This window comes from Diplotaxodon limnothrissa, linkage group LG14 (genome assembly GCF_057381915.1).
Source record: "Diplotaxodon limnothrissa isolate DT_005_m linkage group LG14, D_limnothrissa_male_GT1.1, whole genome shotgun sequence".
Classification (NCBI taxonomy): Eukaryota; Metazoa; Chordata; class Actinopteri; order Cichliformes; family Cichlidae; genus Diplotaxodon; species Diplotaxodon limnothrissa.
In genome coordinates, this window is record NC_140609.1 from 42,244,176 (window position 1) to 42,315,766 (window position 71,591).

General features: G+C 45.8%; 2 protein-coding genes and 2 non-coding genes across 8 annotated transcripts in view; all 4 read right to left on the minus strand.

Annotated features, from left to right (window-relative positions):
• LOC146619607 (S-arrestin-like) overlaps positions 1 to 7,672 on the minus strand; it is a 15,558-nt gene extending 7,886 nt beyond the window's left edge. The window contains exons 1-10 of the mRNA XM_085371443.1: positions 7,625 to 7,672; positions 6,971 to 7,031; positions 5,411 to 5,455; positions 4,846 to 5,045; positions 3,861 to 3,920; positions 3,588 to 3,655; positions 3,376 to 3,511; positions 3,174 to 3,258; positions 2,414 to 2,486; positions 860 to 997 (exon numbers count right to left, since the gene is read on the minus strand). Coding sequence (XP_085227569.1) covers positions 860 to 997; positions 2,414 to 2,486; positions 3,174 to 3,258; positions 3,376 to 3,511; positions 3,588 to 3,655; positions 3,861 to 3,920; positions 4,846 to 5,045; positions 5,411 to 5,455; positions 6,971 to 7,031; positions 7,625 to 7,672 — 914 coding nt within the window. The remainder of the gene's footprint in view (positions 1 to 859; positions 998 to 2,413; positions 2,487 to 3,173; positions 3,259 to 3,375; positions 3,512 to 3,587; positions 3,656 to 3,860; positions 3,921 to 4,845; positions 5,046 to 5,410; positions 5,456 to 6,970; positions 7,032 to 7,624) is intronic.
• Positions 7,673 to 24,229: 16,557 nt separating this feature from the next.
• On the minus strand, positions 24,230 to 50,667 carry atg16l1 (ATG16 autophagy related 16-like 1 (S. cerevisiae)). 5 transcript variants are annotated; one of them, XM_085371435.1, is made up of 20 exons: positions 50,501 to 50,667; positions 48,669 to 48,780; positions 45,975 to 46,068; positions 45,797 to 45,899; positions 31,464 to 31,537; positions 31,300 to 31,369; positions 30,635 to 30,816; positions 30,492 to 30,557; positions 30,271 to 30,357; positions 30,133 to 30,192; positions 28,390 to 28,492; positions 28,197 to 28,302; positions 28,008 to 28,078; positions 27,862 to 27,933; positions 26,916 to 27,036; positions 26,741 to 26,846; positions 26,494 to 26,643; positions 25,646 to 25,693; positions 25,464 to 25,565; positions 24,230 to 25,379 (listed from the first exon to the last, which is right to left on the minus strand). In XM_085371435.1, the coding sequence occupies exons 2-20, from the start codon at positions 48,772 to 48,774 to the stop codon at positions 25,286 to 25,288; spliced, it is 1,815 nt and encodes a 604-aa protein (XP_085227561.1). In that variant the 5' UTR covers positions 48,775 to 48,780; positions 50,501 to 50,667; the 3' UTR covers positions 24,230 to 25,285. The 5 variants fall into 5 exon arrangements, with proteins under 5 accessions (XP_085227561.1, XP_085227560.1, XP_085227558.1 ...); XM_085371434.1 differs by having other exon boundaries at positions 28,390 to 28,495; XM_085371432.1 differs by having other exon boundaries at positions 28,197 to 28,495; positions 48,669 to 48,777.
• Positions 27,215 to 27,490, minus strand: LOC146619609 (small Cajal body-specific RNA 6). Its single transcript, XR_014906831.1, has one exon.
• Positions 30,886 to 31,157, minus strand: LOC146619610 (small Cajal body-specific RNA 6). Its single transcript, XR_014906830.1, has one exon.
• Positions 50,668 to 71,591: the final 20,924 nt, after the last annotated feature.

Consider the following 71,591-nt stretch of genomic DNA (forward strand, 5'->3'; position numbering starts at 1 on the left):
AAAAGAGCTATTAGAATAATAATAAATAAAGTTGGATACAGGGAGTCCACCAACCAGTTTTCTGTAGGATCCTCTATGTTAAAATTCATGGACATTATATATTCTAAAACTTTAGAGATGATATATCGTGTGATGAAAAAGAATGTTCCAATTTGTATTTTAAGGATGTTTCAACTAAGAGATGGAAAATATGATTTGAGGGGGTCTTATGTGTTTGAAATGCCTAAAGTGAGAACCAATGTTAAGTATGTGTGTCAGTTTTGGGAGTGAAATTATGGAACGGACTTAATGATGAACTGAAGATGTGTTTTTCTTTGTCATTCTTCAGGAAGCTTTTAAAAATTAGTATTATACAAGGTTATAGAAATTTGGTTTGTTAACATTTTTTTGTGTTGATTTAATTTCTTGATTTATCATTGATTTCTTTTCAAACTGTTATACAACTTATTTATCAATGCTATTTATTTTCTTGGTTAAGGATTTGATTACTTCTATGGGGGTAAGGGATCGGATAAGTATAAGCCATAAGGCTTCAGCCTATTCCCTTTTCGGTTTCTGTTTGAGTACTTTTATGTAAAATTATAATCTGTTGTTGTTGTTGACTGAAATAAAAATTTCAATTCAAATTCAACTGAGGCTCCATCACCTCGACGGCCTGACCGGACTTCAGGCTCATCTGATGGAGTCTCCGGAGATCTCGTGAGAATGCAGCCGGTCTGAACACTGTGTGTATTTTGCCCAGAATGCTCTGATGACAGATCTGTCTCACCTGCCAGGTTAAATCATGTGAACCTGTCCTTTAAAGAGCAGCCGTGTTTCCTGTCTAACACCATCATTAAAACCTCAGTGTGTCTCTGACATGCTCGATGAAGCCAGGTTGGTGTCCTCGTGTTTAAGTCGCCCATCCAAAGCGAGTCCTCTGCGGTCTTTGTTGTATGCCAGCAGAGGGTGCAGGGTGTACTCCTGCTTCAGACTGGTGCCACAAGGCACAGAGTCACTGTAACCGAAAACATAACATGATTAGAAACCTCTTGGTCAAACCCAGGGTGGTTAAAACTAACCCAGCTGACAGTGTGAGGTCACTAGGAGTATCTTTAGACCAGGGGTCACAACCTTTAAGACCCAAAGAGCCACTTGGAGCCGGTTTCCACGCAAAAGAAAACACTGAGAGCCGCAAATACTTTGTGACGTCTAAAATGAAGATAACACTGTAAATATTGTTTTTTTACCTTTATGCTTTGTGTGAACAGCTAAAGTGTGTTGCTTATGAAATCCATGAAGTGCTACAGAGAAAACTACATTTTATTTATGTAATGAACACATTTCGATCTCTTAAAGAAATATAACAAAAGGAAAGCTGAACTACAATGATCCAGCAAACAAAAACTGCTGTGAGCCGCCAGCCTTATATCTCCTTTGGGCTTTTGGAGCCTTGACCTGACTTTTAAAAATAACTGAAAAAAAGCTCTATGCTGCTGAAAAATGAAAAATAGATATTTACAAAATTCTGCCTAAATATGTATTTTACCTGGTTAATGTGTGCGGTGGGGCGTGGTCTGCAGCGCCGCTGCAGGGGAGGCGGACGCACCTGAGCGGCACCAGCAATCACGCCTCGCCACCTTAAAGTCTGTGCTCTCTCTGCGGTTGTGTGTCGGGCTGTGAGCTGCAAAGCTACAGCCGGCTGTGTGCGTACAGCAACTGTGTGTGAAAGTGGTCAATAAAGAGAAGCTGCAAAGCGTGTTCATGCAAACATCGTCAGGTCTGCCGTGATATGTTTACAACGGGACTTCTGCTCCTGAACCTCTGCGCACAGTGAAGTCACTTCATCTTTACAGGACTGTAAGCTGTCGTCTGTGAGGCGTGAGCGTGTTTGTTTTTAACATAGTTCGCGGTGGAGCTGCTGACATAATGTGGATCCCAAGATCCATAATTGGCCTACCTGGGGTTGAAAGTCTCGGTAAATGCAGGCGTTTCAGCGGGCACACCGGCTTCCGCCAGTGTGACGCTTATTTTGAGCGATGAAGAAATAATAGAAAATAAAAGTGTATTTTTATATTTCAATATCACAATAATCTTCCAATTTAGAACTACAAGTTTAAAAAGAACTAATACAAAAAAATACACTTCAGCTAAATGTAATTTATTTTCCCAAACCACGCAGAGCCGCAGTATAAGGACTAAAGAGCCGCAGGTTGCCGACCCCTGCTTTAGACCAAGATGTATCAGGTATGACAGGGGCACATCTGTTTTTAAACAGATCAATGCAAAAATTAAATGTACAGGAAACATCTTCCTTTTGAAAAAAGAAAAAATGTTCTGTCTGATCAAACTGAGACCATGAACGCAACTCCTGCTTTAAGTTCCCTCAGAAAATATTCAAAAGAAATATACTTCTGTTATATCCTTAACTCACCTGGTCTCCTCTTTGGCCACAGACTTGACGTACTTATCGTTGGAGTAAAGGATGACGTGGGTCACCTGCTCGACTAAGCACAGAAACTCAAAGTAAGCCACCGTGCTGCTGCAGACAGGGAACACACCTGTCTGCTGTCAGAGGCCTGCAGGTGAGGCAGCGTGTCACCGCCACAGACACCTTTCCTCATGTTTACAAGGAGCAGCTTTTCTGGTTAAACATCTCCTTAGGTCACAATTCAGTTTGGCCAATCGTGTCTGAGCAGGCTTTGGTTGCATGACTTTTTAAATTTATGCTAATGGAAGGAAGTGTTATCAGCTGATGTCTCCAGTCAACCCGATACCACTGCAAAGTGCGTATTAGACACGCCGTCCACTGTGTCCATTTCACCCTTTGCCCCTCCAAAGAGTGAAATGTGCAAGCGTGCAGTAAGCTGCAGTACCAGCAGGGGGAGACATTTTATTTAAAGTCATTATGTCTTGAAATAAATAAGCCAACAAAATAATGTAAATACATATTAGCTGCCTAGCTTAGATGTTTCTGGAGAGTAAGGACTCTGGAATGGACTTCATACAGTTTTTGTTCACTACAGACTTCTCGGCTTTAAATCAGTCGTCTCCCCTGATGGTAATGCAACTTCTGCATGCTTGTACATTTCACGCTTTCCTTTATAAAAGGAAAAACTGGAGAAATGATGCTTGGTGGCAGAGACACGCTGCTCTACGTCACCTTAAGTACTCTGAAGCCAAACTGATGTCACCTGACAAGCTGATGTCTTTGATGTTCCTGCTGGACGAGTTGGTGATTTCAACATTGGCTTTGAGCGGCTCGCCGTGGTAAAAAGTCTGCAGACAGGTAAGCAGACAGGTAAAGTGCTTTCATGAGTATATCTGTGAGAGTCCTCCAGCTTTCAGAACCTGGTGGTTCTGGTGTCTGATTCAGAACCTGACTGAAGCTCTGACCTCTTTGGGCAGGCTCAGTTTCACATGCAGAGGTTTCTCGGACATCAGGAACTCAAAGGTTGTCTCTGCGCTGGGAAGCAGTTTGCTGTCCTCTGGACTGAACTGGATCTTACGGATGGTGAGACGGACAGAACTCCTGCAGAGAGGACGGAGGAACACGTGAAAGGCTGTCCATCGAGTCTTCAGACTGAGATCCACTCTGAGCGACTCACTGTTTGTCGATCTTCTCGTCCTGGTTCTCACCACAGAAAGCTTTCACCTCAAATTCCACCGCACATTTCTGTCCAGCACACAGAAACACACAGTTTGCACATTTACAGCTAGTATCATTCATCGGGCAAATTGGCTGCTTTCAGAGGACTGCGTGACAACGCAGAGAGAGGGAAGCTGATGTGAAACATCAGTGTGTGTACTCTGAGACTTTGTGGTGCTGAAGCAATGTACAGATGAAGAACATGAAAGGCTGAGTGTAGTGATGGCGTTACCTTCCCCACGTCGGACAGTCCGGGCTGCAGAGTGATGGAGCAGGGCAGGTTGTCTGGAAACTGAAGCACATTAGACCGTCACGCTCGTCCTGTACGGTACCCGAATTGGTACGTCTCATTCTAACCTCTTCAACAATAAACACAGGAATAGTAACTAATCAAGACAATCTATACGATTAGAAGAGTGAAACCCACCCCTTCCTCTGTAACTGCGCCACAGACACACGCTGGTGACTACAGAACAATGACCTCGCCCGTGTTCAGATTTCAGTCAGGTTCTCGAAGGTTCTCATACAGCTACAGAGAACCCTCCTCTTTATTTCTGAAAATTTCTTCCCTAAAATGTTAGATTGTCTTTCTGAACGGTTAATGATCATTAATTTCTAACCTCTCAGAGAACTCTACTCTTTTCTGCTCAAATGTGGACATCCATCCATCCATCCTATTCTGCTGGAGCCTATCCCAGCTGTCTTAGGGCAAGAGGCAGGTTACAACCTGAACAGGTCGACAGTCTAGAGTTTCCAGTGAACCTGACCTGCATGTCTTTGGACTGTGGGAGGAAGCCGTAGAGAACCCACGCACACGGGGAGAACATGCAAACTCCACACAGAAAGACCCCTGTGGTTGAGTCAAGCTCAGGACCTTCTTGCTGTGAGGCAACAGTGCTAACCACTGTGCCACATTTCTAGTTTTAAAGAGAGTTTTAACAGATTTCTGAGACATTTGTGGGGGTTTTGTTATTCTGACTGGTGCTTTAATTTTTTATTCATTCTGTAATCAGGTTTTCCTTTTTTACCTTGAGGATTTTGGATGACGATTTAGGCCAGATCTGCACTGGGTACAAAACCTAACACAACAAAAAGGACTCTATTCCAGACATGACAAATGTGGCCTTTCTGTTTTCTATCCTTGAACCTGATGGAGAGATTAAACCTCTTCCTCTAGCAGGGCCTGATCTTTCCAGATGTTCCAGGCTGTTCCTCACCTCGAAGAAAAAGGGGAAGGCGTTGTTTCCAAGCTTTCGCAGCAACTTCTGCTGGATCTTGGTGTGGGTGAGCTTTTCTTTGTCCTGCAGCTCGGGGTAAACCTGCCGGGTCACCAGGAAGAGGTCCCTCCTGAAGGCCACGCCCATCACATCCATGTCCTGACGGCCGTAGCGAAATGTGCACGACAGCATCACATACACTAACAGACACCGAAAAACAGGAATGAAGCCACACATCCAAGAACATGCTGCACCAGGAGAATCTGGCTCCATCAAACCTAAATCAGTGTGAATAGAAGCTGGAGAAACGTCTGTCAGAAGCTGCTTATTGTTCTCTGAGATCTTTTGTGTCGCACCCACCCCACACTGCAGAGAAATGTTCATCTGCACAGAAAAAAGCTTTCATTCAGTGAAATATGTTTTACACAGGAGCCACAGTCATAAGCCCTGTGGACCTCCTCCGGTAAAGCTGAGCTTCTCCACACTGACGGGCTGAAGGAGGGAGTCCCACGGCACCTCCTCCGGGTTCTGTCTTATGTTACTGCACACATTTAAACACACTGACCTTTCTTTCCTTTGAGCTGCACTGGGTCAATCACAATCACGCCATCTGTAGGAAACAGGAAGTGATCAAATCACAACACATTCCTGACTGTTTTAAAGGTTTGTCACTGTCCTCCTACTGGGCATGAGCAGAAATGGTCAACTACTTCCTGCTCTGCTACCATCCCCATATCCATGGCTAGTTTACAATTAGCAGTAAAACCAGTGAGCACTGTTCTTCAGTCTGTTCACTGCGGTGTATGGATCCCACAGCACAGGCCACCCCTTCTTCTTTAGCTCTCAGTGAAGGCGGTCGCACTTTTCTCCTCTCCTCCTCACCCTTATCTTCCCTGCTTAGCCTCTATGTCCTTGTCTTGTGTGCATTACTTTCCCTGGAATAGCCTCCCAATGTCGTTCTCTAAAACCTAAAGAGAATTATGGATTTGATCAACTGGTCTCTGAATGCTATTGACACCCTTTTCTCAACGAGAAGTCTGGGCTTGGGAGAGCCTGAGTGCCCTGGAGGGACTTTCCCTGCCGGATACACGATGGACGGGTGGCAGAACTGGAGGGTCGTGTGCCTGGCGGGACTGTCGATCGAGGACGCTGAAGATATCTATCTATTCGGAACCGTGATAACAGGGTTCATGCTGATCGGAGTTGGCTTAGCCCTGGTTTATCGGAGAAATAAGAGAGCGGAACCGGCTGTTCAAACCCCCCCAAGGCTGCCCGCTGGGATCGAAACGGAACGAGGCGCGACCTCTCACAACGAACGTAATATGGTCAACACCTTGGAGACGCTTGCAGCTGCTGTGAAGGCTCAAAACAACACCATTGAGCGTATGAGGGGAAACATCAGAGAGAGGCCTGCTCAAAATGACACCCTTGAGCGACAGTTGGAACACATCGCGGAACGGATCACTGCAGTTGTGAAGTCTCAGAATCAAAAGAATGACAACACCATGGAACAGAAGTTTGATACCATCATGGGGAGGCTCGCGGCTGCCTGCTGTAACCCTAATTTCCCTCAGGATGATTAAAGTATTCTGATTCTGAACATTCACCATGAGCGCTGTGTGGTGGAGAAGCTCTGTTTAAAGAGTCGGTCCTGGGTCTTTGACCCAGTTTGGAGTGAAGTATGGTTTGTGACTCAGATTTCATATTCTAGCTCTGTCTTTATTTCTATATTTCATAGTGCTCTGAATTTTTCATTATTCACATTTCTAGTTCTATGTTTCTTGTTCATGTTTGGTGTCTTCGTTTCCGGTCTGTCCCTGTCTTGTACCTGTATCTCTCTCCTTCTCTGGTCTGTCTTTGTGGCTCTTTACTGTCGTAGTCCTGTCTCTGTGTTCTGCTCATTTGTCTCCACAGTCTGTCATGTCTCCATGTTTTTCTTCCCCAGTCTTTGTGGGGTCCTGACAGAGTTTATGCTTTTTTCTCTCACAGGGCTCAGCACATGCAGAGATGTCATGAAGACATAGGCCTGCATCTGTCAGTCCCCCATCTTTAAACATTTTCAAGAAACATTTTTCAATCAGTAGCAAAAGCAGAGCGAGAGCAGGTAGTTAGCATCAGGACTCACCGACTGGATCCACAAAGTCGCAGTGATCCACAAAGTCCCTCTTTGCCATGTAGACGGTCACCTGAAAACACACGAGGGTCACGTAAGACTCAGAGTCTGCAGGAGCTCCACATTCCCTCTAAGCAGGGTGGACCATCACATGCTTGCAGAGGCAGAAATGACAGCACAGCTCTGAGTAGAGGTTTTTTTTTTGTGCTTTTAGTTTCCCACAGACCGGGAGCAGAAGGCGCATCGGTTCAGTTCATCGATGGAGTTAATGTTTTTGAACCTTTTCCCATTCTGAGGTCAGAAATAAAAAAAAACCTGAATGTTTACCCGCAGGCAAAGCAGACATTAATATTACAGTTACTCTGTCACATGTCAGTTCAATTTGGATTTCAGCACAAAGATGCCATCGCAACCCAGAGGGTCCGGATTAACAACCTGGATCCTGTTGCACACAGAGCGGTGGAGCAAGATCAAGGACCAGAACTTTATGGATGCCTTAAATGGTGCCCTGAGTACAAATCAGCATCCTTTCAGTGCTGATGTTTCTATTAGGGGGAAACTTTAGTCTCTCCAAAAGGAACTTTGATATGACCTCTGCTCTGGGTTTCTAAACCACATCTTCTCCATGACTTATGATGTCGATGCTGAACTATCTTCAGAACTTACCGACTTGTCACGGGACACCTTTTTAAAGACGACGTGCTTGGGACTCATGCTGAGTGTTGGATCTTGACCTGCAGCACAGAGACATTCACATATCAAACGTTTATCATCTCAAAGTTAAATTGCACACAGCCCTCACACCTAAACATCCACTCGTGCATCTATGGATGATTAAAGCATCCCAGTAATATGACCAACTGAGAACACAGGCAGCAGATCTAACGCAGTTTTCTTTAACATTGTACAGACATGAAAGAAACTCCGACTAATAAGAATAATAAAAAAGATCTGGTGGATGGAGCACTCCAGCTGTGGTTTCGGTGGGTGATGGTCTGGGCTGTACTCGGGTCAGTTATGGAGCCGTGCTGCTGCAGGCTGTGCTCAGTGAGATTTCTTCATTGTCTGGAATCACAGACGCTGTCCAGACAGAGCACATTCTCCTACAGCTGCAGATGTGCCTCAGCATTAATGACGCCATCACAGATGTGCCAGCTACCCCTGCACCTGCTCGGAGGAGGTGGGGGAGTTTCTGGATCTTCGTGTGGATGCAGTGATGTGCTCCACTCCTGTTCCATGTTGCATCCACCAACACAAACCAACGCCCACCAACACCAACCAACATCTACCAGCACCTACCAAGATCCACCAAAATCAACCAACATCTACCGACATCTGTCTATGAAGGTTCTCAGTCATCCAGGTCATCAGGGTGGTTGTAGCTAAGGTGGTAGAGCAGGTCATCTACTGTTCGAAAGGTTGGTGGTTCGATTCCTGGCTTCCCCTAGTCTGCATGCCAAATATCCTTGGGCAAGATACTAACCCCAAATTGCTCTCTGATGCATCCGTGTGAATGTGTGTGTGAATGTTACTTAGAAAGCACTTAGAAAAATGTGCTTGTGTGAATGGGTGAATGCACAAGTTGTGTTAAGCGCTTTGAGTGCTCAGAAGAGTATAAAAGCGCTATATAAGAACCAGTCCATTTACCATCGTAGTCTAAGGAGCTTGGAAAGAAAAGCGTTTGTTGGTGGATGTTGGTTGATCTTGCTAGATTAAGGAGGTTGGAAAGAAAAGCTGGACTTCTTTAAGTTGCTTTAAGACGTTTCACCTGTCATCCGAAAAGCTTCTTCAGTTCTAAGAGTCAAATGGTGTAGAGTCCCAGATTTTAAACCCTGTGGGAGTGTCCCCCCAAGAGGGACAAAGTACCCCCTGATGATCCTCTAATCACATGAGCCAAGGTGTGAAAACGGGTGTTCCTCACCCTCTGGAACACAAACTTGGAGTAATCAGGACCCTACACCACCGGGCAGAACATGTTCCCTCTAAGCCTGAGGGAAAAAAGAAGGAACACACACATGTAAAGGAAGCACTTTGTCAGGATCCTGGGTCGCTCAGACCCAGGATCCCTGGGCAGTCGTGGACTGGTGATATTATATGTATTTTTGGTGTTGCTGCTGCTCTTCTCCATGCTTGTAGATGTGTGTGTGTGTGTGTGTGTGTGTATGTATGGGTGCAGGTGTGTATGTACACTGGTTTACAGGCGCCTTCAGGCCTGGTGGGTGTGGCCCGGGAAGGGAACTGGCCACACCCGAAGCTACACACCTGCCGCTGATCAGGGCTCGTCGGGGGAGCTACTTAGGAGAGTCTTGGAGCTCCCACCGACGCGGGATCATTCCATGAGACGCCACGTTAGGCTTCTGCTTAGTTAAGTCTGTGAGTGTATGCCTACTGGAATTGAGTGCCTTTTTTTTTTTTTTTTTTTTTGTGTGTCCCGTTTGGATCTTTAGCATCAGAATTGTTGTCTTAAGGCCAAGAAAGATGCCAAGCGGATTATCATGGCCTTGCCGTATTGGTCCATTTGATTGGCCTTTATTATAATTATGAATTTATTTTATTTTCAGTTGCTACAAACGGGACAGACATGACTGGGGGATAGGACAGGGAGAAAGAATGAAAGAAAGAGAGGGAGAGAAAGAAAGAAAACCAAAGGGGAGAAGAGACGGTGAGAAGGGGGGGAAGAAAGAAAAAAAAAACAAACAAAAAAAACAAAACTCCTGGGTCACCTGTATGGAGAAAAAAAACAGAAGAGAAAGCAAACAACAAAGAGCAACATAATAAAAAAAACAGCACCGTCACAATAAACTAGCTAGCAGTAGATATCAGTAGATACTAAATAATAAACGATATTGTGCAGCACGCAGGATAGACAGCGCACAATGTGCTTTGAGGCAGCAGCCAAGAAAGCTGTAGTCCGCGTCTGTGAATACCCATGTGTGCATACCTGTGTGGATCAGCATGCTTGCATTCCAAAGGTTTCTCCATGTAACGATCTGCTAGGGAGTGTGGGGAGCCACAGCCCCGTCCTCCAGGGTATGAAGCAGGTATGGAGGAGATCAAAACTCCAGCCATCCAGAGGCCCCCAGAACACAAGAGACCAAGGAAGACCAACAGAGGGGCAGCCGCGCCACTGTCCCAGAAAGAGCTGAGGAGAGTCCCAGATGAGGGCTCACTCAGCAGCCGCGGAGCAGAAGCCAGGGGGGGTTGCAGTGACGCGCCCGTGAGCTCCGCCGGCAGCCAGCTGTGCCTGAGTGACCGAGCCCCAGGCCGAGAGGCCGGGGGCACCCCACCTCCGAAGTGGCCCGAGCGAGCCCCAATAAGCGGCCGCCAAGGAGTGAGCCGGTGTGTACCCGGACGCCCACCCCCAGACACAAAGAACCACCAACGCACCGACACCTGAGGGAGTCCGCCACTGGCAGGGGAAGTGGTGGTGGGTGGAGATAGGCCTCCAAACCTTGGAGGGCCTGAGGTGTCCCCAGAGAGGTGGCGTCTGACACCCAACCTGACATATAGACACAGACATACAGGCACACACAGACACAAACATCCATTCCCACCCTCATGCTCTCATATGCACTTACTCCACACTCAACCAACGTGGAGACAGACATAAAGAGACGCTGTACACACGATCACACTCCCCAAGCGTACTCTACAAACCGGGTCTAGGTACCCTTGCCCCTGGAGGGGGGAACTGCACCCAGACCCAGGTGGTGTTACCCTTTTCCCTGCGGTGGGGAGAGGCAGACCACCCCGACTCCGCAGCAGCAGGGAGGCCCCACACTCCAGACCGCAGTTGGACGGCCAACTCCTCCTACCCCCCCCCCCCGCTCCAGCAGGCCGCAGAGAACGGGGGTGAGAGAAGACTCCAAACCTCCCTCCACCCGCTCATTGTAGTGTTGATGCATGTGTGTTCTAAGGTGCAATTAAAACCCAGGAGGGCATGGAGCTACCTGCCAGAGAGCAGCAGGTAAGCGCATAGTCCCTCCTGCTAGCCCTCAATGTCTACGTGTATTCAAAATTGAGAGGTGGGCAACGACGCCAGGGGTGAGGTGTACACCCTGATGGTAATTTGGACTCCGTGTATCGTGCCCACCAGAATTGAGTGTCTTGACGGCTGCCTCTGTCATTTTCCCCTCAGGAGGAGCGTGGAAAATCAGAGGGCAGCAGGCACGGGGTGTGTGTGGACACACGAGAGTGGAGAACACGGAGCACGGACTTTTTGGGAAGACACGACACGGGAGTCAAGGGAAAGCACGAGGATTTACTGTTATTGTTTCCATCACTGTAAATAAACGCACTGTTTATACACAGAGCACCGCGCCTGGGTCCTCATTCCCCATATCCCCACGGTCTGCCATGCCAAACCGTGACACACTTAAAACATGCAGCTATCCTAATTGGGCATTTATAAAGTCAGCAAAGAGGCACAGAAAAGAAGACCAGACACCAGCGAGGGAGGATAAGAAAGACAGACGCAACAACATTGTCATCCCCTATGTAGCCGGTGTATCAGAGAAACTCAGGAGTTTTCTCCAAGCATGACATCCCAGTGTATTTCAGACCCAGCAACACGCTCAGACAGAAACTGGTTCACCCGAAAGACAAAACGCCAAAACACAAACTTAACAATGTGGTGTATGCTGTACAGTGCAGCGAGGAATGCCCAGACCTCTACATCGGAGAGACCAAACAGCCACTTCACAAGCGCATGGCACAACACAGAAGAGCCACCTCCACAGGCCAAGACTCAGCAGTCCATCTGCATCTAAAGGTCAAAGGTCACTCTTTGAGGATGCCAATGTTCACATTTTGGACAGAGAGGACAGATGGTTTGAAAGAGGAGTGAAAGAAGCATCTATGTCCACTGTGAGCGACCATCTTTGAACAGAGGCGGTGGTTTACAACACCAACTCTCTGCCATCTATAATCCAGTTTTGAGATCCTTCCCAGACGCCTTAACGCCCACTCACATCCTGGGCCATCTGACCTCAGGAAATCACATGATAGGGTGGGGCTACGTTTCACAATGAGCTCACCCAAAACCCTGGCTGATTGTGACCCACACCCATTTTCACACCTTGGCTCACGTGATTAGGTAGAGGATCATCAGGTGGTCCTGTGTCCCTCTGTGGGGGGAAACTCCCACTGGGTTTAAATCTGGGACTCTCCACCATTTAACCCTAGAACTGAAGAAGCTTCTCGCATGAGAGGTGAAACGTCTTCAAGCAACTTAAAGAAGTCCAGACGCTTTTCTTTCGAACCTCCTTAATCTACCAACATCAACCAACAACCACCAAGATCAACCAACATCCACCATGATCAACCAACATCCACCATGATCAACCAACCTCTACCAACATCTACCAACACCTAAAAAACATCAACTGTCATCCACCAACATCTACCAACACCTACAAACACCTACAGTGGGGCAAAAAAGTATTTAGTCAGCCACCGATTGTGCAAGTTCCCCCACCTAAAATGATGACAGAGGTCAGTAATTTGCACCAGAGGTACACTTCAACTGTGAGAGACAGAATGTGAAAAAAAATCCATGAATCCACATGGTAGGATTTGTAAAGAATTTATTCGTAAATCAGGGTGGAAAATAAGTATTTGGTCAATAACAAAAATACAACTCAATACTTTGTAACATAACCTTTGTTGGCAATAACAGAGGTCAAACGTTTACTATAGGTCTTTACCAGGTTTGCACACACAGTAGCTGGTATTTTGGCCCATTCCTCCATGCAGATCTTCTCGAGAGCAGTGATGTTTTGGGGCTGTCGCCGAGCAACACGGACTTTCAACTCCCGCCACAGATTTTCTATGGGGTTGAGGTCTGGAGACTGGCTAGGCCACTCCAGGACTTTCAAATGCTTCTTACGGAGCCACTCCTTTGTTGCCCGGGCGGTGTGTTTTGGATCATTGTCATGTTGGAAGACCCAGCCTCGTTTCATCTTCAAAGTTCTCACTGATGGAAGGAGGTTTTGGCTCAAAATCTCACGATACATGGCCCCATTCATTCTGTCCTTAACACGGATCAGTCGTCCTGTCCCCTTGGCAGAAAAACAGCCCCATAGCATGATGTTTCCACCCCCATGCTTCACAGTAGGTATGGTGTTCTTGGGATGCAACTCAGTATTCTTCGTCCTCCAAACACGACGAGTTGAGTTTATACCAAAAAGTTCTACTTTGGGAGAATGTCATGTGATCAGATGAAACCAATCCTCTGCTGTATCATCCATGTGCTCTCTGGCAAACTTCAGACGGGCCTGGACATGCACTGGCTTCAGCAGCGGAACACGTCTGGCACTGCGGGATTTGATTCCCTGCCGTTGTAGTGTGTTACTGATGGTGACCTTTGTTACTTTGGTCCCAGCTCTCTGCAGGTCATTCACCAGGTCCCCCCGTGTGGTTCTGGGATCTTTGCTCACCGTTCTCATGATCATTTTGACCCCACGGGATGAGATCTTGCGTGGAGCCCCAGATCGTGGGAGATTATCAGTGGTCTTGTATGTCTTCCATTTTCTGATGATTGCTCCCACAGTTGATTTTTTCACACCAAGCTGCTTGCCTATTGTAGATTCACTCTTCCCAGTCTGGTGCAGGTCTACAATACTTTTCCTGGTGTCCTTCGAAAGCTCTTTGGTCTTGGCCATGGCGGAGTTTGGAGTCTGACTGTTTGAGGCTGTGGACAGGTGTCTTTTATACAGATGATGAGTTCAAACAGGTGCCATTCATACAGGTAACGAGTGGGGGACAGAAAAGTGTCTTACAGAAGACGTTACAGGTCTGTGAGAGCCAGAGATTTTCCTTGTTTGAGGTGACCAAATACTTATTTTCCACCCTAATTTACGAATAAATTCTTTACAAATCCTACCATGTGAATTCATGGATTTTTTTTTTCACATTCTGTCTCTCACAGTTGAAGTGTACCTCTGGTGCAAATTACTGACCTCTGTCATCATTTTAGGTGGGGGAACTTGCACAATCGGTGGCTGACTAAATACTTTTTTGCCCCACTGTACCATCATCCACCAACATCCACCAACATCCACCAACATCAACCAACATCTACCAACACCTACAAACATCAACCATCATCCACCAACATCTACCAACACCTACCGACATCTACCAACACCTACCAACACCCACCAACATTCACCAACATGTACCAACATCCACCAACACAAAACCACATCCACCAATACCCACCAAGATCCACTAATGCCCACCAACACCCACCCACATCCACCAACATCCCACATCTCTGCAGCATCCTCCTCTGACTCCACCTCTCCATCCAATCATGAACTGTAGGTGAGGGACTCACTGACCTTTACAGTGACAAATGTTTTTCTCAGATTGTTGAACTGTGTGCTCACATCCTGACACGCAGAGTTGAACCCTTTACATCTCCTCTGAAGCTCTGAGAAGATCTTCTCGCCGTTCCACCTCAGTTGATGGCAGATGTTAATCCAGTTTTACTGGGTTTTTTTGTTTGTTTGTTTTTCAATCAAACTTAATGCTGCATCATATAAAATCAGGGGATACTACAAAAACAAATGTATGAGTTTTAACTTCTGGTAACTCGTCACCAAGTTTAAAAAGTAATTGATCAGATTTGTTGTTTCACATCAGCTGTGAAGCTGTTTGTGCTTTTAGGTGAAGCTTCACAGAATTAAGGAACATCAGCTGACCTTCAGACTTCCTCAATAAACTAATGAAACCCATCATCAAACACTCATTCACACTGATAACAGATTCATCTCTCACTGAACAGACTGACCTGAAGCTGCAGTGATGAAGACGAGCTGGAGAGAAGCAGGTTTGAAGCTGATCAGAACGATCAGTTGTATTTATAATCAGCACACAAAGCCTGGTCAGCATGCACATCATTACAGGAATAATCCTGCAGGCAGACACACACACACACACACACACACACACACACACACACACACACCTTTTCTAGTGGGTTGATGAATTTTCTAAATTACCGACTGATGGCAACGAAAGCAGATTTGAATAAAAGTGGAATTAAACATCTTTAATCCAAACCCCTGACCTCACCATGCACCTGACCGTTGGAGCTTTGCAGTAAATTTGGACCTTTTAAATGATTATACTATCATCTCATATCTTTCATAACTTTTTCAGCTCAGCAGATCTCCACATCAAACTTTTTGGCTGAAAAAGATGTTTAAAGTCTTTTTAAAAATGCAGCCCGGTTGCTTCTACAGCGTCTGCAGGAGTCACAGTCAGAGCACTGAGCCTGCTCTCTGTGAGCAGCTGCGTGATGATCGATCAGAGTGTGAAGAACCTGCAGCAGTTTCATGTCTATTTATACAACACACACACACACACACACGTATATATATACACATGCAGATGAATGAAGACTAAAAGCACATGAGGTCAGATGGTTTTGGTTTGTGTATTGATCGATATTAATATGACATTAACATGATCAGCAGGATGCGAGTCAGCTGAGCCGATAAGTTTCTGTCACTCAGACTCAGCAGTCTGAGTGCTGACAGCAGCAACACACACACACACACACACACACACACACACACACACACACACACACCTGAAGCTTCGGTTGGACCTGTGTTGGTCTATTCAGCTGCTCGTTGATGCTTCTAAAAGTCTTAAAGGTGAGTCACCTGCAGGACCTGAAAGTGAGGACATCGTGGATATCAGCAGTAAGCGGACACGTTAACCTTTGACCTCAGTCACTGACACAGAGACATGTGACCATAATCTGCTGTGCACAGTGTTGGGGAGTAACGGAATATATGTACTGCCGTTACGTATTTAAAATACAAAATATGAGTAACTGTATCCGTTAGTTACTGTTTAAAAAGGTGGTATTCAGAATACAGTTACTTTGTTGAAATAAATGGATTACACTGCGGTACTTTCCTGTTTCATGTTGTCGCGGGTCAGGACTGTTTGGGTTTTGTTTGACAGCTACGTTCTTTTGTTCCAGGCGGCAGCGTTACGGTTGCCATGGTTACAGGGCGACGCTCTCTCTCTCTCTGCGACTGTGTGTTTCCTGGGTGAGAGAGCGCCTTTTTGTTGTTGTTGTTGTGCTAAGCTAACAGGCAGAATGCTACAAGCATAGCTCTAAAGAATGTAGCATCATGGGCAGTGTAGTCCGTGTTGCAGGGAGAATGGACTGCCATACACGTTATGTGTCTGTGAGCGCGAGGAGGGAGAAAAAGGCGAGTGGAAAGGTACGAGTTGCCGTCGAGGAAAAACGGGAGCTGGAAGCATGTAAATATAATAATAACCACTGCAGCCAAGAAGAGTGCCTGACGAGCCCAGTTGTAAGTAAGCTATTAAGACTCGACTGTACGCCGTGTTCCTGTTTTCGTCTGAAAACAATAAGTTCCGTTGGAGCAGTCTTTCAACGCCTCTCTCTGTCTCTCGCAAGAAAAGTTGACCCACACAACAAAGTAAAGCTATTTTTCAGCTACGAGCCGACAGGGTATTAGTATTAGTCAGAGGTGCCTTTACTACAGTTCGGAGTCGCGGACCTTCAGTAATAGTAACAAATCACACAGCAATAGTACATTCACGTTGTTGTAAAAAGCACGATAATATATTAAGTAATCCAAAGTATTCAGAATACGTTACTCTCATTGAGTAACGTAACGGAATAAGTTACAGAATACATTTTGGGGCATGTATTCTGTAACGGAATACATTTTAAAAGTAACCTTCCCAACACTGGCTGTGCATCAGCCACACACTGTCCTTTAGTTTCTATGCCATATGTTAAAACAAGATCTAGAGTGTGATTAAAGTGGTGGGTGGGTTCTTTTACATTTTGAGAGAAGCCAATTGAGTCTAATAACAGATTAAATGCCATGTTGAGGCTGTCATTTTTAGCATCTACATGGATGTTAAAATTACCCACAATAATTATTTTATCTGAGCTCAGAACTAAATCAGATAAAAAGTCTGAGAAATCAGACAGAAACTCTGTGTAAGGCCCAGGTGGACGATAGATGATAACAAGTAAGACTGGTTTCTGAGTTTCACAGCTGGGATTGGGACGGTAAGCAAACTGGAGGGGATTGACAGCGCCTGGGACCATGTGGTTGATGTGTGTGAGAACCAGTTGTTCTAGGCACTTCATGGCAACTGGTGTGAGTGCTACTGGCCTGAAGTCATTTAGGGTACTGGTATAATGGTGGAGCACTGCCTGGGATAGTGACAGGTTGAAGATGTCGGCATACACAGCAGCTAGTTGTTCCCCACAGGCCTTCAGAATTCTGGGAGGAACTCTATCGGGTCCCACATCCTTGTGGGGGTTCACCTTCTTCAGAGTTTTCAGGACCTGTGTGTGTTTGACCTGGAAGCCAGTGCCCGTGGGGCAGCTGGGGGCCTTTGAGGTTGTGTCTGTGTTCAGCCTGTCAAACCTGGTGTAGAAGGTTTTAAGACTGTCTGGATGGGTGGCATGTCGGGTGTCTGTGGTAGTTGTGGTTCTTGATTAGTTTGTGACAGATTTAATTCCCTGCCATGTGCTGCGTGTGTTGTGGTATAAGAATCCCTTAATTGTTCCACAAGGGGAAATTTTGTTCTAACAGCAGCCAGAAAGACACATATACAAACAAACAGGACACAGGACACAGAACAGAAACATACACAATTTTTACATATTTACATCAAGGACAATGGTTACCAAAAGCAGAGTACTGTACCGTTATTAAATTAAATAAAATTAAATACAGATAAGAGGCAAACCCTGGTTATAGTGTAAATCGGTTGATTAAATTATTGCTGTTACAGCACAGATGTAAACATCTACGTTTGTTGGGAGCAGTTCTGATCGTACAGTCTGACAGTTGCAGGGAGGAAGGACCTGCAGAAAAGCTCCTTCATGCATCGAGGATGCAGCAGTCTGTCACTGAAGCAGCTCTGCAGTTCAGCAACATTTACATGCATGGGGTGGGAGACTCAGTCCTTCTGTCTCCCACCACCTGCACTGGGTCCAGGGTGCATCCCAGAACAGAGCTGGCCTTCCTGATGAGTTTATCCAGCCTCTTCCTCTCAGCTGCCGATAAACTGCTGCTCCAACATACCACACTGTAAAAAATGGCAGATGCCACCACAGAGTCATAGAAGGTCTTTAAAAGCGCTCCCTGGACTCCAAATGACCTCAGCCTTCATACCAACAGTGTTCAGTCGAGGATGAACACAGTATAAACAGTATTACTATCAGAGTCCATCCATCTATTTTCTTCTGCTTATCCGGGGCTCGGTCGCAGGGGGAGGAGCCTAAGCAGAGAAGCATAGACCTCCCTCTCTCTGGGGAAGACCGAGCCGTTCCCAGGCCAGCCGAGAGATGTACGCTCACCAGCGTGTCCTGGGTCTGCCCGGGGCTTTCTCCCAGTGGGACATACTAGGAACACCTCACCCAGGATACGTCCTAGGCGAACCGTCTCAACTGCCTCCCCTAACCCTACTATCAATGTAGGGAATGGAAATCAGGCGGGGAAACTCATGAAACATCTATTTACATCTGGTTGAATTCAGTTGTGTAAATCCACAACGAGCACCAGGTCAGCTGATCACAGTCTGAAGATCAAGGATATTAGGACCACCAGGAAGATGATCCCCAAACAGGTGTGGATGACTTTTCCGAGCAGGCTGGCAGATGCACTGAAGACCGAGTCACAGCGTCGGAGGTCAGGTCTGAGGTTTTGGGGTGATGAAAAATGTGGTGATGAAGCTGATTGTTGGGGCCAGGAGACAAGCCCAGGTGACCCCGGAGATGATTTTTGCAGCTTGTACTATCTGCATCATGTGAGTTCCTGATGGATGGATGATCTTCAGATACCTGGAGAGACCAGAGGAAGGAGGCAGTAGATAACTTTACTAATCAATCACAGCAGTTCCTGTTCTCATCTGCAGAAGGCGTCAAGAAGAGAACAAGATTCATGTTTATTAAGCTTTTAATATTCTTATGAACTACAGTCTGAAATCAACAAAGGTTCTCTACCTGTTAGCAGCAATGTACCCCATGAACAAGATGCTGGAGTACATGTTAAAGTATAGTGTTGTGGCGAATCCACTTAGCCAAGAAGATGGATCGGAGATCAATTGTAGAAACGATAGTCTTTATATAAGGCTTCAAAAAGGGGAATGTACAACAAATAAACTGCTCGATATCAGAGCAACATATAATGGCTTCCCGGAGCTTTCTTTGCTAGCTAAAACCCAGAGTAACTTTCGTCTACCACAAAGGATTCTGGGAAATGCAGTTTTCTAACGAAAATACATGTTAAATGCTCCCTTTTAGCAGAAAATTAAATCTATAATTAGCAGCTCTCACTAAACATGTGGCTAACACTTAAATCACTTACAAAATAACCAAAATGCTGTTATCAAACAATAAACTGCAATAAAGTTACAACATATCCGGTTGTTCAGTGATGACGTGACGAATCCTACTTCCGGGCCTAAAGTAGTCTGCGTTTAATATGGCTTTTGTGTTGTTAACATGTTTAATGTTTTGTATTTTCTTCTATTTGATCTCAAAAAGCTCCTAAAACAGTCAGTGATCACTGTTGACTTCCCTCAGCATTTATTACCACTAATCATTTATTTAAGCTCAGTTTTTAAAACCTTAGGATGTAGCTACAGCCCAGCCCATGCAGCAGTATATGAATGACTAACCTCGTATTGTGGATGGATTATCTCAGTTGTTCTCCTGGCTGAAGTTTGGTCCTTTTACAGCATCCTGCCATGCGATTACATTTGTTCCTGACCACCGAGAACACTCACGTTAACTTTTATCGAGTGGAAAAAAAGTTAGCTTGTTTATATTATGCTAACATAGCTGTGTCGCTAGCGGTCACGTAGCACATCATTATATACCAGCTAGCCCAACTTCAGTAATCCTACAAACGTCACTGCTGTTTAGTTTTCTGTCTTCATTTATGTTGGAAGTGATAACAGAGCTGTACGTTTTAATTTGTTTCCAAAACCCCGCAGTCAGGACATGCTGTCATGGGATGACAACCGTGAAATAACTAAACTGAAAACACCAATAAACTAAACAGGCAGACTGGCAAACTGAACAAACAGGCTGTATCCCAAATCAGGGTCTGCAACCTCAAAGGCCGCATTTTAAGGCCGATTACGTCACAGCGACGTGACACAGGCTGTCCTAATTCAAAGGCTGCTCAAAAGCATCCTTCATTTCCCTGAATTTGAAGGATGGGTCTGTGTATGGCCCAACATATCCCAGACTTCATAGCGCGGTGGTGGATGTGGATAATTTGTTCGGGAAAAAAGCGGGGCGCCCGAAGAGTAAACTTTCAAAAGTAAGTACTGAATATTGTGTCATTTATTTATTTGCAAATGTTTAATAATGAAGAACATTAAAACATTACTGTTGGCCACATGTCGGCAAAGTTATGTGACATTAGTGATGTTTGTACTAACTTGGTTTTAAATCCTTTACTTTAAAATATACGCCATTCAATATGTCTGTGAAGGTTCTCAGTCATCCAGGTCATCGTAGTCAAAGGAGCTTGCAAAGAAAAGTGTCTGGACTTCTTTAAGTTGCTTGAAGACGTTTCACCTCTCATCCGAGAAGCTTCTTCAGTTCTAGGGTTAAATGTCTGGGCATTCCTCGCTACACTGTACAGCATACACCACGTTGTTAAGTTTGTGTTTTGGAGTTTTGTCTTTCAGGTGAACCAGTTTTTGTCTGAGTGTGTTGCTGGGAAAGGAAGAGAAAGACAACGGAGGAAATTTCACACCTTGCTTTCAAAAACACTCACTCCTCATTCTGAACCTACACAACTCAGAGAAGAAAACACACCTGAGGACAGTCAGGACAAATGGGTAAAGAACTTTTCAGACTGGAATCTCACTGAACCTGAAAAGAGTATTAGCCAAAGGACTCATTTCCCCGCAACAGTTGCCCATAGTGGACCTCATCACAGCCACAGAAACCGCCATACGGATTAATAAATTATCACAGACAGAAGCAGAGCAAATCAGGATGAAAGTCTCAGCCACGCTCTCCAGTGCCAAAGTCCCTCCATCCAACCTCACAATACAAGAAAAGAAGGCCGTTGCTTCCCTGAGCAAAGACCACAACTTCACTATATTGCCAGCTGATAAGGGAAGATGCACCGTGGTCCTAAATACTACAGATTACCACACAAAGAATGCTACTCTCCTCAGTGACAACAATACCTACGAAGCCTTAAAAGAAAGCTACAAAAAGAAAGTTATAGCTTGTCTTCAAGACTTTGAAAAGGACAAAATCACCGCCTTTATCCAGGGGATACCATACCCTGCATTTACGGACTTCCTAAAATTGACAAGGAAGGGGTCCAACTCAGGCCCATAGTCAGTAGCATAAACTCAGCCACTTACAACATCTCGAAACACCTTGCTACGGGAACACCCCACACCACATCAAGAACTCCACCGACTTCACCGACAAGGTCCAGAAACTTCCCCTGGATCCAGATGAAACCATGGTGTCCTTTTCTCTAGTCTCTCTCTTCACTTGCATACCCACCACGGAGGCCGTGGAGACTGTCAGAAAACGACTACAAGAAGACAGCTCCTTGGAGGACAGGACCAACTTCACACCCGATCAGATCTGCACACTGTTAGACCTCTGCCTCACCACAACATACTTCAAATATAACGAAGGCTTTTACAGACAAAAACATGGCTGTGCCATGGGCTCCCCCGTGTCACCTATTGTAGCCAACCTTTACATGGAGGAAGTGGAAAGGAAGGCTCTTGGCTCTTTCAAAGGAAGAGTACCCAGCCACTGGTACAGATATGTGGACGACACCTGGGTCAAAATCAAGACACAAGAAGTGGAATCCTTCACCGCGCACATTAACGCTGTGGATAAAAACATCAAGTTCACCAGGGAAGACACAAAGGACGACTGTTTGCCTTTCCTGGACTGCGCCGTGCACATTGAAGAGAACGGCAACCTCAACATCAAAGTTTACCGGAAGCCCACACACACGGACCAGTACCTCCTCTTTGACTCCCATCACCCTCTGGAGCACAAACTTGGAGTAATTAGGACCCTACACCACCGGGCAGAACATGTTCCCTCTAAGCCTGAAGGAAAAAAGAAGGAACACACACACGTAAAGGAAGCACTCAAAACGTGCGGCTATCCTAAATGGGCGTTCTTAAAGTCAGCAAAGAGGCACAGAAAAGAAGACCAGACACCAGCGAGGGAGGATAAGAAGGACAGACGCAACAACATTGTCATCCCCTATGTAGCCGGTGTATCAGAGAAACTCAGGAGAGTTTTCTCCAAGCACGACATCCTGGTGCATTTCAGACCCAGCAACACGCTCAGACAAAAACTGGTTCACCCGAAAGACAAAACTCCAAAACACAAACTTAACAATGTGGTGTATGCTGTACAGTGCAGCGAGGAATGCCCAGACCTCTACATCGGAGAGACCAAACAGCCACTTCACAAGCGCATGGCACAACATAGAAGAGCCACCTCCACAGGACAAGACTCAGCAGTCCATCTGCATCTAAAGGTCAAAGGTCACTCTTTGAGGATGCCAATGTTCACATGTTGGACAGAGAGGACAGATGGTTTGAAAGAGGAGTGAAAGAAGCATCTATGTCCACTGTGAGCGACCATCTTTGAACAGAGGCGGTGGTTTACAACACCAACTGTCTGCCATCTATAATCCAGTTTTGAGATCCTTCCCAGACGCCTTAACGCCCACTCACATCCTGGACCATCTGACCTCAGGAAATCGCATGATAAGGTGGGGCCAGGTTTCACAATGAGCACACCTGAAACCCTGGCTGATTGTGACCCACACCCAGTTTCACACCTTGGCTCAGGCAATTAGAGGATCATCAGGGGGTCCTTTTGTCCCTCTGTGGGGGGAAACTCCCACTGGGTTTAAATCTGGGACCCTCCACCATTTGACCTTAGAACTGAAGAAGCTTCTCGGATGAGAGGTGAAACGTCTTCAAGCAACTTAAAGAAGTCCAGACGCTTTTCTTTGCAAGCTCCTTTGACAGTGGTGAAACTAGTTTCATATGGTGTAACAGCACCGAAGACACATTTCCTGTCTTCACTGTTTCCATGTGAGACAAAGACATGAGACAGAAAAATGTCACTTTATCCTCTGATAACTTACGATCTTTATAAAACTCACCTCCTGTGTTGGCCCTTTCTTCTCTTTCTCAGCTGGACTCAAACCCTGACGGCAGAGAAAAAAAAGACATCGACCCACACACAGCCGTGTTTGTCTGATCGCTTATTGCATGGACGCAGTCATATATGGCTGCATGTGCTTAATTTTTAATTAATCCAGCCTCAGATAATACATGAATGTGTCACAGAGGATCAAGTCCTATAGACTGCTAAACATTTAAACAACTTCCTGTTCACACTTCCTCCTGGTCAGCCACTTTCTTTGTAATGGTTCAAATTAAACCTGACGTACTGCATTATGTTGTTAGGATGCTGCTGACATCACAGCATGCAGTTTGCACAAATGTAACGTCCACATACATGATCAAATGTCAGCCAGTCAGGAGTGCAAACGCTGCAGATATTTTAGAGGCTATTGATGAAGCAGCGAACACCACGGGTATCAGAGAAGAGAGAAAACAGGAACAGCTGGGAGACTGAAACAGGATACCCCACATCATAACAACCCACTGTGTGGCACACATATTAGAGCTGGCCGAATCTTTTTGCCCTGACACGATGATTCATTTCTGGATGTTTTCTGGAAAAGGTTCAAGACACCTGGATCATAAAATCCCGACAAGAACAAAGAGCAGTGAAATGGAGGCCGCGAAAACGCTGATGAAGGAGATGCTGCGGCCTCAACGTCGAGTGGCATTTTCTCCTCCGTGACGTCAGCGGAAATGTCAGATTCTCATGTTCTACACAGTTCATAGAAATTTCTGTTCAATTACAACCAAATATTTGAGTTGATGATGATTATAATTTTATACAGTTGTTGTCATTTCATGCAGATTGCAGGGTTAATTGATTAGTGTAAATTGCCCATAGGTGAGAATGGTTGTCTGTCTCTACATGTTAGCCCTGACAGACTGGTGACCTGACCAGGGTGGACCCCGCCTCTCGCCCTATAACAGCTGGATAGGCTCCAGCGCCCCCCGCGACCCTGAAAAGGACAAGTGGAAGCAAACGGATGGATGTTGTAATTTCTGTTTTAACAATTTTTTGATTGATGTTTTGTTTGCTTTACAATATTATACAATAAAAATAATCTCTACCAAAAACTGAAGCATGCCCACCCGAAGGGCAACCAGGGAATTTTGCGAGCCCTGCTTCCAGCAGGAATGTTTGGCTCCTTAATGTGAAGAACACAGGAAACATCGAGACGTAAAACGAGACAACCTGGGCTCAAGAACAAGAACAGCTCGCCACCGCTATGAGGCGCTCAGAGAGCGAGCGGCGTGGAAGAACTCTCGTGTGTCAGAGGATTTATTCATCAGGATTTTTACAGGACATTTACAATCATCAGGTTACACAATCTGTCCGTGCTCGCAGCGAGGTTAGTGCAGTATGTAACACACCTGTGAATCAAACACACAAACCCACACAGGTGTGCTCTGACACAGTTTAATGTGAAGGTCCACTTCCTGTTTGTGGAAAAACATCACTGATGGCGGTTCACTTTACGGTCCAAACGGCCTCATTTCCACTCCGCCCCCTCTGATGACGGAACTGAGGCTCGTGCTGACCACCTGTTGAGGCTCGGGCAGGCGCCGCATTCATAACACGTGATGTGCGACACGCTGTCCTGCTGATGATGTCACAGTGACACCCACAGCAAGGACGCGGTTCTGTCTGCAGTGGAAAACGAACAACAGGAAGTCAGCAGTACCTGGAGCGAGCGAAGCGGCGAGGTAGAAATGAGGCATTGCCGAGTGCAGACAGGAACAAACCACACGACAGTTTCTTTAATCTCTGATTAGTCGGTGCACGCACTTCCTGTTTCCTGAGGCGTCCTGTGGAGTGAGGATGAGGAGAGGAAGTGTCAACAGTGAAATGTCTCTGCGTTTCCAACGTGTCACCTGACATCCGACGGCTGTCCTCGCATCAGCAGCTGCGGCGCCGCATGTGGCTCCGCCTCCTCCCGGTCATTAAAATGATGCTGAACATTAAAAGCTGCAGAAACAGAACACGGCAGCTCGTCTCCACAGTCTCAGTGAATCCTCTTCATCTTCACCACGATGAAGATGGCAGAGGGGCCGCCACTGGCTGCCTACAGCCTGACTCCGCCTCCTCGGGCCCGGTCACATGTCTGACCACAAGATGGCGCGACTGCCTTTCTCCACGCTTGCCACGTATGCTCCTGAAGGCGACCAGGACACCGAGTTGATGGCTGAGCTGCAACAGCAGTAGCAAGGAGAGGTCAAAGGTCAACAGTGCGGCATAAGCCGCTGGCGTGTGGATAAACCTGAACGATCTTACCTGTGGTTCCGGTCTAGAGTTCGGTCCACTTTCCCCGTCAGCACATTCCAGATGTACAGAGCGCCGTCAGCTGATCCGCCGGCCACGTAGCTCCCGTCAGGACTGAAAGAACGAGACACACTGAGCGTGCTCAGATCTCTCTCTCACTCACCACACACACACAAGTAATGAGAGGAACCCACCTGAATGTCACTCTGGTCCAATCAGCGCCACACTTGAAACCCTGCGCACTGAACACAAACACACAGTGAGTCGGCCGAGGTCACCTGACCATCACATCGCAAACAGAATGAGTCAGTCACATGACCACAGCGGAGCACAGGAAGTGGATCTGCCTGTGACGTCAACAGTGACTCAGTGTCACTACGGCAACAAAAGTATCCTGGGTACTTTACTTGTCTGACGTACGACCGTCAGTCAGTTTGACTATTTTTATATGTTACACACACAAAAGAGCCGCTTTGTTGTTTCAGCCGTTTTGTCTCGTGAACTCTTAGCTTGATGTTCTTTTTGTTCGTTAAAGGTCGGCGCCGACCACCTCGTGTGCAGTTGATCGTTAAAAACACTGAGTTCATGTTTTACACTTGATTTATAAACCGTATTTTTAGTTATACTATGATGCAACCAACATTCCTCTTTAAACTGCATGTATTATAGTAGCAACAGCAACCACTCCATGTGCACTATCACTGACCCCCCTGCACCTGCTCCTCAGATGGCATGTATGCGTGTGTGTAACTTGTACATATCTTTCTTGTGTAAATGTAACTTTCTCTGTGTCATTGAGTAGATAATATTTCACACACATGGGGAGATGCCAAACTGCCTTTCACTGTTCTTGTAACAAAGAGCTATTCTTCTTCTTCTTCTTCTTGTTTTTGGAGGTTATTTAAATATAAGGTGATATTTCCTCACAGCCCTACTGACTGCCTGCCAACTCAGGTGAGATGGACTCGCCATGTTTCTGCTTCCCACCTGCACGGCTGCCTTCAAACTTCGACCGCTTTGTGTTACACTGGGCCCGCCTCACCTGAGCGTCTGCTTCACGGCGTTGGTGCGCAGGTCGACGATCTTCACCAGGTCGTCTCTGGAGCAGGTGAGCAGCTCGGTGCGATCGTGGTTCAGATCCAGAGACGTCACTCTGCCGAACAGCTCCAGCTCCCGCACGATGCTCTCCGCCCTGATCTCACACACACACGCAGACCGAGCGTGTCATCACCGTGACACAGAGCAATGGCAGAGATGCTGAGTGATGACAGCGTTCGTGCGCCGCTCACCTGATGTCCCAGAAGCGAACCTTCTTGTCAAAATGTCCGCTCATGACGCACTGCTCGGTGCACACGATGTCGTTGCAGCTGGAGCCCGCGAACACCGTCTTCATACCTGCACAGGTGAGCGACAGTTAGCTTGGGTGAGGACTCACTGAGACCGAGCAAGCGTGCACTCACGTACAGACTTTGCTGCGAAGGTCCCACAGTTTGAGCGTGCGGTCGTAGCTCCCAGAGACGATGCGAGCGTTGTCCAACAGGAAGCGAGCGGAGAGGACTTTCCCGCTGTGACCCGTCAGCGTGTGCTGCCGGACGGACAGAAAGACACAGGTAAGCGCAGGTAAACACACACACAGGTCATCGGCAGGTGACGTCTGCCACTTCCTGTCAGTACGAGAAACCCCGGCGACATGCAGCTGACCATGTCACCGTGGGGACGTCACCTGATTCAGACAGGTGACATTAGATGGACAACAGTTTTCTGGCCTCAGAACAGGTGTGAGATCACTGCTCAGACCCCACCCCTCGGCCTGATGCTCCATGCTGATTGGTTTTGTTGGATGACATCATCACAGAGAAGCTGTAGGAGCTCTGTACAGACCTCGCAGTGATGTCACATCCTGTGTGTCAGCAGCTGCCGAGACCATCGCCGCACCACTAGAGCACGATGGCAGCAGAGAGCCGGGCTGCTGGGAGCCAAAATGGTGGCCGCGAGGGGGAAGAGCTGAGCTTCAGACCTTTTACATGACATCACTGACCAGGAAACTGAGCCGCCACTTCCTGCTGGGCTCAGTTGTCGGACAAGAACGCGTGGTTTAGCTCAGCGCACGCAGACAGGGGCAGCTGACCACCAGGGGGCAGCGCTTACTTAGAAATATTTTCCTGATTTTGTGAAAAAAATCTGTTGAATAAACTGCAGAAAAATGTGTTTCAAACACAAACAGGTGCAGAAACACGGCGCCGGCTGCTCTGAGGCAACGTGGAACCTTTCTGCTCCGTGCGGGCTGTTCGTCCTACTGCAGCCGCCGTAGCCAAGGTTACTCGAACAGCTCAGCTGACTAATCTGCTGACACGGTTGGATTTACGGCGAGCGTGTGTGACGCAGCTGTGTGACAGCTGGACGCGCTCACCCTCAGTCTGTAGTCATCCACGGTCCAAATCCGGCTGGCGAAGTCGTTGGAGGCGGCGAGCAGGTAGGAGCCCTGAAACACAGGAAAGCAGGTCAGTCTGAACAGGAAGTAACGCTGCAGTATCCTTCCGCCGCGCGTACACTCACAGCACTGTCGAACTCGATGCTGGTGATTCCCGCGTTGCTGCCGGTCAGAGCTCCTTTGGGCTCACAGTGACCTGAACGCAATCACAGGAAGTGATTTAGTCACGTGACCTGCTGCAGCTCCAGGGTTATTCAATCAAACATCCTTGTGCAAGCAAAACAACTTCCTGTTTAAACCCCGCCTCCACTCACCTGCCACCACCTCCCACAGCTTCACCCTGCGGTCCATCCCTCCAGTTGCTAGGAGACGGGAGCCAGGGCTGAACCTCACAGCATTCACCTCGCCGTCGTGGGCTTCCTGAACGCTCAGAGAGAGAGAGAGAGCGCAGACTGAGAGACGGCCGTGCAAGTCATCTCGACGATGACGAAGAGTGACGGTACTTACGAAGACGTGCAGCGCCGTGGTTGGCACGCGGACCTCAGCGCAGACGCCTGACGGGGCCTCGCTGCTCTCCGGTGAAGTGCTGAAAGAGTTGGCGCTCCGACGCCTGCTGAGGACGAACAAACGGTCACCTTTCATTTATCGACAAGTGACAACGACGGTCACCTGGAGGCGCCGTGTGCAAGCTAGACGCTCCAATACAGAGGAGCCCCCACACACATGCGGCCACACACACAAACATGAGATAATAATGGACAGTCAGTATGGTCCCAGACCAAACAGATCAACATGGCATTAATGGTTCTTATTGAAAAGATCACTAATAAAACAGATCAAAGACACAGTCGGTGTTTTCATTGACCTAAAAAAAGCTTTTGACACAATCAATCATGAAATATTACTTGATGAACTGGAGCACTACGGCATTAGAGGAGTGGTGCTCGAGTGGGTCAGGAGTTATTTGAGAGACAGGCAACAATTTGTGAAGCTTGGTGAATATCAGAGTGCCTGGACATTGTGGAGTTCCACAGGGGTCAGCATTGGGACCAAAGCTGTTTATCCTGTGCATCAATGATATATGTAAAACATCTGATATATTACAGTTTATTTTATTTGCAGATGATACAACTATTTTTGTGCTGGAGAGAATTCACAGCAGCTTTTGGAAATTGTCACACAAGAAATGATTAAACTGAAAACATGGTTTGACAGAAACAAGTTTTCACTAAATTTGAATAAAACTACATTTATGTTGTTTGGAAATTGATAAATAACGTTGAAGTACGTTTCTCATACAGAATTTCTGGGTGTGATAATAGACAACAAAATGTGCTGGAAACCTCACATAAAGCTACACTGTCCAGAAGCATCTCTGTTCTGAGTAAAGCTAAACATTTTGTGCCTTCCACCCCGGGTACTTTACTGTTCACTTACACTGCCATATTTGGAATACTGTGTGGAAATACACACAAAACTTCACTTCAACCTTTATGTAAAAAGAAAAAAGCAATCAGGATGATTACTGAAGCAGGATTTAGACAGCACACTAACATCATGTTCTTGAAATTAAAGATTTTGAAGTTAATGGATCTTATAAACATAAAACTGCAAAAATGATGTGCAAAGCCAGATACAATATGTTACCAGGAAATGAACAGAGGATGTTTTTGACAGAGAAGGGGACTATGAATCGAAGGGAAAACTAAACCTGAAGACAAAGGTGTTAAAACCTTTTGTGTTAGCATCTGTGGGGTAAAACTGTGGAACAGTTTTCCTGTGGACCTACAGCAATGTTCAAGCCTTGGTCGGTTTATAAAGATGTTTCGAAAAGTGTTTTTGGAAGAAACTGATGAAGTTGATCAGCCATTGTACTTTAATTAAACTGTAGCTATCACTGTAGCTATGTTAACACACGTCCTTCATTCCTTGTTTAGTGTGTGGGGTAAGTGATGACGGGAATCAGGCTAACAGTGAACAGTGGGGTTCAACACTGGGGTAGGGACTAATAACTATGTTATACTTCTTCCTACTCCATTTCAGACTTAAAAATTGTCATTTCATGTCATTTAGACTGTTTTTTATTTGTTTTATTTATTTGTCTGAGCACATGCGTGTGTGTATTTACAGATATATTCCTATTTATACACGTAAATGCAAGTATGTGCACTTGTATATATTGTTTTTTTTTGTGTATGTCTGAAATAAAGATACAATAACACGCACACACACAGACGCACACACACATACCCAAACATGAGGGAGATGGAGTCAAGCAGCCCCCCGGGAGGCTGCTGGGAGATCTTCTTACTGCGGGCAGAGACACATCGTCACACACATGCTGAACCTCCGTAGAGGTCAATGGTCAGCGGGCACGTGCGGCCTCACCTGGGAGTCCTGCTAAGCGGCCGGCTCGGCGACGTCTCTCCCCCCGCCTTCCCGGCGTCCTCAGTCAGCACCTCAATGTCGTCGTCCCTGCGGAGAAGCAGAGCAACGTGAGCAGGCGTGAGAGGAAATCCTGTCACTGTTGTTCCTTTATTTATTCCCGTCTGCTGTAACCATGGGAATTTCTCTGGGACATCTCATCTGATACAAACTCAGACACGCACGCCTCAATGGGCAGCGGTTCCTTGGCAGCGTCAGCAAGCTCCTTCTGCAGTTTGGCCTGCCGCCGTCTGAAACACACACACAGATGAAAATGACCTGAAGTCGCAGCAGCAGACCTCCTCCCGCCTCCAGCCGCCCTGCCTACCTGCTGTCCTTCTCGTTCTCGGCGTTGAGCCGGTTGGCCTCCTGAGCCTTCTCGGCCATCCAGCGCGACACCAGCTCCTGGTTGTCCTCGGTGGTCTTCCTCAGCTTCTCCTCCAGGGCGGAGAAGGTGATCTGCAGGGCGTCGTACTCGTCCTTCAGCGTCTGGTTCGCCCTCTCCAGGTCCTGTGAAACATGAAGTTACGTTAACCTCACTGCTCTGACGGGTGACGCTCGCACGTTCTGGGCAACGAAGGTCTCAGCTTGAAAACTTGAGATCAGCTCCCTGCTCCTCCTCCTCAGCCCGACGCTCCGTGCTGAGATTCTGTTGGATGACATCATCACAGAGAGGCTGTAGGAGCTCTGTACAGGCCCCGGTGTGATGTCGCATCCTGTGTGTCAGCAGCTGCCGGTACCACCGCTGCATCACTGGAGCACGATGGGAGCAGAAAGCAGGGCTGCTGGGAGCCAAAGGGCAGCAGGAGGGGATTGTGGGTAATCAGACCTTTTACTGCTCATCACTGACCTTCATCATCTTACTCGGTTTGCAGATGAAAACAATGACAACAGTTATTGGTCAGTATAATAGAACTGGTCACAGGTGGGAGGGAGTGACTCCACCTGTCCGTCACAGCTACACCACAGGTGAGCCACATGAGGCGGTCCTACCTGCAAGCAGCTCCTGAGCTCACGGCAGTCGCCCTCCAGGCTGGAGATCTGCTGCTGGTACTCAAGCATCCTGCAGGGGGCAGCACAAAGGCAGGGTCTGCGTTACTGCGTGTGTGTGTGTGTGTGTGTGTGTGTGTGTGTGTGTTACTGTGCGTGTGTCTGACTTGGCCTCGTTGTTCTGGATCTCTCGGTCCTTCTGTTGGATCTGGTTGTTCAGTTCGATCACGCTCTGGGCCAGCTGATGACAAAAACAGGAAAATAACCAATCAGCTGTTTACAGGACTGTCACATGACCAAGTCAGAGGAAACAACATACACACAAACACAAAGACCCTTTTGTACCTACTCGGATCGACTCGGCGCAGTTTTCAATTCAATCTTTTTTTTCTTTTTTTTAAATACAGCGTCACAACAACAGTCGCCTCGGGGCGCTTCACATTGTCAGGTAGACCCTACACCATTAAATAATTAATTAAATGTTGCAATCATTAATTAAATAAATATTTATGACATGTTTAATTAATTATGTAATGATGCATTTATTTAATTCATTTTGGCGCTTTTGTCCCCTTCAGCTATCACCATGAATTTATTTTATCTGTCAGCCTCACCATTAAACTAAGGGGGCGGGGTTAACACTGCCACTGCAGCTTCTCTAACATCTAATTGGTTGCCGTGCAAAGTAAGTCAAGACAGGTCGATCCTAGATAATTGATTGGATGTGTGGACTTGGGGCAGCCAGGTATCCCAGAATGCATTTCAAATCACAGGCAGCAATGGTGGTGGTGTAAAGTTTTAAAATATCCCGTTTTTCTGTCACCAGCTACACTTTTTTACAGTGTTTCAGCCGCGAATGTCGTGGCGTAATCTTCACGTCTGGTCAGGTTGTCAACATACAACGTGTTTGTGCTCAGATGTTGTCAGAGATGTCACTCGCTCCGCTAACAGTCAGCTGACAGAGTGCACCGAGCTCACAGCCCCGGTGTTTCATCTTAACTGTTTTTCTTTTTTTACGTTAACCGGTTTGTTTACATATTCCACTCTCCGTGTTCCACATGTTGCATTCGCAGATTCTCATTTTCACTGAACGATCGTCTCTTTCCGCCTGGTCTTGTGTCTCTGTGCTTCTGTAGCATAAAGAACGAGCTGACATTTTTCTCACGAAACCAGCGATCAGCTCAACAGGCCCTCAAGTTTACCTGCATACCTGCTCACCTGCCAGCTGTTTAACACCTGCCGCTATTTCAAGAAACACCATAGCTGTGTCCCAAAACGTAGGCTGCATCCTTTGTGGCCCAACATATCCCAGAATTCATAGCGCGGCCCAGCCAATTCCAGTTTCCAACAATGGCGGCAGCTAGTTAGTTCTAATATTACTCTTATGAATCTTTCTGGGTCACAAAATAAAGTTTTAACACATTTTCAGGCGAGAAAGTAGCTGTGTAAACTTCAAATATCTGCTCGGTTTATCAAGATATCGCATATTTGCAAAAGTGCTTCGACGTTTTCGGAGACGTCTGCTACCCTTCCAGATCCCTCAGGTCATCTGGATCCGGTCTTTTATCAGTTCCCAGAGTCAGAACCAGACACGGAGAAGCTGCATTCAGCTTTTATGCTCCTTATATCTGGAACAAACTCCCAGAAAGCCTCAGATCAGCTGAAACACTCAGTTTATTTAAATCCAGGTTGAAGACTCACCTGTTCTCAGCTGCATTTGAATAAAGCACCAAATCCACACTGTTTTACTTTTAAGCTTAAACTTCAAAACTTACATTTTAACTACTGATTTTATCTATTGTTCTGATTTTATCCGTTTTGATTTTATATACTGTTTTTTTTTGTTTGTTTGTTTGTTAATTCACTTGTATTTTTATTTTTTTATTCCTATTTATTCTATTTATCCCCTTTGTATACTTTATTTATATTTGTCTCCGTATTTATATATATATATATATATATATATATATATATATATATATATATATATATATATATATATATATATATATATATGTGTGTGTGTGTGTGTGTGTGTGTGTGTGTGTGTGTGTGTGTGTGTGTGTGTGTGTGTGTGTATATATATATATATATATATATATATATATATATATATATAAAACAATTCTGTAACTGTAACTTCGGTCGTTGCTGTGCTTTTTTTGGAAGTCGAATTTCCCAGAGGAACCCACCCGAGGGATTAATAAAGTTCTATCTTATCTTATCTTAATTAGTTTGTTTGTTTGCTTGCTTGTTTTAAATCAATTTTAAATCATGCTTTTTGTCTGTTTTTGTTTCTAATGTCTCTGTAAAGCACTTTGAATCACCTTGTTGTTGAATTGTGCTATACAAATAAACTTGCCTTGCCTTGCCTTACCCACCAGCTCGATAGCTGAAGGGAGCTCGGGGGTCACTGGAGCCGCCGAGAACCCCACAACTCCCGGCACATCATTTTCAGATCACCGCCGTCTTTCGCTACTCAGGTTAAACGTGATATATAAGTCACTTAGACAACCTAAAAATGTTATTGTTGGGCTTTTTTCACTGTTTGATTTGTTCATGAGTAAATCGGTTAGGTTGAGATCAAAGTTATTAGATTAGATAAAATAAAACTTTATTAATCCATTGGGTGGTTTTCACACAGCTGAATAAATGTCAAACAGAAAACTGATTAAACAGAAGTGTGAGATGGTCGAGAGTTTACGCCAGTGTCCTGTTATATTTAGATAGCAAGGAGCAGACGGCCGAGTTCATTAAACTACACCCACACAGCGGTGACACAGATCTGAAGGCTAGACCGTCCAATTTCACAGCTTCGCACTTCCGGCCTTCTCGGTCTCTGAAGGACCCGGCCCATGTAGACCACGAAGGCTGGGTCCCCCGAAGGATGCAGCCTAGGTTTTGGGACACAGCTCACGTTACCTGGTGATAGTCACAGTTTAACTGGGCAGTCGGTGCTCGATATAACGCAATGTCGGCACATAATTCTGCACAAGATAAGTAAGTATAGTTTTTTCCCGAGCGCCGAGCTGCTGGAGCTCGTTTCCCTACAGAGCACTTTATAGGCGAATGTCACCGGCACACAGCTTTGAAACCTCACCTGAGGTTTAACTCTCAGTGTTAAACACTGGACTTCATTCACTCAGGTTCTGTCTGTTGGGTCACGTTTACTTCGCTGTTTTATTTACAGCTGAGAGAATCTGTTTACTAAACTAAAATAAATGAGGTTGATTTGTGTTTTTTTATGTTTCAATCATGTTATGTTTACCGTTATCTGAGATAGCCAAGTTAACTTCAGTTAACCATTCAGACGGTTCTTTTGCAATGACAAACATACAGTGGGGCAAAAAAGTATTTAGTCAGCCACCGATTGTGCAAGTTCCCCCACCTAAAATGATGACAGAGGTCAGTAATTTGCACCAGAGGTACACTTCAACTGTGAGAGACAGAATGTGAAAAAAAAAATCCATGAATCCACATGGTAGGATTTGTAAAGAATTTATTCGTAAATTAGGGTGGAAAATAAGTATTTGGTCACCTCAAACAAGGAAAATCTCTGGCTCTCACAGACCTGTAACGTCTTCTGTAAGAAGCTTTTCTGTCCCCCACTCGTTACCTGTATGAATGGCACCTGTTTGAACTCATCATCTGTATAAAAGACACCTGTCCACAGCCTCAAACAGTCAGACTCCAAACTCCGCCATGGCCAAGACCAAAGAGCTTTCGAAGGACACCAGGAAAAGTATTGTAGACCTGCACCAGACTGGGAAGAGTGAATCTACAATAGGCAAGCAGCTTGGTGTGAAAAAATCAACTGTGGGAGCAATCATCAGAAAATGGAAGACATACAAGACCACTGATAATCTCCCTCGATCTGGGGCTCCACGCAAGATCTCATCCCGTGGGGTCAAAATGATCATGAGAACGGTGAGCAAAGATCCCAGAACCACACGGGGGGACCTGGTGAATGACCTGCAGAGAGCTGGGACCAAAGTAACAAAGGTCACCATCAGTAACACACTACAACGGCAGGGAATCAAATCCCGCAGTGCCAGACGTGTTCCGCTGCTGAAGCCAGTGCATGTCCAGGCCCGTCTGAAGTTTGCCAGAGAGCACATGGATGATACAGCAGAGGATTGGGAGAATGTCATGTGGTCAGATGAAACCAAAGTAGAACTTTTTGGTATAAACTCAACTCGTCGTGTTTGGAGGAAGAAGAATACTGAGTTGCATCCCAAGAACACCATACCTACTGTGAAGCATGGGGGTGGAAACATCATGCTATGGGGCTGTTTTTCTGCCAAGGGGACAGGACGACTGATCCGTGTTAAGGACAGAATGAATGGGGCCATGTATCGTGAGATTTTGAGCCAAAACCTCCTTCCATCAGTGAGAACTTTGAAGATGAAACGAGGCTGGGTCTTCCAACATGACAATGATCCAAAACACACCGCCCGGGCAACAAAGGAGTGGCTCCGTAAGAAGCATTTGAAAGTCCTGGAGTGGCCTAGCCAGTCTCCAGACCTCAACCCCATAGAAAATCTGTGGCGGGAGTTGAAAGTCCGTGTTGCTCGGCGACAGCCCCAAAACATCACTGCTCTCGAGAAGATCTGCATGGAGGAATGGGCCAAAATACCAGCTACTGTGTGTGCAAACCTGGTAAAGACCTATAGTAAACGTTTGACCTCTGTTATTGCCAACAAAGGTTATGTTACAAAGTATTGAGTTGTATTTCTGTTATTGACCAAATACTTATTTTCCACCCCGATTTACGAATAAATTCTTTACAAATCCTACCATGTGGATTCATGGATTTTTTTTTCACATTCTGTCTCTCACAGTTGAAGTGTACCTCTGGTGCAAATTACTGACCTCTGTCATCATTTTAGGTGGGGGAACTTGCACAATCGGTGGCTGACTAAATACTTTTTTGCCCCACTGTATATACTCATGTCGCTGGTAGGTTTCCGCTGTGCCAGCTGTTTACGTCACAGCTGCTTATGCCGTAACCATGGTAACCACGGACTCTGAGCGGCTGGAATGACGCAGGTCAGACAACAATTTTACATGTATGATCTTAAAACAGGACACGGCCACTATGTCCTGGCCTCATATCAAATGTGAACGCAGGACAGAAAAGAAGAAGGAAGGAGGCGGTGAGACAGCGGTGGCTCAAAGCGAGGAGGAGGTACAACCCGTGTCTGCCGATATCAAATAAAATCGATGAGCTCTCAGCGCTGGTATGGAGTCAGAAGGAATACCAGGAGTGTTTCCCCAAATCATGGATGCACCAGGACATTCCCAACGATAACGCATCCGCAGTGTTGGGAAGGTTACTTTTAAAATGTATTCCATTACAGAATACTATCTATCCATCCATCTTCTTCCGCTTCCCCGGTTCGCGGGGGCAGCAGCCTAAGCAAAGAGGCCCAGACCTGAGAGATGACGAAGCTGTAAAGGTCAAGAAAGTGACAGAAGAAAATCAGTCCCGGTCAACCACCCAAACATCAATAACGGAACCTTATACAGCGCTTCCCCATACCCGCTGAACTCCCGCAAGCACAAAGAAATTACGGAGGCTATCACTTATCACCTGGCTAAAGATATGGCTCCCATCAACACTGCAAAATGAGGGATTTAGGAAAATGATCAACACCCTAGACAAACGCTACACAGTGCCGTCCCGCAACTAGTTTTCTATTGTTGCAGTACCTGCTCTATACACGCAGCGTCGAACACGAGACGGAATTACAAGCAGTACATTTTGCAGCAACGACAAAATGTGAGACATTTATTTTTATGTTCATTTACTGTTTTTATGTTCAGTCTCAACTGTTACGAAGTTGATGTGCAGTTAATAAGTGCAATAAATGTTTATATTGGAAAAGAAAATCGTGAGAGAATCGTGATCTCAATTCTAAGCACAAAAATCGTGATTCTTATTTTATGCAAAATTGTGCAGCCCTAACTGTAACCAACATAAATTCCTCTACGGATCAATATAGTATTCTGATTCTGAACTGTCGGAGTAGGTTTGATCATTTCATGTATTAATTTGGTGATTTATTAAATGTACAAATGTTATTCTAATCTGCTGCTGAGTCTCTTACGCTGATGAAAACACAGATAACACAGATCACGAACACCTGTTCAACCAATCACTTTCATTCCACATTGATCTGTAACAAACTGACGCGTTCATCTCTGTTACAGTGTTGCGTTGCTATATTTTTGTGTTCTTTATGCTGTAGATTTTCACATCTCTGGAATAGTTGGCCGTAATAAGGATGATTTTCTGTAAAATAATATTGATATGACCCGTGAATTATTCGTAGATGACAGTTAGATTAGTTTGATGCTGCCGACACTTTCATGTGACCCAGCTGTGAAACGGTTAACTCAGAGAGCTGAAGATATCGTGGAGATGCTGACCTCGCTCCGTGGTGTACAGGGCCGTTTACCCTCATGATTAATATTCACAATAAAAATATGAGGCAAACATCATGAAGTCTGTATGTGTTTCACAGTGTCGAACAACCTTGGTACAGTTAAACCTAACAGTTACCACATGACGGAAACACCAACGTTATCTCTTTTAATAAAGTTTATGCATTTATCTTCCCTACTGCACTTTACGCTAGTGAAACCTGGCGCTCAACAAGTGCAACTATTCAACACCTGAACGTGCTTCAACAACGTGGCTTGCGGCGAATCCTGAGAATTTCCTACCGGGACCGAATAACAAATGAGGAGGTCCTACGAAGAGCAGGCACCCGCCCATTAGCCGATGTTGTTGCAGAAAGACGCTTTCGCTTTGCGGGACATATTTTACGCCTACCCCCTCATCGCCCAGCTAAGATTGCCATGACATGGCGTCCACGAACTGGCAAGCGAAAGCAAGGCCGACCAAAGACCACATGGCGTCGAACATTTATGGACGACCTGAGAACTGTCGACATTGCCTGGGACGAAGCTGAAGCAGTCGCTGCTGACCGACATCGATGGAGATCACTAGCTGCCCGATGCGCCGCTCGGCGTAGGAGGAACTAAGTACTAAGTAAGTATTTATAGGCAGGTCACGCTGACTACTGAACAAAAACACAAAGATCAGATGTTAATCAGATTTTTTTGCTCTCTCTCCTCCTTAAATATGTTTTTAATGTTAGTTATAATTCAGAATTGGCGACTGAAACACGTAGGACACATACAAACATCAGGAAATAAAATCCCGATAAATATAACCTCAGTAAATGTTAGTTTCAACATGCTGGTTGTTGGTGTGCAGAAACGCCTTCAAAAACAATGGCCACCAGGCCAAAGCAACGGTTTTGACTCGATCAGCATTAACCCCGCCCCCTGGGTTTGATGGGTGACAGATCAAATGATTTTATGGTGAGACCTGAAGGAGTCAAGTGTGCCAAAATGAATTAATTAAATACAACAATACAATTCTCTCCGTGAATCGCTACCTTATCGTGGTGGAGGGTCTGTGTGTCCCAGACCATGGGAGACCCTACCAGGGCAAAAGCCCCTGGTAGGGTCTCCCATGGCAAATTGGTCCTGGGTGAGGGACCAGACAAGGAGCGATTCAGAAGATCCTTATGAAGAAAACATCGAGGGAACAGTTTACCCTGCCAGGGATAGGGTTACCAGGGCCTCGTCCTGGAGACAGGCCCGGGGAGGGTGCCCGAGGGAGAGCGTCTGGTGGCCGGGCCTTAGTCCATGGGGCCCGGCCAGGCACAACCCGAAAAGGGGACATGGGCCCATCCTCCCGCAGGCCCACTACACGCAGGAGGCGCCATATGGGTCGGGTGCATTGTGTGCTGGGCGGTGGCCAGGAGCGGAGGCCCTGGCGAACTGATCCCCGGCTACCAAGACTGGCAATTGAGACATGGAATGTCACCTCTCTGGTGAGGAAGGAGCCTGAGTTAGTGCGTGAGGTTGAGAGGTACCGGCTAGATATAGTCGGGCTCGCCTCTACGCATGGCTTGGGCTCTGGAACCAGTCTCCTGGAGAGGGGCTGGACTCTGTCTCAGTCTGGAGTTGCCCCTGGTGAGAGGCGGTGGGCTGGGGTGGGTATTCTAATATCCCCTCGGCTTGCTGCCAGTACGTTGGGGTTCTTCCCGGTGGATGAGAGGGTTTGTTCCCTGCGCCTTAGGGTCGGGTAATGGGTCCTGACTGTCATCTGCACTTATGCGCCGAGTGGCAGTTCAGAGTACCCAGCCTTCTTAGAGTCCCTGGGTGGGGTGCTGGAAGGTGCTCCACCTGGAGACTGTTGTCCTGCTGGGAGACTTCAATGCTCATGTGGGTTATGACAGCGAGACCTGGAGGGGCGTGATTGGGAGGAACGGCCTCCCTGATCTGAACCCGAGTGGTGTTTTGTTATTGGACTTCTGTGCAAATCCCAGTTTAGCCATAATGAACACCTTGTTCGAACATAAGAGTGTCCATAAGTGCACGTGGCACCAGGACGCTCTAGGCCGCAGGTCGATGATCGATTTTGTAATCATATCACCAGACCTGCGACCATATGTTCTGGACACTCGGGTAAAGAGAGGGGCTGAGCTGTCAACTGATCACCACCTGGTGGTGAGTTGGATCAGGTGGCGGGGGAGAACGCTGGACAGACCTGGTGCACCTAAACGCGTAGTGAGGGTGTGCTGGGAACGTCTAGCAGAGGCCCCAGTCCATGAAATCTTCAACGCACACCTCCGGCAGAGCTTCAACAGCATTCCGAGGGAGACTGGGGACATTGAGTCCGAATGGACCATGTTCAACGTCTCCAATGCTGAAGCTGCTGCATTGAGCTGTGGCCAATGTGCCTGCCGTGGTGGTAATCCCCGAACCAAATGGTGGACACCAGAGGTGAGGGGAGCCACCAGGCTGAAGAAGGAGTCCTATCTGGCTTGGTTAGCCTGTGGGACTCCGGAGGCAGCTGACAGGTATCAACAGCCCAAACGGAATGACGTTGTAGGGCTGTCCTGGTTGACACGCCTCTACAATGTTGCGTGGAGATCAGGAGCAGTACCCCTGGACTGGCAGAACGGGGTGGTGGTCCCTATCTTTAAGAAAGGGGACCGGAGGGTGTGTTCCAACTACAGGGGAATCACACTCCTCAGCCTCCCTGGGAAAGTCTATGCCAGGGTGCTGGAAAGGAGAGTTTGTCCGCTAGTCGAACCTCGGATACAGGAGGAACAATGCGGTTTTCGTCCTGGTCGCGGAACACTGGACCAGCTCTTTATCCTCTCAAGGATACTTGAGGGTGCATGGGAGTTTGCCCAACCAGTCTACATGTGTTTTGTGGACTTGGAGAAGGCATTCGACTGTGTCCCTCGGGGTGTCCTGTGGGAGGTGTTGCAGGAGTATGGGGTGTCTGGCCCATTGCTACGGGCCATTCGATCGCTATACAACCGTTGCAAGAGCTTGGTTCGCATTGCCAGCAATAAGTCGGACTCGTTCCCGGTGGGTGATGGGCTCCGCCAGGGCTGCCCTTTGTCTCCGGTTCTGTTCATAATTTTTATGGACAGGATTTCTAGGCGCAGCCAAGTGGCGGAGGGCTTTCACTTCGGTGGCCTCAGAATCTCATCTCTGCTTTTCGCGGATGATGTGGTTCTGTTGGCTTCATCGGGTGATGGCCTCCAGCTCGCACTGGAATGGTTCGCAGCAGAGTGTGAAGCAGCAGGACTGACGATCAACAGACCCAGGACATGCTGGAGAGATTATATCTCTCGGCTGGCCTGGGAACGCCTTGGTGTTCCCTCGGATAAGCTGGAGGAGGAGGCTGGGGAGAAGGAGGTCTGGGCTTCTCTGCTTAGGCTGCTGCCCCCGCGACCCGGCCCCGGATAAAGCGGATGAAGATGGATGGATGGATAAATACAACATTAAATCATTAATTAAATGTGTCAATAATATTTATTTAATTAATTTAAAATTTTAATTAATTTTAAATTAATTATTGCCACATTTAATAAATTATTTAATGGTGTATTAAATTAATTCATTATATAGGTCCTGGCTATGGAACGCCAGGACTGCCATAATGAATTAATTAAATACACCATTAAATAATTAATTAAATGTGGCAATAATTAATTAAAATTGGAATTAATTAAATAGTTATGACACATGTAATTAATTAATTATTGACACATTTAATTAATTATTTATGTATTTCACATTTTAATTAATTATTGACACATTTAATTAATTATTGACACATTTAATTAATTATTTAATGATATATTTATTTATTTCATTTTGGCAGTCCTGGTGCCTGGCTCTCATCTTGAAATAATTTTATCTGTCAGCCTCACCCATCAAACTCAGGGGGCGGGGTTAACGCTGCCCATGCAGCTTCTCTAACATTTGATTGGTTGCCGTGCAAAGTAAGTCAAAACAGGTCGATCCTAGATAATCGATTGCTTGTGTAGACTTGGGGCAGTCAGGTATCCCAGAATGCAGATCAAATCACAGGCAGCAATGGTGGTGGTGTAGTTTTAAAATACCCCGTTTTTCTGTCACCAGCTACACTTTTAACAGTGTTTTAGCCGCGAATGTCGCGACGTACGTCTGGTCAGGTTGTCAACATAGAACATGTTTGCAAAAGTGCTCAGATGTTTTCCGAGATTTCACTAGCTCTGCTAACAGTTAGCATGCAGAGTGCACCCAGGGGGTTACGTTAACCGGTTTGTTTACATTTTCCACTCTCCGTGTTCCACATGTTGCATTTGCAGATTCTCATTTTCACCGAACAATCGTCTCTTTCCGCCTGGTCTTGTGTCTCTGTGCTTCTGTAACATAAAGAACGAGCTGACATTTTTCTCACGAAACCAGTGATCAGCTCAACAGACCCTCAGTTTACCTGCATGCATCCTCCTCTTCCTCATCTGTCAGCTGTTTAACACCTGCTGCTAATTCAAGAAACACGCCTAGTTACCTGGTGATAGTCACAGTTTAACTGGGCAGCCGGTGCTCGATATAAAGCAATGTCAGCGCATTTTTCTGCACAAGATAAGTAAATATAGTGTTTTCCCCGAGCGCAGAGCTGCTGGAGCTTGTTTCCTTACAGAGCACTTTATAGGCGAACAGCTTCATCAGCGGCTGATGTCCAATCACCGGCACACAGCTTTGAAACCTCAGCTGAGTTTTAGCTCTCAGTGGTTAAACGCTGGACTTCATTCACTCAGGTTCTGTCTGTCGGGTCACGTTTACTTCGCTGTTTTATTTACAACTGAGCAAATCGGTTTGGCTGAGGTTAAAGTTACGTTTCATAACTGCATAGTTTCACAGACGTTTAATGGTTCACTGGCACATGTGTTAGACTGAACTATCATCTAAATATCATCTGTTTTTTAATAGTTATTCAACTGTATTCTAAGCACCAGCTGTCTGTTAGAATGTGATTTTTTCTCTCTCTCTGTTGGCAGAGGTATAAAAATGCGCAGGAAAATCTGACATGCATGGCGAACTTCACCGACGATATTTAGGGAGGAATAAACACACATGAAACATAAATGAACCATTTGCCTGTCTCCATAATTGAGAGCATTTTCTCTTCTTATGTCAACACTCTCTCTCTCTCTCTTTTTTTTTTGCTTTTTCGGTCATGTTATGTTTACCTGTCAAAGGCTTGTTACAAACTATGAAACACATTGTGCAGGCTTCTGGATGTTAGAAGAAAACTAATACTGCTCATGAATGAGACTAAAGGCAGGAAGGTGTCCTTTAAAACTAAACATGTTAATAGGACCTCCCTGTTTATATCATAGTTTATGATATAGCACGTGTATTTCAGTAATAGTCTGCTGAGGCCACTATACGTGCTGGCCTCATATCAAATGTGAAGGCAGACTGAGTCTATGTTTGACGTTTTTTATATCTAATCTTCCTTTTCAAACATTTAAACAGCAGCGAGTCTGCAGCTGAGGGAATACAAACTCAAACTGTCGGAACAGGTTTGCTCGTTTCTTGGATTCATTTGGTGATTTATTAAATGTATAACTGTTATTCTAATCTGCTGCTGGGTCTCTTACACTTTTCTTTATGCTGTATATTTTCACGTCTCTGGAATAGTTGGCAGTTAGATAGTCAGCTGGGAAACTTTGTGTTAACTCATGGAGCTGAGGATATCGTGGATATGCTGACCTCGCTGCGTGGTGTACAGAGCGAGGTCAGCATGATTAATATTCACAATAAAAATATTAGCCGAACATCATGAAGTCTGTATGTGTTTCATAGTGTGGAACAACCTTTGTACAGTTAAAGCCAGCAGTTACTACATGACGGAAACACCAACGTTATCTCTTTTATGTGTTTATACACAGGTCACGCTGATTACTGAACAAAAACCCAAAGATCAGATGTTAAACAGATTTATTTGCTCTCTCTCCTCCTTAAACATGTTTTTAATGTTAGTTATAATTCAGGCTCAAGAGTTGGGAGTTCGCCTTGTAATCGGAAGGTTGCCGGTTCGAGCCCCGGCTCGGACAGTCTCAGTCGTTGTGTCCTTGGGCAAGACACTTCACCCGTTGCCTACTGGTGGTGGTCAGAGGGCCCGGTGGCGCCAGTGTCCGGCAGCCTCGCCTCTGTCAGTGCGCCCCAGGGTGGCTGTGGCTACAATGTAGCTGCCATCACCAGTGTGTGAATGTGTGCGTGACTGGGTGGATGACTGGATATGTAAAGCGCTTTGGGGTCCTTAGGGACTAGTAAAGCGCTATATAAATACAGGCCAGGCCATTTATCCCACGCTTTGCCGTGAGACTGGGCAGACATCTCCGAAATCATCGAAACACTTTTGCAAAGAGGCTGTATCTTGACAAACCGACCAGACACATGAAGATTAAACCACTACATTCTCGGCTAAAAAAATATTAAAACGGTATTTGGTGACACACAAACAGGGTTTTTCAAAGTTCAGTTCTGTTAGCTTCTACATGCCGGTTGTTGTGTGCTAGAAACAATGGCCACCAGGCCAAAGCAATGGTTTTGACTCGATTAGCGTTAACCCCGCCCCCTGAGTTTGATGGGTGAGGCTGACAGATTATTTCATGATGAGAGCCAGGCGCCAGGACTGCCAAAATGAAATAAATAAATATATCATTAAATAATTAATTAAATGTGTCAATAATTAATTAAATGTGTCAATAATTAATTAATTACATGTGTCATAACTATTTATTTATTTAATTAATTCCAATTTTAATTAATTATTGCCACATTTAATTAATTATTTAATGGTGTATTTAATTAATTCATTATGGCAGTCCTGGCGTTCCATACCTGGCATTCCACCGCTGTGTAATCAATTATTGTAAATGTAAATGTTATCAGGAAATGATCAGACAGGAGAGGGTTTTCAGTTTCTATGCCATATGTTAAAACAAGATCTAGAGTGTGATTAAAGTGGTGGGTGGGTTCTTGATTGAGTCTAATTAAAAGTCTGTCTTGGTCTTTGCTTTTCAAGGTTTTGCATTAGGTCATAGGACGTGGTACCTTCGTAGTACCAGATACTTCTGTAGTACCTGTACGAACGGGGTTCCAAGTGAACTGAGCAGGTACTAAAATGTGTCGTCATCAGACTACATGTCACCGATTCGCTGGTCAGTGGCGTCACTCGATGAGTGTTCCCCTGAGTCTGGAGAAACGCTATCGACCTTTGTTGTAGCGTTTGTGACGCACACTAATTATTTCGCTCGGACGCATTGTTATGACAACAACTAGCAAATTAGGATGTACTAAATTAAGCCAGAAACAGCTTTACGCTCCATTTGGAGCTGTGACATCATCGCCATCAGCACTCAGTATTCAGAGGTGGAGCTCTCCAGCACACGACTGCACCTCCACCAGCCCTCGCTCACTGTGATGAGCTGCAGCAGGAGGGAGAACTGAAAGTCAAACATTCACACTTCCTGCTATAAAGCCTCGTGTGTCACATGTCAGCAGCTCAGAGTTTCCATGAGTCAGAGGATGTCAGCTGACAGAAAGTATCAACTATCACTGTGACATCACTTCCTGTTAGTGATGGTCAGGAATCATGTGATTAGTTGCGAATTCCCTCACATGATCAGAACTGCGAGCACGTCCCTGCGACTGACGTCCTGTCATCCTCACCTGTTTCAGGCAGCTTCAGGAAAACAGACCTGGCGGCGGTTTAAGCAGTGGGCGTGGCACAAAGAGGCACTTCAGTCTTGGGTGGGCCAGCGGTGTGTGGGTGAAGCAGAGCCTTGTTTCACCACCAACATGTGAGCAGCCACAGCGCGTCGGCAAACACGCAAAGAAGCCTCCATCCACTGTCTGTTTAAAACAATGTCACGGCGCTGCGAGTAGTCACTCTGTTGCCGGATTATTGAGGAGCAAACTGAGCGTGTCACACAGGAAACACTCCAGGTTTTCCCTTACCGTGTGCACTAACACAGCTCAGTAACTTGCACCTGTACATCCCCCTAACCCCGCCTCCCCGCACACACGCCTCAGGCTTGGCGGCATGCCGGCAAGCACTCACCTCGCCTCGTTTCTTGTGCAGCTCCGTCAGCTCCTCCTGGTGCCGAATCCTCATCTGAGCCATCTCCTGCTGCAGAGCGTCGCTGCGACTCGAGTCCGCCGCACTGCCACGGGACACAGAGACACGTTAGACAACACGCCGACGAGTGACAGCACACACCAGCACGCCTTACACTCACCTGGACTCGTGGCCTCTCTGAACGTCATATTTGTCGGCCTGGTAACGCTCCGATAGAACAGCCTGCAGGTCCGCCTTCTCCAGGAGACGGTTATCTGAAAACCCATCAATACATCAACAACTATAACAACTCAAACAACATGGACGCTACGCTGTAGGTGGCTGACAAGTGTGTGGGTGGAGCTTCCTTCTGTCAGCTGCACTCAGGGTTAGTCAGGTCCTCCTGAGCGCCGACACGACAGCTCCAGTCAGCTGTACAGGTGTGTGAGCTGCAGCCATGTTTAAATCCAACATGGGAGTCAGCACCGTGTTAATGTCAAGGGGGCGTCACCACAGCAACCTACGAAGCAGAGCTCTGAAAGGCTTCACTGCGATGAGTTGATGTGTCGCTGAGTGCTTCTGTGGGCACACTGCTCTGTGCTGCCGACGGCCTCTGCTAACTGCTGTTAGCTGCTGTCAGTGGAGCTTACGTTGTTGGACACTTGGTGACCAACACGAGTCGAACTGAGAACGTAGTCATTCTTCATCAGAGTGGAAGTGTGATTTTTAGGACACTCAAGCCTAGCTTCTAATCAGCTCCTGCTGTTGTTTGGCAGGGCGTAGTCATGTGGGTCTAATCCTGCTAGACCTCAGTGCAGCATTCAATACTGTCGACCATAATATCCTATTAGAGCGATTAGAACATGCTGTAGGTATTGCAGGTACTGCACTGCAGTGGTTTGTATCATATCTATCTAATAGACTCCAGTTTGTGCATGTAAATGGAGAGTCCTCTTCACACACTGAGGTTAATTATGGAGTTCCACAGGGTTCAGTGCTAGGACCAATTCTGTTTACATTATACATGCTTCCCTTAGGCAGCATCATTAGAAGACATAGCATACATTTTCACTGCTATGCAGATGACACCCAGCTCTATCTGTCCATGAAGCCAGATAACACACACCAATGAGTTAAACTGCAGGAATGTCTTAAAGACATAAAGACCTGGATGGCCGCTAACTTTCTGCTTCTTAATTCAGATCAAACTGAGGTTATTGTACTCGGCCCTGAAAATCTTAGAAATATGGTATCTAAGCAGATTCTTCCTCTGGATGGCATTACCTTGGCCTCCAGTAACGCTGTGAGGAACCTTGGAGTCATTTCTGACCAGGACATGTCCTTCAACGCACATATTAAACAAATATGTAAGACTGCTTTCTTCCATTTGTGCAACATCTCTAAAGTTAGAAATATCCTGTCTCAGAGTGACGCTGAAAAACTAGTTCATGCATTTATTACTTCCAGGCTGGACGACTGTAATTCATTATTATCAGGATGTCCTAAAAACTCCCTTAAAGCCTTCAGCTGATCCAAAATGCTGCAGCAAGAGTCCTGACAGGGACTAGAAAGAGAGCAGATTTCTCCTGCTTTGGCTTCCAGAATTCAAAATCCTGATCCTCACATACAAGGTCTTAAATAATCAGGCCCCATCTTATCTTAATGACCTTGTAGTACCATATCACCCTATTAGAGCACTTCGCTCTCGCTCTGCAGGCCTACTTGTTGTTCCTAGAGTATTTAAAAGTAGAATGGGAGGCAGAGCCTTCAGTTTTCAGGCCCCTCTTCTGTGGAACCAGCTTCCAGTTTGGATTCAGGAGACAGACACTATCTCTACTTTCAAGATTAGGCTTCAAACTTTCCTTTTTGCTAAAGCATATAGTTAGGGCTGGACCAGGTGACCCTGAATCCTCCCTTAGTTATGCTGCAATAGACGTAGGCTGCCGGGGGATTCCCATGATGCACTGAGTTTTTCAGTCACCTTCCTCACTCACTATGTATTAACAGACCTCTCTGCATTGAATCATATCTGTTATTAACCTCTGTCTCTCTTCCACAGCATGTCTTTATCCCGTCTTCCTTCTCTCACCCCAACCAATCACAGCAGATGGCCCCGCCCCTCCCTGAGCCTGGTTCTGCTGGAGGTTTCTTCCTGTTAAAAGGGAGTTTTTCCTTCCCACTGTCGCCAAAGTGCTGCTCATAGGGGGTCATATGATTGTTGGGTTTTTCTCTGTATCTATGAAGCGCCTTGAGGCAACTTATGTTGTGATTTGGCGCTATATAAATAAAATTGAATTGAATTGAATTAATCTAACTGAGTGTGTTCATGCAGGTTTGTGTGTCTTAGAGCAGCGGTCTCCAACATTTTTTGCGCCACGGACCGGTTTATGCCCGAAAATATTTTCACGGACCGGCCTTTAAATACAACAAAATAAAACTAGTACCGGTACCAAAAAAAGAAAATTTATTCATAACACACGTGAAAAGACCCAGGAAAACCGAGTAAACGATAAAAACGATAACAAAATAACGCTGAAAACCGATATAAACCCTGAAAACCATACATTTCACACCTGAGCCTCAACTCTCGCGGCCCGGTACCAAACGACTCACGGACCGGTACCGGTCCGAGGCCCGGTGGTTGGGGACCGCTGCTTTAGAGCTCTGACTTCACTTCAGACTTAAGGAGGAAGATGAAGAAATGTTCATATATAGCTCAGCTACTTGCGATCTTTGACTTCAAACCAACTTACAGCTGCTGCCTTACAGCAGTTCTTAAAATAACTTTAAGATTTCTATCTGAACCTCTGGAAACTGGAACATTCCAGGGAATTCTACCGAGTACAGAGGGTTAAAGAAAGAGTGTGTGTCTCACACTGCAGGATGATCTCCTCGAAGGCCTGTCTCTGCTCTCGGTCTCTAAGCTTGAGTTGCTCCGCCACGTGTTTCTTCCACAAACACTCGCCTCGTCGCTCCGCCATCACCTGCTGACACACACACAAACACACACAGCTGGGTCCAGACAGAGCTTCGACCTTTAATGCAGTCTCCACCTGTCTAACAGAGGGCCAAACACCTGTTCAGGTGAATTGTTGTAAGAGGGCCATGACTACGGAGGAGGTGCAACATATCCAGGCTTTCTTTGAGTTAACTAGATCAACAAAACCTAACCTCAGTCAGAGCTAACTCTCTCTGATAACCTGGGCTCTCTGCTTCAGGCTCAGTGTGCACTCACATGAAACAGGGGTATTCTGCATGTCATGCGACTCTTCCTCCTCACAGAATGACCCTGTGAATGCTGCTTGCACCAATCAAAGCCATGATCAAGGATGATGATGATGATCTGAGAGCTGAAGCAGCAGAATCTTCAGCACAGAGCGGGAGAATAAAATTTGATTTACAGCGAATGATTTGGTGTCTGAGCGCACTCAGTGCTGCTCTTTGTCTCTAAGATGACGGCTACACATTACAGCTGTTTCCATGGAAACATGAACACTTCCTGTCCCACAGCCTGATAAAGGAGACCTGAAATCAAATCAGAGGGCATTAATGTGATTGGCTGAACAGGTGTGTTCACTGTTTGCAGTGACTCAGCAGGAGTATCACATGCAGTCTTAGCTGCTGGGCATCTTTTACTGCTTTCCGGAAGAAGCTGCACACTGACAACATGCACGTAAAAAAACCAGAGGAAACATCACCTGTTCTGCATCTGTTTCCAGCTTGTGGAAGAGCCGATTGGGCCACAGAGTCTATGTCAGCTGATAGGTAATAATAAAACCTGTAATCTGTGTTAAAATTGCCTAAATAGGATCTTAAGCCCCGCCTCCTAGATCTTTGTCTGAAAACACAGAGGCTCAGGCTGGTCAAGTCTCACCTGGCCTGCAGGTGTGCAACCTCTGCTGCGATCCCTCTGACACCCAACAGAGGCCCACTGTATTTGGGCCTCTGTCTGCATCTTAATTGTCCCTTGGGGATAAATAAAGTCTCTCTGACTCTGTCCCACAGACGGCCATGTTTAACACCTGACAGGGTGTGGAAAACATGCCTGGGTAATAACCTGCATTATTGGGGGCGTAGCCTCTTTGACTAACAGCTGTCTGTAAATGGACAGGTCTGATTCAACTACTGGAGTGCTCAAAGCACTTTAAAGCACACACACACACCTAAAGAGTAACTCAGGGTTCAGTGTCTTGCTCAAAGGCACTTTGGCACCCAGGGCTCAAACCACCAAACTTCTGATTGCTATATAACCTGCATGTTCACATGAGCTACCTGGACCTCTGTCCCACCCCTTGTGGAGATGAGTCTAGCTATGTCGGATGACGTCACTCTGATCAGCCCCTCCTGGTGGCGGAATAACTAAGCAACCTGTGAACTCAGGTGAGGAGCACGGGCGACAGCGACGCGGTGAACCACGTGATTAAACTCCCACAACAAAGACAAACACATTGATGACGTCAGGTGGACCCCGGCTCCCCTGAGCGGACGGCTAGCTTCTCTGTTAGCATGCTAACATAGGAAGAGCAGTGCTAACAGGCTAGCGGTCCTCTGAATTTCTCCGCGGCAGCGTGGCCGCCGGGAGGGCTCCTGCGGGCGGGCCTGGGGTGCTCCGAAGCTCGCGGCGAGGCTGCTCGCGGACTTGGACCCCCGTGACTCAACACGTTAGCATGCTAGCCGCGGGGCTCGCAAAGCGTAGCGGACACTCACTGCGCGTGTGTGCGTCCCCGACGGCGGCGCGTGTCCTCCGCGAGATCCCCGTCCACCTCGCGCTCCGGTCTCCGGTTTCCGGTGATTTTCGGTGAATTTGTCATCAAACAACACCTGAGCTGCAGCCGCCGATCCACTTCTGCGCCATTCTGACTCCAGCGCGCACTTCCGGGAGGCCGCACGAAGATGACGTCATAACTGACTGTTTTGGTGAATCTTTATTGACACTGCTGAATGAATGGCCCAGAATGAGTGTGTATGCGTGGTGTTCCGGTGTTATGCCCAAAACTGATTGCTCGTATTTAAACTGCTATAAATAACTTGTTGGTCTCTAATAGCTGAAATACATGTCAAATGTTTCCCTCATGAATGACATCAAGCCATCTTGAGCCACAAACAACATTCCTGTCACAAGGTAGACGTGGCAATCAGTTTTTGGCAGTGCCTTTTATATATCCTTTATTTTTCCAGTTAAATAAATCTCCTTGACATTACTGTTAAAAAACACATTTTTAATCTGGCCAAGAGGACAGCAGATATTGCAACACATATAACAACAGTTCTATAAACATATTTCAAGTGGACAAAAAGGACCGGATTGGTTATAATGTAAGTACAATAACACGGAGTTATAAAGATACTTGAAAAACATGTAATTTTTAAATTTTATATATAACCCCTCTGTTCACCAAAGTCTATTTACCAACATACGTAAAATATTACTCACAAAAAAAACACACAGAAACATTGGAAATCACTTTTTGGCACAACACGGCAGGTGTTCAGCTCCGAAAAGCTTGTACTTCCCAGTTAAAAAACACAAAACTTTATTCCACAAAAGAACAAAATCCAAGCGCAGCAGCTGCCTCAGTCGCACACAGGTTAATCAGAATCACAATACTTTATTGATCCCTGGGGGAAATAATTTTTTGTTACAGTGCTCCATTATAAACCAACATTAAGACAAGACAGACAATACGCTAACTAAGAATAGTACAATATATACATATATATACATACATAAGTCACTCATAAATAAATAGCTGGAAAAGAAACGTGTAGTTGTAGCAGTAACCAGTGTGTTAAGTGGATGCGTTGTACAGGGAGCCACAGGCAGGAAAGATTTCCTGTGTCGTTCAGTGGTGCTTTTCGGTAATCTCAGTCTCTCACTGAACGTGCTCCTGTGACTGACCAGCAGTGTTGGGACTAACGCGTTATTAAGTAACGCGTTACAGTAACTACGTTATTATTGTGGTAACTGTAACGTGCGGTGGAGATGAAGCCAGCCGCGGAGGTGTGCAGGTGGATAGCGAATGAGCAACAGCTTCTGACTTTCCAAAAAGTACTCATTTATTTACAATATCAAAAATAAAAGTGCTACCTCTACCACACATTACTGAAGAGCACACTAGTCCGCGTACACACGGGAGCATCCATTACAGGAGGAGTGCGAAGAAGAACAAAAAGGGGGTGACACCAGTCGTGAGACAGGAGGCGCCGCCATGTGGTGATACACTGCATTACGATAGCAACTGTTACATAGTCCCCCCTGGTGAGAAAAAGGCTGTCCTCAGCCGTACACAGCTGAAAAAACACACACCACACCTAACAGTACCCTATACATAGAGGTTACAGCTAAGATTGGTGCACACACACAGGGCAAAAGACCATTTAAAAATGAAATTGGTGAAAATAAGACGAATATGTACAGTGGAAAATCAGTCTTCTTAGTTTTTTCACTTTTTCCTTTTTTTTGTTTTTAAAGTAAATGCCAAGAATGAACCTTAACGCACTAAAGAGCCATAAAACTGGATTAAGTAGAGCAAACAGAAACATCTACATATCATGACTCAAAGTAGCAATGCAACAAGACAGCATCAAACAGGTTTAACCAGAACATTTCACTTCAGATCAAGCCTGGTTGTGTGAAAATCATTAGTCCATCTTTTGTTGCTCCAGCCAGACGTAACTCTGGGGCAACGTCTGGGCCTGAGATTGTAATGTCCACCAGCAGCTGGGTGCTGGACAGATCTGGGTGAAACACTCTCTGGAACAGCGCCCACACCAGAAGAAGAGTCAATGTCCGGTAAATCAAAGGGGAATGGCTCAGAGTCAATGTCAGTGTCTGCAGGGGGGCCAGGGTGGGCCTGAGAGTCAGAGTTCAGACCCTCTGCGGTCTCTCTCTCGGCAGGCGATGAAACAGAATGTTCTTTGGAAGTGAGAGAGTCCCAGGTATGGAACGGTTGCATGTTCACAACATGATAAACACCTGCATCCACACCGGAGTCCACCCAAGTGAGCCTGTAATTAACATCACTGAGTCTCTGAGATACACACAATGGTCCCTGAAACAGTGGTGCAAGTTTAGCAGTAAAGTTAGACTGAGCATCTGACCTGGGGTGTGTCTTAACTCTCACAAGGTCACCAACATGAAACGAGGCATGTCGATGTCTCAAGTCATAGTAATGTTTTTGTCTGTCATGGCTATAGTCCAAAGCTGCTTTGGCGTGGTCGTGAGCTTCCTGCAGGGAGGCTCTCAGAGTCTCAGGGTAAGGCACACCCGGTTCATCAACACCTGCTGTAGAAGGCTGAGTGATAAGGTCAAGCGGGGTGTCTAACTCACGACCATAAAGCATCATGGCAGGAGTCAAACCTGTACTGTCATGAGGGGCGGTGCGCAGAGCAAAGCAAATCTGAGGGAGAAACTTGTCCCATGATGTGTGCTTATCACCTACATAAGCGCGGATTGCAGTTTTCAGAGTCCGGTTGACGCGTTCAGTAGCATTTGTCTGAGGGTGATATGCCGTAGTGAGTCTGTGCACCGAGCCTAATCCAGAAACAACATGTTCAAAAAGCTCACTCACAAAAGGAGACCCTCTGTCAGAAATCAGGTAAGTGGGTGTACCATGTCTAGCAAAAATGTCAGTGACGAATTTACCAGCTGCTACCTGAGATGTAGCTTCTTTGACAGCACTGGCTTCAACCCATTTAGTCAAATAGTCAACAAACACGATCAAATAAGCATTACCAGTGGGGGTGCGGGGAAGTGGCCCAACAAAATCCACACCCACATACTCCCAGGGTTTCTGGGGGACAATGGGAACCATAAGACCGGCTGCTTTTTTCTGACTTGGCTTGGTGAGTTGGCACACTGAGCATGAAATCACATAGCGTTTCACATCAGCTGCCATTTTGGGCCAGAAAAACCTAAAACGCAGTCTAGCCAATGTCTTAGAAACACCCAAGTGACCTGCTGTGGGGTGGTCATGGTAATAGTCCAGCACGGTGCCTCTCAAGGAAGTAGGGGCAAACAGTTTCAGCTCTTTCAAAGGGTGCAAAGCACATGTGGACTTGGGTTCCCTGTGATACAAAAGAGAGTCATACACAACATACTGTAACAAGGTGGTATTGTCCGAGCTGTTCAGAGAGTCTGCTTCAATGTCTCTGAGGAGTGGACCTGTGACGTGATCGTCTAACTGCAGCTGTCTCAATTGTGAACGGTCAGCCAGAATGACGGGGGGCAGAGTACGAATGTCCAGGCTGCCCATAACAGCATGATCTGGTAAAAGATCAGTCGGCCTGTCACAGGTCAGAGGCAAAGGGTTGCGTGACAGTGCGTCGGGAACTTTGTTTTGTGCACCAGGTTTGTGCACTATTGTGAAATCAAAGTCCTGCAAACGAAGTGACCAGCGGGCGAGTCGGCCCGTTGGGTTTTGACGAGACATGAGCCACCTGAGACTGTTGTGGTCAGTGAAGATAGTAACATGAACACCTTCAACATACGGGCGGAAGTGTTCCAGAGCCCATTTCACAGCGAGGCACTCCTTCTCTGAAGTGCAGTAGGGGAGTTCAGCTTTGTGAAGGGAGCGACTAGCAAAAGCCACAACGTACTCACGACCCTTGTCATCCTTTTGCATCAACACTGCCCCAAGACCAATGTCACATGCATCGGCGTGAATGGAAAAGGGACGGTTGAAGTCTGGAAATGACAGTGTTAGGTTTGTAGCATAAACCTATTCGCTGGAACGTTAAGACAATATAATTACACTGCTAAGCAAGACACAAATAGGCAAAGTTCTTCATGTTACTCGTGCACGGGAGAGAACCGGACAACCGCTTGACTCCAGTTGGTCTCGTCCGTTCTCCCGTATCACTGTCCTTTTATTGAGGTTACATGAATATGCATAAGTTCATTAACATATGACGTCTACATACACAAAGAGTACCTTGCCTGTGTGTGTGTGTGTGTGTGTGTGTGTGTGTGGACTGCTGATCAAAGGGTCAAACATCCTTGGTCAGGAAGAGGGTAGCCTCCCCCTCACCCTAGATGGTTCATCCTAGATAACACGGTGAGGAAGTCCTGCAGTTCATCTAAACAAAGAGCACTTAGACTAGAACAGACGCAACTACGTTAATCCTACCATAAAATAATAAGACACGGTATGACCTCTCATGCTCCCAAAGTGCTGTCTAATACACACAAAGTTTGCAGACTATCAAGGATCAAAACCTCTACCAATCTACAACTAATTACAAAACTCTAAGCATATATAAGTAAATATTTCTAAGCATAAATGACAATCAACAATACAAATCTAACATTTCCCCCCTTTTTGACCTTTATGCCTGAAAAGTTCCCAGGTATGAATACCTCATGTCTGACAGTTTCAATGCAAACATTTTTATACTCAGCATACGTCAAATCACCCTAAATTACTGAAAAGGTACACAGTTCAACAAATGTATTAGCAGTTATCCCATTCATTGAGCTCATCTCATGGCAAACTGCATCTTACGAGCAAACAAAGAAATTGTTAATTTAATAGTGAAAATAAAAAAGTAACATTTTCAAAAACATCTCAGCTTGGTAATGCTTCCTCCAGGTGTGCACATCACATGTCTCTCTGCAGAGTGGTTTGAGTTCTGCAGGGCGTCATGAATGTCTCTTCCAGTTGTTTCCATCGTTGTCCATAGGACCAGAGTCCAAATGTATGTAGAATAAACATTCAAACATATCAGTTGGTTCTGTTGTTTGTCAACATGGTTCTCAGCTATTTCCAAGGCTGCAGACCTCTCAGCACTCTAGTTTTATGGCCTCCCATTACCTCACTTCAGGCCTTCGTCCTGTGAGGGGGATATTTATGACTCCTTCATTGTCCTTCATTGTCCATACTCTGCAGAAAACACCTCTGTGGAAAGGGTGCAGGGTTGTCTTACTGCTATTATGATCCCAGCAGCCTTCAGAGTGTCATCGTATGCACAGTACAGTGGCACAGCGTTAGGTGATGTTCATAGGAAACTGCTGTTATCACCACCATAGCTTCTGGTTCCTGTGCTTTTCACAGAATCATGATGTCATCCTCGAACTCCTTCTACGCTGTCGATGGAGCTTGGCACGCTCCTCATCCCCTGAGTGTTTATGTTCCAACGCTGCTGAAGGTTTAAGGCAGAGCACGTCGTACACCTTAGTTGTCTTCCTCAGCGTCAATATTGAATCTTTCATTTTATTTAAAATCTTGCTGTGGGAAGTCTCCTCTTGATTTCCTGGAAGCTTAGTAGCACAGCTCTCTGTGTGATGTCTGCTGTGCTGAAGATGATCTCTGATCCTCCTGAAGCCTCTCTCCTGGCCTCAGCTCCCATCTTGTGGACGATCCTCTCCTCTATTTTGCAGGCAGTTTCATGGTCCTTGCTGTGGCTCCAAGGTCTGATTTCATGATGGGCCCCAATCAGCTTGATCTTTGACCTCAACCACTGCCTGGTCCTGTCAGCTATGCGCTTCTCACTGGGCCTCTGAAGATTTCTCAGGAGATTACTGCTGCACCTGTATTTCCTTGCTAGGAAGACAAACTATTTGGAGAGTATGTCAACAATCATCAAACCACATTCTTTAGTTCAGTGAACTTCACTTATAGGCCATCAAAGCCTCATCTGAACATGGGTGCACCACTTGCATAGGTTTAATATTTGTAAATAAAACGGCTAATCACACAAATCACTGCAACAATAATAAAAAACATTGTTTAATGTTAATCCTTGGACCCCTCCTCTTGACGCATGGACACACCCATGCGTCAACTCACCAAACCTGGATTCCAGTCTTAAAGAAAAAGATTAGCTAGATCATATCCCAGGCAACATCAGGGCATCTCCTCCCCTGGAGCAGCACCACCCTGGACCCATAATCCTGCAATGAAAATGTTAGTGTGCTTTGCATATTAAGTTTGCTTAACACCTGGCTCTCCCAGGAGCCTGCATACACACCATCATGGCCTGGAAAACAAAATCTGGAAGAAAAACCAAACTCCATACCTGTAAACAATTGTATCATAAGGACAAGAAGCATTCAACATCAGCAAGACAAGTGTCATGTGCAGGTTTTCTCAAATCAGTAAACTACAATTATTTTCATAAGTCGCCTCAGACATGGATCATCCCATGTACTCAGGCAACATTAATATAATCGGTGACTGCTCTTAAGCAAAGTCACTCCACTTATATATTACTATGGGCTCAAAAGTGGCCAGCAAATGAGCCCATAATAAACTATTCCATAAATACCGTAATCTCTTATTTGTTTCACCCATGTCACTTGTCCGCTTCAGCTGAATCTACTACAGCATTCTCAAAGAAACAAACATTAGCAATACACATTGACTGTAGTCAGACAGAGGTCAGACACAGGTCAACAGGTTCCAGAGGTGCCATAAAAAGACCATAAAGTTAGCCATCTATAGCTGTGGAAAGAAGTAACACCAGTTCTCAACACAGGAAATTTCACACAGGTTATTCACATTATCAAAGTAACTTTCACATTTTCCCATCAACACAACGCAACAGCATCACCACTCATAACCTGTAAACACAGTTTTCCTCACACATAAACCCAGAAATCTTGTAGTAGGAAAAAACATCAACCAGTTGTCCTGGTATAAATCGCATCATCAATTCACATGAAGAACTGGCATGCTGTAAGAAAAGAAAATGCAAATATTAGCGCTTGCGCAGGCGTATGCATACTTTGTCACAGTTATCTCTGTGAGCAACTCAAGCCTATGAATAACACACCTGATAAATGCACAGACACAGAAAATGGCATTTAAAAGGTTAAATCATCATGCAACCTCGAGTGTTGCTGTCATCTTCCTGCTTCTGTAAAGGGAAGCACACACAGACTCATCTGCACCCCTGCCAGGCGGGGGTCAACTTCACACAGTCGTGTTACATCAGTAAAGTCTTGTCAGCTTTTGTCAGCTTTTACCAGTCAGTCAGTTTGTTTTCCTTTCACTCACTCATTCATGCATTCATTTTTTCTTTCTTTGCTGATAGTGGAACCTATCGTCGCATTTAGTTTCCACTCTCAGCAAAATGACGTCATTTCAAAAAGAAAAAGAAGAACTTTAGTTTGGATTACATCGCTGAATCCTTTTGGACTGGGACTGTCATTTAATAATTGTCCCAAATAAGTGGCTTTCTCCAGAGTCCATTTAAATGTGGAGAACTCACTTGGCACAATTTTCTCGACGACGTGTAGCGCTTTTAATTCCCGACGTGCAGATCTGCTTAAAGAACAGAGATTATCAAACAAAACTTTCAGTGCACTGTGAAAGTATCAAAATAAAAAGGCCTTGTTAAGTCATGACACAAACTCCTCATCATCTTCACAACAGGAGAAGAATCATCAGCTAAATTCACTCCAAACCAACCATCAACTGCACAACACACAACATAACCCTAATGTCATATTAGCTATGAGTTTAATCACCCGGTCTGTGCTCTTCACTCATTTAGGCCACAGATCTATTTTATTCAATTTTCCTTTTCCCTTCATCATAAAACATGTGACATGCTGTCATGCACTTCACAAAAGACGTTTGTTCTGATGTATTCAGAGTTGTGTATCTAAATACAGGATTCACTCGCACATCAAAACAGGAAACTCAGTGTTTTAGAGTCTCCACTCAACACACAACAACTCCAACACATCTCATTCACTCGTACTAGAATTCAGTCACCTTTCATTAATCTAAAACCAATCAACTAATTTGCATATCAGCTATTAACCCACTAAGTTGACAGGACGACAGAAAAGCATGTTCAAAATAGTATCACAAAAGACAATTTCCCTCATACAGTAAATTACATGTGCTGCCTCAATCAAGCAGGAAGCTTCTCCCAATTTACCATTTTAACACTAAATTTATTGTCTGATCACTGATTTATCAAACCAGGATTTTTTTTTTTTTCCCCACAAAAGTTAAATTGTTGTCCTGCAACTTGGAGAGTCAATTTTTTGCATTGGATAAATTCAGTATTTAATAACAAGTGTCTGCTAAATTGACACTATTTTAACACTGATGAAAGATAACAAGCTAATTTTCATTACATGTGTTTGTGTTATTAGGCGGGTCTAATGCATGTCTGTGGAGCTGCATCTCCAGCAGAGCATGTTCTTAAAGCTGCCTTTCCTACACACTTCTCTGCTATTATTTAATCATTTCTTAACTAATGTGCTATGAGTCTTCATGAGTCATTTTGTGTTTGGAATTGTTAGTAGGGTTAATGCATGTTCTGCTTGTGTGTGTGTGATTTTGTATATGTTTCTATTTTCGCAATGTTTCAGACTCCGTCTCAATTTTCCAACTTAAGCAGTCAGTTTTCTTTTCCCCAGGTTTGCTAACCCAAATTTTGATTTCCCACATTAAATAATTCCTATGTGTTCTCACCTAGTCTTCTCACTCTGTTGTCCTCTCACTCTTTTGTCCTCTCCCACTTCAACAGTCCCGGCAGTTCTCCTTTAGCTTTGTCCTGTCTAGTAGCTGAAGTGCTGCTGCTGCTGCCTTCTTGGGCGACTTCTTAGCAGCTGCTGCCGGTTTCTTGGCTTTGGCCGCGGCGGGCTTCTTGGCTTTGCTCTCAGTAGCCTTGTTCATCTTGAAGGATCCGGAGGTCCTGGTGCCCTTGGTCTGCACCAGAGTGCCCTTCGCCACCAGGCTCTTGATGGCGGTCTTGACACGAGCCTTGTTCTTGTCCACATCGTAGCCTCCGGCAGCCAGAGCCTTCTTGAGGGCGGCCACGGACAGGCCGTTGCGCTCCTTGGAAGCGGCCACGGCTTTCACAATCAGCTCGCCCACGCTGAGGCCGACCTTCTTGGGCTTGGAAGTCATCGTCTTCTTCTTCTTGGCCTGAACCTCGGCGCAGGGCGTGTTTATGATGGAGCCTTTCCCACCACAGCGCTGGCACGTTGAACGCATCATGAAGGGTCCATTTCTTTCATGTCGCTAGCCAGCATGCTAGCTGCATGTGGCTTGCCCGAGTCACTCAGTCCTTTTTGAGCATTTCAACATGCTGCCACCGCCATCTTGCTCGCCCCTCCGTGGAATTCATCCAATCAGACAGGAAGATGGGTTTGCTTTCTTCTGCTGCTGCTGTTTATCCACATTGCTGCTGCTTTGCTGGGACTTTTTGTGCTCAGGACTTGCTGCTGTCTCTTTATCATGGAGCTGCATTCCTTATCTTCAGGGAGGAGTGAGCTCGCTTGTGAGGTTGAGAAACACATGGCACTGTAAATAAGTCAGCCAGAAACTTGGCCTGCATGTTTCCAATGATGTTAAACTATAACTTTCTTCCGACCGCTGCATGTGGAAAATTGATTCAGGTCTGCTTTTCACCTGAAAGTGACAAACTAAGACATTTCATTATTATCATCACTGCTTAATCAACACATATCTCTCTCTCTCTCTGTTTTTGTGAACAATCCTTTCTTAAAAGCAGAAAATGAAATTATAGTTGTTTTTTTTTTTGGTTGATCAACACAAAACCTTTTTCCTATGATTATTTTTCTTTTTCACTCTTTTTTTTCTTTTTTTTCGTTACAATAGCTGGTGACCTGCAGAATCACCGCTCTCACTCACGATCAAAGGCAATTACTTTTACACAGCGCACAAAAACACTGTGATGTCAGACACATTCACACTCACTTTGTCATCTGCAAAAATAAATCACATGGCTGATGATATGTGCCATGGTGATCCGTAAATATGATCACCAGTTTATTTAACTATTTTTCAACCCAACAAAACAAATAATCAAAAACATGATGCTGATGTTATGAACACTCTACACACAAGTCAAGATGCAGGAAAACTGCTCACGGAAACGCTGCACACTCCCTGTTTCCCCCTCTTTGAGTAGTTCCCAGACAGCTCTTGATCTGATAACGTGTAGCTTGCTCATCAGCTCAGAAAAAAAAAAACTGCAACGCAACATCACACAGTAGTTGCTCTGCCCACAGCGGCAAAGTCTTACACTTTCATATTCAACTCAGCTTCTCCATCATGTGCTTTTAGATGTTTCATACAGGGTTGAGCATATTAGTTGTTTTCACAGGTGTGCTCTATATCTCAACAATGGCTCATAATAAGACGACAGTCTTCCACACAGGTCAAGTGCCTCTATGCACTTCATGAGTTTAAATATTTACCTATATCACTTCTCCTCACATGTCATTGTACTGAATTTAAGCAACCACAAGTTTAATGTAGGTTACTTTTAACAACTATCCACCTCAATGGTTTGGCACACAGGCTGTTAACATTTTGTGTCAGGAAGGGGTGGGGGGAAAGCCACCCACCAGAGCACAGCTGCTGATGTGGGCTGGCCTTTTCCACACACTCTTCAAGGCTGGTGTGTTTTCTGAAAACTTCTAACATTTGAATCTCTTCCATTTATAAGCCTGCGATTAACCGCACGGCTCAGGTCCGCGTGAAACCCGCGCGACCGCATTCGCGTGCACCCACGCAGCTGTGGAGCCTTCGCTCTCTCTCTTTTATACATAAATACTTTGTGCTGCCAGGAGCAAAGTCCAGCACAAACGTCTTTCTCCCTCTAACTCACTCTTGGTTGCTTAGAAACCCATGATAACAACAACAGTCGGTGTTACAGACCACGTGTTCTGCGCCGCACACACTCACACAACAACAACAACAAAAACGACGACGACGACAACAATGACAACAACACAAAATAGGCCTACTCCGGACTCACACCGGACCGCTCGGGACCCTGACCCAGTTGTGGGACGCTCACCCACTCGCGCGACAAAACCCAATGAAGGGACGCTCGGGACACACACCCAGGGCGATTTCAAAACCGGACACTCACCGGACGCTTGGGACCCTTGGGCGATTTAACCAAAACTTCTTTTTCGGGACACTAACCCAGTTATCGCTCCACAAAGCAGCGAACTTCTCAACGCCTCACAAAATGGCGGAGACTGCACAACGACACGGTTATAGAGTCGGCCTCTTTAAACTTACTTGGCGTTGCTTAGCGTGTAATATCAGCCTGAATCCCGCCGATCGCCATTCATCGAGGAGAAAGACAGACAGCGAATCCACAGGAACTTCCTGGCTGACGTCAGTCTTTCAGCGTGCCTCCCCCCCCTCGGTGAATGCGATCCCAGGGAGCCGGCATCGAAGGACCAATTAATGTTAGGTTTGTAGCATAAACCTATTCGCTGGAACGTTAAGACAATATAATTACACTGCTAAGCAAGACACAAATAGGCAAAGTTCTTCATGTTACTCGTGCACGGGAGAGAACCGGACAACCGCTTGACTCCAGTTGGTCTCGTCCGTTCTCCCGTATCACTGTCCTTTTATTGAGGTTACATGAATATGCATAAGTTCATTAACATATGACGTCTACATACACAAAGAGTACCTTGCCTGTGTGTGTGTGTGTGTGTGTGTGTGTGTGTGTGTGTGTGTGTGTGTGTGTGTGTGTGTGTGTGGACTGCTGATCAAAGGGTCAAACATCCTTGGTCAGGAAGAGGGTAGCCTCCCCCTCACCCTAGATGGTTCATCCTAGATAACACGGTGAGGAAGTCCTGCAGTTCATCTAAACAAAGAGCACTTGGACTAGAACAGACGCAACTACGTTAATCCTACCATAAAATAATAAGACACGGTATGACCTCTCATGCTCCCAAAGTGCTGTCTAATACACACAAAGTTTGCAGACTATCAAGGATCAAAACCTCTACCAATCTACAACTAATTACAAAACTCTAAGCATATATAAGTAAATATTTCTAAGCATAAATGACAATCAACAATACAAATCTAACAGACAGGATCGGGGCTGATGTGACATGATCCTTCAAAGTGTCCATGGCCCTTCGACAGCTGTCGTCCCAGTGGAAAGCATTGTCCTTTCTGGTGATGGCGTGAAGAGGTTCGGCATGGCGGGCATAATTCTGAATGAAGCGTCGATAATAGCCAGTCAAGCCAAAGAACTGACGGACGTGTTTCACTGAGGTTGGGGTATCAAACTCCTTAACCGCCTTTACTTTGTCCGGATCGGGCTTAACACCTGATGATGTGATGCGGTACCCGAGAAAGGTGAATTCATCGAGGCAGAATTGGCACTTTTTGAGCTTCAATGACAAGCCAGCAGCCTGGAGTCTGCCCAGCACCTCCTCAAGATCCACTAAGTGCTGTTCAAAGGTAGTTGAGGCGATAACAATGTCATCCAGGTAGACTGCACACGTTTTGTAAATGAGGCCAGCAAGCACAGAGTTCATGAGTCTCTGAAAAGTTGCAGGTGCGTTGCAGAGCCCAAAGGGCAGCACCCGAAACTGGAAGAGACCGCAGTGAGAGATGAAGGCAGTTTTAGGCTTCGAGTCCTCTGCTACAGCAACCTGCCAATAGCCTCGCGCTAAGTCCAATGTCGAGACAAACTTTCCTCTTGCCAGAAAGTCCAAAGACTCATCTACACGAGGCAGGGGATAAGAGTCTTTTCGGGTAACTTGGTTGAGCCCTCGAAAGTCCACACAAAACCTTGGTTCCGTGGCCGCTCTATTTACAATGACTACAGGAGCTGCCCAAGGGCTTGTGGAAGGTTCAATGATGTTGTCCTTCAACATTTGTTGTACTTGTTCTTCAATCACACGTTTCTTAGCAGGTGACGTGCGATAGGGTGGGAGATTGACAGGTGTTGCATTGCCAGTCTCTATGGCGTGCTCAGTGAGAGCCGTTCGACCAAGTTGACCATCAAACAAGGAGCTAAACTTGCTGAGCAGATTGAGTAAAGCATCCTTGTTGTTCTCTGAGAGACTTGCTTCAGACAGTTTGGCTGTTAAGTCTGAGCGAACCAAGTCCAAAGACATCAGTGTTCCAGGTGAATGTGAGTAATCATTTTGAAGGTCCTCTTCATCGTCTGCGAGTGGGCAGGGGATGTCCTCAATGTAGACGGTTCTAGTGGGAATGTGAATAGAAACAGAAGCTCTTGCCATAAAATCCATTCCCAGAATGAAAGGAGAGGACAAATCTGGTATTATTGCAAAACGCTGGTAAAAGTTCTTGTTCATGAATCCAATATTGAGCCAAATAACACCGTCAGGGATACAGGGAGCATTATTGGCAAGGTTAACTGCAGGACCATTCCACTCACTTGTGTTTCTAGGGTGAGAGTCATTTACTTGAATGAGATCTGTTCGTACAGCCGAGAGGGAAGCACCCGTGTCGAGGGTAGCATCCACAGATGAAGCATTGAAGTTCACTTTCGTTCTTAGTGGGGTATTCCAGTGGACTTGTGAAAAATTGTCTTCCAAGTGTCCAAGACTGTGTCCACCCTGTAGTGAATCGGGCGTGTGAGGCTCCGTTAGTAACTGGGGGAAGGTTGGCCTCTGTGAAATGTCCTCCCCCCCCTGTAGTTTCCCGACTGCCTGTATTGTGGCTGGGATGTGGTGCTGCTTAATTCCACCTTTTCATGGCCAGGGTCAGAGGGGCCAGGTGCCAGCAATGGCTGGACTGGGCCATGCCTAGCGGTGTTCGAGGCTCGTTGTGGCAAATGAGGTTGGGTGTTACAGTTTGGGCAGGTGCGTGTGGTGAACCCTGGCTGAGAGCATTTGAAGCAGTAAGGTTCAGGCTTATAGTTGTCTTTGCTACATAAAGCAGGCTGTGGTCTTTGTGGTCCAAGCACTGAGTGAAGCTCATGAGCACGTAGCAGCAGGTCCATTACAGAAGTGACATTAGCGCCATACAGGGCAACTCTGTATTTTTCAAGAGCATGTTTACTAATTAGGTCGATTCTGTCTTTTTCAGGTGGAGGACTCTTCAGTTTGTCAAACTCACTCAACATGTGGGCAACAAAGGTTGGGAGTGGTTCGTCCTGAGCCTGAACACGATCTAAAATTCCTCTCAGGATGCGTTCTTGGTTGTCGGAGGGCAGAAAAACTGTCTTAAACAGTTGACAGAATTGAGCCCATGATGTGATGTGGGAGCTCAATGCCTTGAACCATTTCCCGGGCTCTTTTGCAAGAAAGTGTGGCAGTTCGTTTAGCAATTGCCCATCGGTTAGGTTCAATGAGGCTTTGTATGTGCCAACTGCATTTAACCAGTCCTCAGGTTGCACTTTGCCGTCCCCAGCATACACAGGAGGCTCCAGTTTTGCGTGATGTAAAGCTGCCGCAATCACTCTGGAAGTGCTGCTGAGCTCAAGTGAGTGAGATGGGAGAAAAGGATTTGTAGGTTGAAATGGGTTGCTGGGCAGGAACGGATTGGTACTGTTGGTGGGTTCAGTTTTGTCTCTCACAGGAACATGAGGTGTCGATGTGGCCATTGGGAAAACAGGAGACTGTGGGACTGCAGGAGGGGGGGAGCTCCCCATTGTGAGTTGGTCCCACTGCCTTAGTAAACTCTGCTGTATGTTCAGTGAGTCACGTAAACAATCACTAAGCTTATTCACCTCAGTTCTTAACTCCACCACTTGTTGGCTAAGGCTAGGAGTCACATTTTCAACTATCTGGCACATAGGTAACGAGGTAAGTTCCATGTCTGAGTCAGAGTCGTCTGGGCAGTGTGCCATTGTGATTTCAAAAAAATTAAGCCGCTCCAGGGCACAGTGTAGTTATTGATATAGTAGTAAAAGAGTCAGATCAGACTAGAAAGACAAAAATGCAAAGATTAATTTTAAATCGTTTCGTTATACTGAGCCGAAGACCAGCACCAACGGTTGTAGTCGGCCAAGTTCTCACTTACATGTGCTACAGTCAGTCTCAGCAGAGGGAAAGGGGAATGGAAAGCCAGCAGAAATGTTCATGTCCAGGCTCTCCACAGAAGAATTAATCCTTAGAAGACGAAACCAACAGCACGTCCAAATAACAAATCCACGGAGTCCATTCGCGTCGCGGAGTCAGCTTCTCTCTTTTTCTTTCTCCCAAGCAGAGCAGCGGCACACCGCGGTATCCAGAAATTAGTCGGGTCCCACCTGAGCTGAGGCTGCGGCCATGGCTGGAGAAAACGTCCGAGCGTCCGCAAAACTTGGGGGATTTCCGAGACAGTTCACGTGCTAGAAGAGAAGAATCCTCGGCGGGATGCAAAAATCGTCTGAAGTCCAAGGGGAAAAAGTCCGGGCGCCAGTTGTAACGTGCGGTGGAGATGAAGCCAGCCGCGGAGGTGTGCAGGTGGATAGCGAATGAGCAACAGCTTCTGACTTTCCAAAAAGTACTCATTTATTTACAATATCAAAAATAAGTGCTACCTCTACCACACATTACTGAAGAGCACACTAGTCCGCGTACACACGGGAGCATCCATTACAGGAGGAGTGCGAAGAAGAACAAAAAGGGGGTGACACCAGTCGTGAGACAGGAGGCGCCGCCATGTGGTGATACACTGCATTACGATAGCAACTGTTACATAACGAGCACGGTAACTAGTTATTATGCCAAAATCAGGAACGCGTTACTCGTTACTGGGATTTAGATAGGGTCGTTACTCGTTACTTCGTGTGGTGGCTATCGCGGAGCTTCCACAGAGTCAGTAACATTAGCAAGTGGTGGAGGGCAGCAGGTGGATGAAGGAAAGGGGACGCAGAAGGAAAAGAGACCCGAGGCGGCCACCGGTCCAAGTGTGAACTGAACTTCAGGTAAGAAGTTATGACCTGCAGTCTCTCTGGGTCAGATATGAACCAAGTTTAGGTGGAGTTTATTTTCGTTATTCTGACTTTTTCCGTACTGCGTGCTAGCTAGCATGACGGAGTTTCTATACAGCTGGGTGGTGCTATGAAGTTAATGAAGTTGCACTTTATTTTGTTCATAAGTTATTAGAGTTGCCAACCGTCCCGTCTGGTATTCAGAGAAAATATTACGCGTTTCTTATTGAGGTGAAAAGGAACAGTTTGTCCCGTAATTCAGCTACAATGAAAAAGACACAAAGCTGGAGTTATTCTGTGTCTTTGCTGCACAGCTGCCTCTTCTCCTCTCATTCTCCCCCCTCCCTCTCCCGTTTCTACTTCAATCATGAAACTGATCAATGATCAGCTGATCGGCTCTCTTGTTTGTTTATCGCCCACTTTGCGCCGAAAGAGGAAACCAGCGGATGTCGCGCTAAACAACAGCAGCACGTTTAAGCTCGATCAGCTGTTGTTAGAATTTATTTAATATTAATTTCTAGTATCAGCTGATGTTTGCTGGAGCCACAGCTGTAAAGCTGCTGGTCAGGATGGTTTGGATATCTGGTGAGAGGGAAACATGAAGATGAAACCAGGAGATGTCCTTACTGAATCATCAGAGCTGTGATGGAGAAACAGGTTTACCTTTTAGGTGACATGAATGAGTTGAAGGGAAGTTATGATCTGTTTCTGAGAGACAAATAACACCAGGATCCCTTTTTTAGGTAGCTGACAGCTGGTAACTGTGCAGGGGCGGGTCTAGCAAAGTGTTGCCAGGGGGGCATGTAGGGCATTAACAGGGAGAGGGGGGGCACAAAGAAATACTTTTCTTTCTTATTCTCATTTAAAATGTCTCGCTTTTAAAAAATAATTATCTGAATCTTACAACAAACGATTGATAGATTGATGCATATATACCATCAAAACAGTGAACATCACTGTCACAACAGCGTTTGTTTTCATTCAAAGGCTTTATGATTTTTCCTATAATGGCGGGCCGGTCTCTAGTCAAAATGCCCGGGACGATTTTCTGTCCCAGTCCAGCCCTGTATGCAGCTCACCTGCAGTCTGGTGTTACCAACATCTTCCTATTCAGAAGGCAGAATTTCTGAGTTCTGAGTACAATCGAAAGCACCACGACTGCAGTTTTTGTGTTGGATGTAAAAGGTGCACATGATGCTGTGACGTAGGCTAGAATCATGGCAGCAGTCAATGATGGTCCAGGCGTGGGATTTCTCTCGTGGAAATATGCACATTATCTTTTCCTTTCTATTGGTAGGTGGCACAGTGCACTTGTGGCAAGTAAGCAAGCTAGAAGACTGGCAACGTTATGGAAGCAACACATTAACAAGAGAATTCTGAGTAAAACCAAAGTTACTTTCCCTAGTAACTAGTTACTTTGAAAGTAACGAGTAACTTGAAGTAACTGAGTTACTTTTGAGAGAAGTAACTAGTAATGTAACTAAGTTACTATTTTAAAGTAACTTACCCAACACTGCTGACCAGCATGTCATGGAGTGGGTGGGAGGTGATTACATGAAATACATACAGTACACAATGTTTCACAACTTGTCCTGATGTGGTCCGGATAAAAGGCGATTCCAACAGAAGACTGCATGTGCTTAGAAACAGGATCCTCCTGGAACAGAGCTCTGACCTCTTCATCACAGTTTCAACAACATCAGAATTACAGACAAAGAAACAAAAGCTCCAGTTTTAGACAGGATATGAAGATGACATCACACATGCTTGTAGGAAGCTGAGTAATAATAAATGTGTTGTTTAGAGAGGAGGAAGACAGCAGCGTTCTCATAAGAGTTCATCATTGAAGAGTTCTTTATAAAAATCTTCAGCCTTATCTTTGCTTTTTCACTGCAGAAGATTTCTTTGATTTTTGAGCTGAAGAGTCAAGGATCCATTCCCAGCTCTACAGCTCACCTGGAGATGCCCGCTGCCTCTCAGAGACCGAGCTCAATGAGCACCGGCTGAAACTGAAGTTTAATGAGCCTCGTCTTTGTTGGTCTTTAGTGAGAACGATACCGAACAATCAAATCTCACCTTTATTGACGTGAAGACAGAGACCTGCTGCTCCGTAGGAGACGTGAAGTGTTTTAATAGCTAAATGAAATTTGGCTCCAAACTTGTATCGTCTGCTGATTGTGTCAACATCAGTTAAGTCACAAACTCCTCGAGGAAACCTCCCTGCTGCAGCACACCCGAGTAACATGACGATCATCGGGGTTCGGGTTCAGGGTTCGGGGCTGAGCGTGCAGTCAGGTGTTGCTAACGACCTGCTGATGTTACTCAGGTGTGCTGCAGCAACACCTGTAAAGGTTTCAGGCCCTCGAGGACTGGACTCAAACCCCCGATGAGCCCCGATTGTAGTGACAGTCTCTGAGCCGACAAACAGGAAGAAGCAGACATGTGGAGACGGGACATCCTTGATGATGCCCTCTGCAGATATTGAAGCTGAGAGTTGAGCCACAGTTGAATGCAGTGCTTACAGAGTTCAAACATCAGCAATGAAGTTTCTACCAAACCCAAATTTATCAGGATGTCCAAAATGAGCCTTATGTTATTTTTTATATGTTTCTCATAAAACCTGATTGTGTCTCATCAATAACAGATTTTAATTAATGCTAGAATTTTGAGATCATTATTCAGTAAACAATTAGGATGCCAGTCGTCAGTGACCAAGACGGGTTATACCCCGAGTTAGAGTCGCTGGGGTGGTTTTGTAAACTTTCTATATAAAGCTGCAATAAGAAGGGAGCTGGCTCATCAGAGAATGACTTGTAAAATTCAGCCACGAGTCCATCTGCTCCAGGAGATTTATTGTTTTTGAGCTGACAGATTGCAGTCTGGTAAGTGGCCTGTCACATAATTCCTGATCCGATTTGGAGATGGGATCTACCTTGAGAGAGTTTAAAAGGAAGTCTGACAAAAACTGGAGCTCCACAAATTTCCATAGAAGGTGTCACAGTATTAGGAAATAAATAAGAGGCCTATCTCCCCCCACCACTCCTCCCACCGGTGGCAGACTCCCTCAGACATCGGTGCGTTGGTGGTTCTTTGTGTCTGGGGATGGGCGTCCAGGTACACACAGGCTCACTCCGCGGTGGCTGCTTGTCGGGGCCTGGAGCCTGGGGCTCGGGCCACTTCGGGGGTGGGGCGCCCTCGGCCTCTCGGCCTGGGGCTCGGTCACTCAGGCACAGCTGGCTGCCGGCGGAGCTCACGGGCGCGTCACTGCAACTCCCCCTGGCTTCTGCTCCGCGGCTGCTGAGTGAGCCCTCATCTGGGACTCTCCACAGCTGTTTCTGGGACAGTGGCGCGGCTGCCCCTCTGTTGGTCTTCCTTGGTCTCTTGTGTTCTGGGGGCCTCTGGATGTCTGGAGCTTTGATCTCCTCCATACCTGCTTCATACCCTGGAGGACGGGGCTGTGGCCCCCCCACACTCTCTATATATTTAGTATTTACTGTTATATTCCCATAGATCATTGTGATGTTGTTTATCATGTTGCTCTTTTTTTTTCTTCTGCTTGTTTTCTCTTTTTTCTTTCTCAACAGGTGATCCAGGTGATTGATGGATGGATTTTTTGTCTGCTTATTTTGTTGGTTTTTGCCCTTTATCATATCTCCTCGACCGCTCCCAGTTTATTCAACTAAGATCACTCCGCTCTTGTCTATTCCCCGTCACCTCTGGTGTACCCCAAGGCTCAGTTTTAGACCCTCTTCTCTTCATAATATACATCCTCCCTCTAGGTACCATCTTCCGCAAATTTGATCTTCAGTTTCACTGTTTTGCTGATGACACCCAGTTATATCTCTCGCAGACCTGATTCCTCCCTCCCACCTTCTTCCCTTACAGAATGTCTATCCGAGTTAAAATCCTGGTTTAGCTCTAATTTTCTAAAGCTCAAGGATAAAACTGAGATCCTCCTTACTGGCACCAAATCCAACCTTTTGAAGGCAAACCATTTCTCACTCACCATCGATAACTCCACAGTTTTCCCTTCTCCTCAGGTTAAGAGCCTTGGTGTCATCCTAGACAGTTCACTTTCCTATAAATCTCACATCAATAATCTCACCCGTTCTGCCTACTTCCATCTACGTAACATTAACAGATTGCTTCCTTCTCTTTCCACCCAGTCTACGTCCATTCTTGTACACAGTCTTGTTACCTCCCGTATTGACTACTGCAATTCTCTTCTGCATGGTCTCCCCCAAAAATCCCTCCATCAGCTTCAACTGGTTCAGAACTCTGCTGCTCGCATTATCACCAGAACCCCTCCTACCAGCACATCACCTGTTCTTCAGGAACTTCACTGGCTCCCTGTGAAATTCCGGATAATTTTCAGACTTCTTCTGCTCACCTTCAAGGCCATTCATAACCTCACTCCTCCTTACCTTTCTGACCCGTTAACCACCACCTGTTCTGCCCGTTCACTTCGATCTTCTTCTTCTATCCAGCTTACTGTACCTTCCTTCTGCCTCAGCACCGTGGGAAGCAGAGCTTTCAGCTGCTCTGCTCCCAGGCTGTGGAACTCTCTGCCCCCTGAAATAAGAAATATTGGTTCTCTCCCCCAGTTTAAATCCCAACTCAAAACTCATCAGTTCAAATCTGCATATTCACTGTGAATCCACTGTTTGTTCATTTTATCTTGTGCTTGTATTTTATTGTTCTTATTCTCTCATTGTTTTACTAAGTGTTTTATTCTATTGTAAAGTGTCCTTGGGTGACTTGAAAGGCGCTCATAAATAAAATTTATTATTATTATTATTATTTATCCCCGTCCCTCTTCCCCGCTGTTTTTCTTTCCCTCTTTCTTTTCCCCAGTCAAGTCTGCCCCGTATTTAGCAAGTGAAAATAAAATAAAATAAACAATAAAAGGTGAATCAAATAGACCATTCTGCTTTTTCACAGCAGATTCTTTTAAGAAAACACCAGATTCAAATTTAAAAAGTTCACAAATTAGATTTCTTCTTTTTTTCCTTTTAATCAACTTTGTGATTTCTCTTTAAACTTCCAGGACGCTGTGTGAGAGCGGTCACGAGAGGAGGGTTTGAGGATCAGATCAGTGGCTTTATGGTCCATGTGGGTAACATCTTAGCCTCAACAAAATTCATATCTAGACTGAGAG

Excerpts from the sequence above, each read along its gene's own strand:
- atg16l1 (XM_085371432.1), bottom strand. The coding sequence starts at position 48,774 with ATGGCGGAGCGACGAGGCGAGTGTTTGTGGAAGAAACACGTGGCGGAG. Across the intron at positions 31,370-31,463 it reads ATCCAGAACAACGAGGCCAA|GATGCTTGAGTACCAGCAGC; the intron begins GTCAGACACACG and ends TGCCCCCTGCAG. Across the intron at positions 30,817-31,299 it reads AGCTCAGGAGCTGCTTGCAG|GACCTGGAGAGGGCGAACCA; the intron begins GTAGGACCGCCT and ends CATGTTTCACAG.